Consider the following 54,291-nt stretch of genomic DNA (forward strand, 5'->3'; position numbering starts at 1 on the left):
AACAAGGTGGAAACAAGGGGTGCCCCAGGTATTTCTGAAGGCTACAGAGTAGTTGGTAATTTGCAATATCAAGGTATGCAGCAGCCCTTTCCAAAATGTTTGGATTTTGGGGCAATTTCAGAAGATGTGTGTACCTCTATCTTTTTGGCATTTCCAACAAGTCAGAGGTGCCTGTGGGCTAGCTTTGTGTAGAAGTTTGGTTGTGCTGTACCAGTGAGAAATGATTTTGTAGCTTGTTTCTTGAGTGTGGGCACTGTAGGAGCATTTGTACGTTATGACCCCTATAACAAACACTTAGTGTAGTACTTAAAAAAAGAATAAAGAATAACAATTAGATTCAAATCACCACAGATGAAAATATATTGTTGAAAATAACATAATAAATATAACAAAGTCTCTTCAAATCCAGTGATAGTGGTGCTGAATGAAACCAGAACCAGAAAGAGAGAATCCTTCACCCTTCACCAAATCATTTGGCCTCTTACCGGAAAGTTTGACCACCCGAAGGACTGGTCAAACAAGCCCAACAGATGAGTCCAGCACTCCCAGAAGGATCTCCCCAGATACCAAAATGAGTTAGAAGCTTCTTACTAAACACTGCGGTCTAAGATGGCAAATATCTCTCCGCATAGTTAACACCACATAGGGAAAGAAATATATCTGCCCATAGTGTAGTATTTATATAAAATATACCATTTATTCAAATATTGTACTTACAACAAGCAGAGTAAAAATCAGCAGATATGAGTATTGTTTCTAACCAACAAGATGGCAGCGGTCCATAGAGATGTGGGATGATGTCACATGTTGATCCCCTATTCCCCAGGGGCTCCATGAGTTGTCAGTCCGCCCCTGCTTCTAACTCATTCTAGTATCTGGGGAGAGCCTTCTGGGAGTCCTGGACTCGTCTGTTGGGCTTGATATCTGCTCAAACTTTCTTGTAAGAGGCCGAATGATTGGGTGAAGGATTCTCTCTTTCCGGTTCTGGTTTCATATGGCACCCCTATCACAGGATTTTGAAGAGTTTTTGCAGAGACTTTGTTATATTTATTATGTTACTTTCACCAATATCTTTTCATCTGTGGTGATTTGAACTTCATTGTTATTCTTTATTCGTTTTTTTACACTAAGTGTTTGTTATTTGTGTATTTTTGCCTATATTCTATTAGCTGCTAATTCTATTTGCATATTCTCAAGCGCATTTAAAACATTTTTAAATTATATTTTACCATCTTATATTATTTATTCATTTATAGTATTTTTACATTTTTTTAGTGGCCCTCTTGGGGGGGGGGGGGGTTTGGTAAGATGTCAGGGGTCTAAATAGACCCCTGACATCTCTCTTTTGAGACAAAGAAGGTAGATTGAGGACACAGCCCTCAGTCTTCATCTCTGTAGCCTCAGCAGCACAGAATGAATGGATAGGATTAGCTCTGTACAGAGCTTCCCGTTCATTCATAAACTGAAGTATAGCAAGCACAGTTTACTAAGCCTCAGATATGAATGGACAAAGTCAGTGATCAGTACTGATCACTGACTGTCCATTCAGACAAGTTTCCAGTAAATGAAATATTTACCTGTCCCTTCCCCGCTCTCCATCCTGACAGATCCCTGGCAGCAGATGGCGGGAGAGAGGAGGGGGGAACCTAGCAGCACAGTGGGGGAGAGGAGAAGGGCTGGGAGAGAGCACACAGGGGCCCTGAGAGAGTTCATGGGGTCCAGGAGAGAGGACAGGGGCCTGGGGACAGCAGAAAGAAAATGGATAGGAGGGGCAGCGGGGAAGCATATAAAGGAACCAATCCTGCATGAGGGAGAGAAGAAGTGTGCATTCAGCAATAGCAGGCGGGAAATGGATGGATTGATTCCTCTATATGCTGCCCAGCCTCCCCTCCTATCCAGGCTTGCCTGGCCCACTAGGCAAATGCCCTGTGTAACCTACGGCCAGTTTCGGGCTGAATCCAAGGATTCCAGACCCGATCAAATGTTCTTATTTTGTCATTGAGAATTGTATTAAAAAATAAACCAACTATCTCTGGCAGTATAGTATGGAAAACCTGGAAATTTCTGAGACTATACAAGACACCAGCTGAATACCCCATAAGGAAGCAGTAACTTCAGGCTGGGGTCTACTGGATATTTATTCTGATTTCTTTTAGTTCGCAGTTATAGATTGTACCATGCTGTTGCAATAGTCACTGCATGCAATATATTGCCACTATAAGCCCAGAAATATGTCTGCTTTCCATGGGGATTGGTTGGTCCTTCCCCTAAGCCCTTGTTCGGGTCATGAAATGATGTCAACATTTGCCATCTACCTGTACTGACCTGATGAAGTGGATAGTCCAAGGTTGTCTATCGAATACCATTTAAAAGAACTGGATAATTATTACTGTATGTCTGGCTATGCCTCTGGTTAAACTAATTTAGGTTATCTTAAAGGGCAATAAAGCAACAACTAGGCACATTTTTTCTTCTATATTGAAACAACAACATTATTATTTCATTTTGGAATCTTCAAAGATATCAGTTGGGGAAACCTCAAGCAGTAACTGTAGATAGCAAGTAATTTTATCAATGTATGGGATTTTCAGTTTGAAATGGACAAAGGGAATATAGACAATGATGCTGCTGAACATAAACAGCAAAACATAAAAATACTGCACTTTTGGATTCTGTACGATGGGAGCCAGGACCAGAAAAGCCGACACTCCAACAACAATAAAGGCAAGAGGAAGAAAGACCTGGAAACAACACAAAAATATTGATTATTATATAAATATATCCTCTATTTGGAGTCATCAAAGTCTTTATATAATAAAAGTCACATCATAAACAGCTCCTGTAACCATTTCTGCTCCACTTTTTTTTTTGTATCTGTTATTTTATGTAGCTGTTTGTTCCTGTACTTACTAGACTATTTGTAAGTGTCTGGTCCTTGTTGCCAATCACCGCTTAGCATATCCAATGTTGTGGACAGCTTTAAGCACAGAAAGAAACAAAATAAAAATTTGACCCTATTTTCTAAAACCACCTTCTTCTTCATACTTTCCAAATTCACTTAAACCTGAACTCTGGGCCCAAAAACGTTTATTCAATTATATTCCTTAATGGCTATAAAGGATATAAATACACTTTGTGTGCAGGAAATGCCTTTGCAAACCCATGTATTACCTGGTAAAAGTAGCAGTGACATCATAGCAGTGGGAGGGGCTTGGCAGGTGGAAAAAGCAGATACAAGACCAGCCACCCTGCTCTAGGAGAGGGAGCAGGACTAAGCGCTCTTTATTACAGGAAGCTTGTGCACAGAGGCAAAGTCTCACACTGGATTACTGCAAAGATGTGGAACAAAAAACACACAACACAGCAAGATTCAAGTAAGAATACACATGACTCTTGTATTTGGACTATATTTGCTTATCCTGGAGTTCAGCTTTAAGGATCCTGATCATCTGCTTAACTAGCTGCCGACCGCAGATAGCCGAATGACGGCTGCACTACGGCCGGCCAGTTCTGAGTGGACGTCATATGACGTCCTCCCAGAACGCGCTCCCAGGGGGCGCGCACCCGGCGATCTCCGTGATCGCTGTGTCCTACGGACACAGCTGATCACGTGATGTGGTAAAAAGCCAATCACAGCGGCCTTTTACCACGTGATCAGCGGTGTCCAATGACACGCTGATCAGAGGGAAATGCAAGTGCCGGTTCTCGGCTGCACTTTCCTCACGCTGTCAGATCGTGAGGAAAGTACTGCCGAGAACCGGCAGTTGTCAGAGCGGGGATCGGCACCGATCATCAGTGCCCTGATGATCGGTGCCCAGCAGTGCCACCCGCAAGTTCCGCCCACCTGTGCTCAGCAGTGCGCCCACTAGCTCTGCCCACCTGTGCCCAGCAGATCACCCACCTGTGCCCAGCAGTGCACCCACCTGTGCCACTCTGCAGTGTCACACACCTGTGCCCAGAAGTGCCACCTACCTGTGCCCAGCAGTGCCACCCACCTGTGCCCACCAGTGCCACCCACCTGTGCCCACCCACCAGTGCTGCCCACCAGTGCCAACCACCAGTGCAGCCCAGCAGTGCTGCCAGTCAGTGCAACCAGTCAGTGCCCAGGGGTTGTGCCAGTTAGTGCCGCCAGTCAGTGCCCAGCAGTGATGCCAGTCAATGTCGTCTATCAGTACCCATCATCAGTGTCACCTATCAGTGCCGCCTATCAGTGCTGCATATTAGTGCCACCTATCCGTGACACCTCATTAGTGCTGTCTATCAGTGCCGCCTATCCGTGCCACCTCATTAGTACTGCCTATCAGTGCCCTTTAGTGCTGCCTATCAGTGCCCATCAGTGCCGCCTATCAGTGCCCATCAGTGCTGCCTCATCAACGCACATCAGTGAAGGAGAAAAATTACCTGTTTGAAAAATTTTATAATAGAAACAAAGAAACTTTTTTTTTTTTTTCAAATTTTTTGCACTTTTTTATTTATAGCGCAAAAAGTAAAGCGACCCAGTGGCGATTAAATACAACCAAAAGAAAGCTCTATTTGTGAGAAAAAAATGATCAAAATTTCATATGGGTACAATGTTGCATGACCGCGCAATTGTCAATCAAAGTGCGGCAGCGCTGAAAGCTGAAAATTGGCCTGGTAAATAAGAGGGTATAAGTGCCTGGTAGGCAAGTGGTTAATCAGTGTGCCTTCTTGTAGGTGGTATGTCTGTATTTAGGTGTTTGGTTGAGAACTGATACTTGAGAGACAGTTTGGAACTAAATATAATATTCTTTACTGTTCATGATAATGTCCACGTACAATATCTGACAGTATAAGGTGAAGAGCTGGCAGCTCGTTTTAATAAACGTACTTCATGGATAAAGGGTACAGTGTTCAGGTTACAGCATCTTATGCATTTCCGTAAACAACATTATTCATAGCCAAGGATTTTTTTACTGAAACGCGTAAGAAGCTGTAACTTGCACACTCTACCCTTTATTAGTAAAGTACTTTCACCGGAAGAATGAGCTGTCAGGTCTTCACCTTATACTCTCATGCTATTTAAAGTGCCAGGAAGACACTATGAGCTTTGGAGCACCATTGGTCTACCTCCAGGGGGAATCAACCTAGGCATACACTTTCATTCAAGTACAAAATTTGACCTACTATTAGCCTCTTGCAGTCCCTGTATTATTATTATTATTATGATACAGGATTTATATAGCGCCAAAAGGTTTGCTAAGCACTGTACATTATAGTGGGGGACAGTACATGAGACAATACAGTAACCAAACAATACACAAGGGGTTTGAGGGCCCTGCTCTTTCGAGCTTACAATCTAGGAGGGAGGGGATAGTGGTACAGGAGGAAGTGGCTGTGGGGGATGGAGTGGTAGGAAGAGTGGAGGAAATCGGCTGTTAGGTGAGGGTGGGGTAGGCTTCCCTGAAGAAATGGGTTTTCAGGGTGTGCCTAAAGGTGAGGAGGGTAGGTGACAGTCTGATGGATTGGGGTAGCGAGTTCCAGAGGATGGGGGAAGTCCTGGAGAAGTCCTGCAGTAGGGCGTGGGAGGAGGAGACCAGGGAGCTAGAAAGTAGGAGGTCTTCTGAGGAGCAAAGAGTATGGCTTGGGTAGTATTTGGGTATCAGGTCTGTGAGGTAGTTTGGGGCAGCGTTATGAATGGCTTTGTATGTTAAAGCCTGTACAGCAGAACCCAGAGATGGGGAGGGAGAAGATGCAAAAAGAACCAATTAGGTGCGCTGCAGTGCAAGGAGCAACCTAATAGGAACAGAGAGATGATCTCATTAGTCTTCTGTTTCTCTTTTCACAGACAGTCATAGGGTGGTGATGAGGGGGACCTCTAATTACAAGTGGAATTGTAGCAGAAAAACATTCTCCCCCTTCCTTGCCAGACAGGGCTGTGCTTTGTGACAGAGTTGTGCAAATTTAACTACCATCTGACATACATAGCCAGCCTTACTGAATGAATGTTAGATTTGGGGCAGATCATGTTCGAAGGTTGGGGTATTTTGTTCAGACTTCTGTTTGTTCTGGATTGTGTGTTCCTTTCACAGTCTGCTGGTTAGAAGTGCGTAATTTACAAGACAGTAAACAAAGCACAACAAAAAAATTACCCCCTCCCAGTATTTATTACAGGTACTGATATGCTTAGCGCCGGCAATTTACACAGTGCTTTACATACAGTTGCAAGAAAAAGTATGTGAACCCTTTGGGATTACATGGAGTTTTGCATGAATTGGGCATAAAATGTGCTCTGAACGTCATCTAAGTCACAATAGAAGAACACAGTCTGCTGAACATAATACTACACAAACATTAGATGTTGCCATGGTTTAATTGCACATAACATGTAAACATTCACAGTGCAGGGAGGAAAAAGTATGTGAGGCCCTAGCTTAATGACTTCTCCCAGAGCTAATTGGAGCCAGGAGTGAGCCAACCTTGACTCCAATCAGTGTGATGATATTGGATGTGTTGCTGACAGCTGTCCTGCCCTTAAAAAACACACACCTGTTTTGAGTTTACTGGTTTCAAGAAGCACTGTCTGATGTGAAAAGAGCTCTCAGAAGACCTACGATCAAGAATTGTTGACTTGCATGAAGCTGGAAAGGGTTACAAAAGTATCTCCAAAAGCCTTGATGTTCATGTGTCCACGGTAAGACAGACTGTCTACAAATGGAGAAAGTTTAGCACTGTTGCTACTCTCCCTAGGCGTGGTCGTCCTGTAAAAATGACTGCAAGAGCACAGCGCAGAATACTGCATGAGGTAAAGAAGAATCCCAGAGTGTCAGCTAAAGACCTACAGAAATCTCTGGCACATGCTAACATTTTTGTTGACACATCTACAATAAGGAAGACATTAAACAAGAATGGAGTACATGGGAGGACACCACGGAGGAAGCCATTGCTGTCCAAAAAAAATATTGCAGCACGTTTTAAGTTTGCAAAAGAGCACCTGGATGTTCCACAGCACTACTGGCAAAATATACTGTGGACAGATGAAACCAAGATTGAGTTGTTTGGGAAGAACACACAACACTATGTGTGGAGAAAAAAAGGCACAGCACACCAACATCAAAACCTCATCCCCACTGTAAAACATGGCGGAGGGAGCTTCATGGTTTGGGGCTGCTTTGCTGCCTCAGGGCCTGGACGGATTGTTATCATTGATGGGTAAATGAATTCCAGAGTTTATCAAGACATTTTGCAGGAAAATGTACGACCATCTGTCCGCCAACTGAAGCTCCGCAGAGGATGGGTGATGCAACAGGACAATGACCCAAAGCATACAAGTAATTCAACAAAACAATGGCTGCAATAGCACAGAATACGCCTTCTGGAGTGGCCCAGTCAGAGTCCTGACCTCAACCCGATTGAAATGCTGTGGCATTCACAGCGATTCACACCAGACATCCCAAGAATATTGCTACACTGAAACAGTTTTGTGAAGAGGAGTGGTCCAAAATTACTCCAGATCGTTGCAGGTCTGATCTGCAACTACAGGAAACGTTTGGTTGAGGTTATTGCTGCCAAAGGAGGGTCAACCAGTTATTAAGTCCAAAGTTTCACATATTTTTCCTCCCTGCACTGTGAATGTTTACATGTTATGTGCAATTAAACCATGGCAACATCTAATGTTTGTGTAGTATTATGTTCAGCAGATTGTGTTCTTCTATTGTTGTGACTTAGATGACGTTCAGAGCACATTTTATGCCCAATTCATGCAAAACTCCACATAATCCCAAGAAGTTCACATACTTTTTCTTGCAACTGTATATATTGTACATTCACATCAGTCCTTAATCCTCAAGGGGCGTACAATCTAAGGTCCCTAATTCACATTCATACATACACATACTAGGGCCAATTTAGACAGGATCCAATTAAATGCTTCCCAACTGCCCTATACTGCTACAGGACGGCACGGGTGTGCAAAATCATGTATATATACGTGATTTTGCATCTCCGGGTAGATGGTGCGCAACGCCATTCACCGCCGTGGCTGTCAATTAACGGGTCCCGGCCGCTGAATACTCGGTGATTGCTGAGAATCTCTGACGGGGAGGAGAACTGTTTGTAAACAAAACAGTTCTCCTCCCTGTCAGCTCATGCACACTGCTTTGCATGGCTGTGTACAACACAGCCATGCAAAGCAGTGTTCTTACAGTGAAGCACACGGACACAGCCCAATGCAAAACAGCACACTGTTAACCCTTTGATGCCCCTCATGTTAACCCCTTCCTGCCCAATGCCATTAGTACAGTGTCAGTGCTTTTTTTTTTAGCACTGATCATTGTATTGGTGTCACTGGGGATGTCAGTGACATCAAATTAGTTCCCCCCAGTGTCAGAATGCCTACCGATGTCCCACTATAAGTCACTGATTGACGCCATTACTAGTAAAAATAAAAAAAAAATTAATAATTCCAGTATCTATACCACCATTTGTAAACGCTATAAATTTCACGGAAACCAATTAATTTACACATATTGGGATATTTTTTAGCAAAGACATATAGCAGAATACATTTTGGCATAAATTTATGACAGAATTAGATTTTTTACATTTTTTTACTGGACATGTTTAATAGCAAAAAATCCAAAATATTGTTTTTTTTCTCAAAATTGTCGGTCTTTTTTTTTCATAGCGCAAAAAATAAAAAACGCACAGGCGATCAAATACCACTCAAAGAAAGCTCAATTTGTGGGAAAAAAGGCCGTAAATTTCATTTGGGTGCAGTGTTGCATGACCGCTCAATTGGCAGTTAAAGTAACACAAAAAATGGCCTGGTCAGGAAAGGGGGGAGGGGGGTAAACCCTCAGGAGGGCAAGTGATTAACCTACCAGCATGTCTTTTGGAGTGTGAGCAGAAACCGGAGTAGCCAGATGCAGAGGGAGATGCAGAGGGAGAACATGTGAACTCCAGGCAGGTGGTGTCCTGGTTGGGATTCAAACCAACAACCCTAGTTGTGCCAGGTGGAAATGCTAACCATTTAGCCACTGTGTAGTACTGATCCCCCCCCCCCTTCATCATACAGATCTCTCCCCTCTCTATGAAATCCACTCACCAGACCAGGCATTTCAGAGTGATGGGGAGTCCTCTCTTGGCTGTGTCACGTGACTGGAGCCAAGCAGGAAAAAAAGACAGTCACCCTTACTCAGAACTGCCACTGCTTCAGTGCTTTGGGTACACAGCAATAATCAGACCTACTTAATGCGCCACTGACTCTGGGGGAATTTGAACCCCCCTGTCTCCCAATTATCTTTACCCCTTTTTATTACTACAGCAATCACTCCTTTCTCGCTCACTTCCCCCATTTCTCTAGCTCCTTGGTGTGGTTAAAAAAAACTGTCCTTATTGTACCTAAAGCAACCTCTGCACGGGGATTGCTACATTTAACCCTTAGACACTGGACTGAGTTCATTAATCTGATTCAGCTACATACACAATAAAACATTTAGATAGTAAAGCAAATTATGAACATTTCCAAGTTATCACTTTAAAAGCAAAATCCTTTGATAACTTGTTTCTTCCTGGCAAATACTTAAAAAGATAAAAGAAACTGAACACTAAATGTAAGTGAAAATGTAAAAAAATACATGTCCGAGAGTTTGGGAAAACAAAAAATATAGATGTGATATCATTTCAAAAGTATAGTTGTGTTTTCTCATTATTTATTTTTTTATTGTGTGTATCCTGGCTTGCAAAATATAGGTGTTTAATTTGAATAATTAGTTTTACACCATTTAAAGAATTATATAAGTACTGCGCACCGTACTGATGTATGAGCATTGGACATTTCTGTCAGAAAAAAGGATGGGCTGTATATTAATATGCATTTGAGAGTATGCACACACACATAAGCAAGAAGCATGGCATTTGTGTGTATTTGCACGTATTTGTGAGTATACCCACAAAAAAATAAATTAACTGCAAAGCAGATTATTTATTTATTTATTTTTTAACTTATCAATATGCAAAGCTTATTTATGCACCTGTGTGTGCATGCACATTTTAAACAATGGGTCGCATTTTAGATCAGTAAATAAAATGCTGTGCTGAGCGTTTTCAAGCTGCAGTGTTGAAGAGGCCTAAGTATTTAGATATGCGTCACTGAACTTAAAGTGATTGTATATTGTTATTATGTGTAGATGTTTGTAATTCTGCAATTTGTGCTCCTTCCTCCCTTATAGGGAGGTGGTAGTGACTGAATTTCTGGTGGACTCCTGCCATGCAGCCAGAACAATCAGTTGGCAAGGACATGTATGGATGGGATATGACCTTGTGGCACTAGTTCATAGAGTGTTCTAGTTGGGAGCACATGTTGTTCATAATGCTATTGCCAGGGGCTGGGCTGTGGGAAAATCCAGAATTGGCATTATGCATTGGCATGTGCCTGCCAACTTGGAATTTATGTTGTATTTGGCGGGATGCTGCCTGGTCTGAGAAGTCATGTCATTCCAGGAGTAGGCAGGGACTGAGGAGGGGAAGTGTCTGACCAAGTATGTGTATTGTTAATATAGCAGGGCCATTGCTGTTTCCCTTTTAAAGAAGTTTCCCTTTTAAGACTGCATGTTATCAGAAAGGGTTTGATTGGCTCAGCTTTTAGAAGTACTGGAGTGTTTGTGGGAATTGCAGTTTCATCACAGAGGCAGAAAATGTAACCTTATGCTGCACAGGACTACAGGGACCAGGATGCTTTGCAAGGAGGAGGGTTGGTGAGCCATGTGTGCCTTTGCAGAGGACATGTGGGGGCGAGTCTGCAGCCCCTACTGTTGAAGTACACTGACTCTGTTTTCCAGATCAGCAGCAACTGTGATCATTGGTACCAGTCACCAACTACGGCAGTTACCAACAGCAACGACATCTCCCACCGCAGAGAGAGAGGTCAGAGTGTTGGAAATCGCAGAGGAGGTGTGTGACCATTCCAAGTGAGGCACCTCAGAGATTGTGAAACACAGGAAAACACTAGCCAGAGAGCCAGAGCCCCATTTATCATCCCTTCAAGGAGTTAACCCTTGGAGACTCTTCTTCTTGGATGTGGTGAGCAACTTCTAACAAGTGACATGTCAGTCCTTAAGAGTGTGCCACCGATTCACTAACACAGGCCTGTGCAACACATAGACTCACACAGTGTTACAACCCTACAGTATACAAGTGAATTTGGGACTGAGCCTAAAGAGATGTCAGATTAGCTGGGGACATATTGCTGCTGTAGTTGCAGGGGATTAATACTGATCTATAGCTATACCGGTATATACAGGTGAAACTCGAAAAAATTAGAATATCATGCAAAAGTTCACTTATTTCAGTAATGCAACTTAAAAGGTGAAACTAATATATGAGATAGACTCATTACATGCAAAGCAAGATAGTTCAAGCTGTGATTTGTCATAACTGTGTTGATTATGGCTTACAGCTCATGAAAACCCCAAATCCACAATCTCAGAAAATTAGAATATTGTGAAAAGGTGCAATATTCTAGGCTCAAAGTGTCCCACTCTAATCAGCTAATTAAGCCATAACACCTGCAAAGGGTTCCTGAGCCTTTAAATGGTCTCTCAGTCTGGTTCAGTAGGAATCACAATCATGGGAAAGACTGCTGACCTGACAGTTGTGCAGAAAACCATCATTAACACCCTCCATAAGGAGGGAAAAAAGGTAATTGCAAAAGTTGGATGTTCCCAAAGCGCTGTATCAAAGCACATTAATAGAAATCAAGTGCCAAAAATTACTTGTGAGCTAATATGGTGAAATTCAAAAGTGTTATACACAACCAAAAAATAAAACTAATTTTTATATATATGTACAAATAGGTTCGCTAGCACCCTACACCAACTCATAAATGGTGTTAATAACTCTATATATTCAAACAATAGTGCAGTGCTCCCTTGCTAATTAATTAGTGTACTAAAAAATATATTTATATTAATTAGTGTACCAAAAAATGTTTTATTATCTTAAATTAATAAATCCTAAACTTGTGATTATAAATCCAAAAAAATAATCTATATAATTAACCTAAATATATGCAAGTATATTAATGACCAAAACAATATAATTATCCAATCCAATAAAACGAAAACAATATAACCCATCAACAAGTGTCCAAAAAGATATTTAAATGAATAGTTCTCCAATATTAATATATGGATTTGTTCCAACACATTGGACGGCTTCAGGATAATTGTTCCTCTATTATGCGCTTACCTCCTTATATGCCTACTTAATATAGGCTGAAATAGCTGTTTGTCCTACGGGGACAGATGCAAATACTGCTGCTCCTGAACTCCTTCCTAGATGGTTCCACACTGCAATTTACTAATTATCCACCTGATGTCTCTCCAGTGTCTAGTTTCTTATGGTGGTATAAGGATGGATGGATTTCCCCTTCTCACCTCCAGGGGTCTATTCCTCCTTGTATCCCCTCCAGGTCTCCACATACATGATACCAAAAGAAAAGCAAAAAATAGTGCCTTATCCTTTAAAAACCTTTATTTATATAGCCAGTAATCCCACTCACATATTTAACAAATGAAATGCGCCTTATCAAACTTTGTGTGTGCTCAGCACAAATCTCGTACTCGCCGTGACAAGCCGACTTAGCGTGATGATGTCAGAGCCCCTCCCCTATGCGTTACGCCACCGGTCACGTGGCTTCATCAGGGAAATTGATTCGCAAGGTAGCGCTGCACTATTGTTTTAATACATTAATAGAAAGTTTTGTGGAAGGGAAAAGTGTGGAAGAAAAAGGTGCACAAGCAGCAGGGATTACCGCAGCCTGGAGAGGATTGTCAGGAAAAGGCCATTCAAAAGTGTTGGGGACTTTCACAAGGAGTGGACTGTGGCTGGAGTCAGTGCATCAAGAGCCACCACACACAGACGGATCCTGGACATGGGCTTCAAATGTCGTATTCCTCTTGTCAAGCCGCTCCTGAACAACAAACAATGTCAGAAGCGTCTTACCTGGGCTAAAGAAAAGCAGACCTGGTCTGTTGCTCAGTGGTCCAAAGTCCTCTTTTCTGATGAGAGCAACTTTTGCATCTCATTTGGAAATCAAGGACCCAGAGTATGGAGGAAGAATGGAGAGGAGGCACACACTGCAAGATGCTTAAAGTCCAGTGTGAAGTTTCCACAGTCTGTGTTGATTTGGGGAGCCATGTCATCTGCTGGTGTTGGTCCACTGTGCTTCATTAAGTTCAGGGTCAACGCAGTCGTCTACCTGGAGATTTTGGAGCACTTCATGCTTCCTTCCGCAGATGAGCTTTATGGGGATGCTGACTTCATTTTCCAGCAGGACTTGGCACTTACCCACACTGCCAAAATCACCAAAACCTGGTTCAATGACCATGGGATTACTGTGCTTGAATAGCCAGCAAACTCGCCTGACCTGAACCCCACAGAGAATCTATGGGGCATTGCCAAGAGAAAGATGAGAGACATGAGACCGAACAATGCAGAAGAGCTGAAGGCCGCTATTGAAGCATCCTGGTCTTCCATAACACCTCAGCAGTGCCACGGGCTGATAACTTCCATGCCACGCTGCAAAAGGGGCCCAATTTTGCAATTGCTGCAAAAGGGGCCCAAACCAAGTACTGAGTATATATGCATGCTTATACTTTTCAGAGGTCCGATATTGTTCTATGTACAATCCTTGTTTTACTGATTGCATGTAATATTCTAATTTTCTGAGATTGTGGATTTGGGGTTTTCATGAGCTGCAAGCCATAATCATCACAATTATGACAAATCACAGCTTGTGTTTATTGATGTTATTGTGCAAATTCTAGATGGTTTGTGTATTCAGTGCATTTAACTGCTATTCTTCAAGTTAATTTGCAGTCTATTTGCAGAGTTTTACCCGTCTTATTGAAACTGTTATAAAACTTCTCACAAGGTGTACTGGTGTGCTGTGGATCTAATATATATATGGTTCATCACTGAAGTAACGACAGAAGTGCCCGTTAATTCCAGTGGCTCCTGCGGGGGTGAGTGCTACATTAAGATCTTTATGAGATTGTGCAGGGTGGTTATGAGATCGTATATATTTGATTTTATGGTATTAAGGGTATAATACATAGGTTTTTAATATTTTCATGTGGGATTGATGCTTTTGTAAATTCAAATATTATATTTTTGTAATTAATTCATTAGTTTACATATATGTTTTATCTCATTTCTTGCATATGTTTCTTCTATGTGTATATATATATATGAAGAATGGGTAAGACTATACCTAGCAAGCAGCTAAATACTGTACGTGGTTAAAAACAGATATGTAAACTGTTACACTTGCCAAAAGATATGTACAGTAATTATGTCTAGCCTGTCTTGTGTTTCAGGAGTCTTTATATTACTTTGACAGGCCAGTGGCCATCTGTGGATCTCCTTTCATTTTTATGATGGTTGGAGGTTCCTGGATGGGATGCAGGATGACAACACAAAATTACTTTAACGTACGGTAAATGCATTAAATGCACTTTTATGTAACTGGGTCCCATTTTCAAGCTGGTGATTTCACTATTCTCTACTGTAGTTAAGCAATGCAGGTAAGTCACTACAATGACAGATCATCAACATGTTAATGTAATCATCAGTCTGCTTGCTGCTCCTACTAGCTGTTGGTTATGTGTTAGAGAAGACACTGGTAGTGATGAGGCAGAACTCTGTTTTACTTGTGTGGCTTAAGTTGCAAACATACAGAACACATTTCAGCAAACTGACAGCAGACATCTTGGTTTGAGATGAGAGAGAAGAAGAGAGAACCAACAAGTTTTACACATATGCACAACTAATAACCTTAGTGTACAGTGCCATCTACTGGTCAAGTGATATTAACATACAATACTATATATAGTACATTATAATACATGCTGTTGCATTCCCAACACTAGCAAGCTCCCAGTGTTAATTTGGCAGCACTGTGCAACAGGGAAACAGGGAAGAACTAGGTTGTGGGAGATTTTTTACTTCCAGACCAGAGCTAATAAGATGTGCTGGGCTGGTGACCCTGAGTGGAGATATTTCACTAGTCAGACTTCGTTTGGAGTGGGACCCATAGTCAATGGCACTTGTTAGGCATTGTACTGAATATTCTATAGGTATTATAAATGTTATAATATAGTATATATTTACATACTACCTGTTAAGACCTGCAAACACAGCCTTTGGCATAGAGTAAGTATTTCAGCACCAACTTCCTTTACAGTTCTCTGATGTCATGTGACCAAATGCCAAACACTGTCTACAGCACTGGGCTTTTGGTCACATGACATCTCAGAGCTTCTGCTGATGCTTTAAGATGCAAAAAAGTGTGAACAATCAAACCATGCCCTTTAGGAACACCCCACCAGTTAATGAGACACCATAGCACTCTTTGCACAGATATCTGTCAAATTAAATGGGCTAGTTTGTTGTGCTTGTCCCCTAGGTCAAAGGTTCCCAGTCCTCCCATGCTGTGCAATGTTGTGAAGCCTGAACTGCCCCCACTGCACAGGGGACTGCAGAAAGCTAATATAAATACAGGTTCAGGTACTTATGCTAGCTGTGTAAAATACATTTAGAAGGATTCTGTCATTAAAAAAGAAAAAACACAGCATGCCAATCCTGACCTCTTCTTCTAAACATGCCATTCTGCCTGGCTGTCATGTTAATGCTATGAATTTACAGTGAGATAATACATTTCCGGTATGCTAGCTGCGCATTTCAATAATTAATAATAAAATATTTTTTATGAGTATGAAGGACTAAATGATAGTTTTATGATTTATGCAAATATGTGCCTCTGTGCTGAGTGATTGGGTTAGAACACCTGCAATATTGCTAATATCAGATATTGCAATTATAATTGACTCCTCTGTCATGAGTAAGCTCTAAACTACTGCAAAATGCTCTCTGATGTCTCTCTCTCTGTATTCTTTAATGCATCTCTCCCTGATGTGCCTCTCTCTATGATTGCTCTCTCTTATTTTTCTCTCTCTCTCTCTCTCTCTGATGTATCATTCTCTCTCTGATGTGTGTCTCTCTCTCTTTCTGTCTCTCTCTCTCACTCTGATGTCTCTCTCTCTCTGATCTTTCTTCCTCTCTGATGGCTCTCTCTGTATTCTCCCTCTCTCTGATCTCTCTCTCTCTTTCTGATGTCTCTCTCTGTATTCTCTGATGTCTCTCTCTCTCTCTGATGTCTCTCTGTATCTTTCTGTCTCTGAGGTCTCACTTTCTCTCTCTCTCTCTCTCTCTGATGTCTCTCTCTGATGTTTCTCTCTGTATTTTCTCTCTGATCTCTCTCGCTCTCTGATGTCTCTATCTGTATTCTCTCTCTCTGATCTCTCTCTCTAAAGTATCTCTCCGTATTCTCTCTCTCTGATCTCTCTCTGATGTCTCTCTCTGTATTCTCTCTCTATCTCTGATGTCTCTCTCTCTCTCTCTCTGATATCTATTTCTGTATCTCTGATGTCTCTCTCTCTGTCTCTCTCTGATGTCTCTCTCTGTATTCTCTCTCTCTGATGACTTTCTCTTTCTGTCTCACTCTCTGTCTCTCTCTGATCTCTCTGTATTCTCTCTCTGATGTCTGTCTTTCTGTATGCTCTGCTGACTCAGAGAACATTGTACCTTTTTCTCTGGAGGAGAGGAGAGAAAAGTGAAAGAAAACTCGGCTCTGATCCCAGTCACAGCTCACAGTGCGGTACAGAGCAGCACCAGACATGCCCCCTTCATAAAGACTCAGACATGTTTCTCATTACACAGGCTGTCAATCAAAGGGCATGGCATCATCATTTTCTTTCTATGGTGTCAGTTTTTTAACAGGCTGTTCTTCTACCTGCCATACTATGCACAAATGATGTGTGCCCTTGTTCTTTATTAGATTTAATGTTTTGTTTATATTTGACTTTCCAGGTTTACAACCACTTTAAGACCCAATTAAAGGGCCGCCAATCTGGGATTGAAAAGGGGTAAGAATTAAAGAGAAATCTACTTTATATTATCAGAATTGCCACTATTTATATTTAGGTTTTTGTCTCACCTTGTATGGGCGCTCCAGGTTGGGCTCCTTGAAGCGAAGAACAATCAGGCTAGTACAAGTTAGTCCAATCAGGAGCCTCGAGCAAAAGCTGAAGTAATTGGTTAATGAGAGGAGGTCGGAAGGTATGACAAATATGCATCCTATCAGTGTGGAGATAATCATCGCTGGAGCTGGAGTCAAGTAACGGACATGGAGCATGGAGACGAGTGACGGCAAATGTCCTTCTTTGCTGCCGGCATAATTTAACCTCCCGAGCATAAACATGCAACCATTGAGAGAACCGAATATGGAGAAGGCCACTGAGACAGGCATAATCCAGGACCATGATGGGATCATTCTATCAGCCCAGGTAATTGAGACAGCAGCTGCAATGACAGAATGGTTCAATAACATTAGTTTCTTTTGTATATTTCAATGGGTAGACCATCCAGACCTGAGGCTTTATTATTGGTTGAGTCTGCAGTGGCCTCAACAATCTCTTCTAACGTAAGTGGGGTGTCTAATGTTGTGTGTATCAGGTTAACTTGGTTTACTTTTCTTGTGGTCTAGGTTAACTGCCATATCATAGCCCTGTATTTCCGTCAGTTATTTTAATGAAATTTAATGGATTCTTTCATTAATGCTGGTGTATTGCCATTTACTTTGCCTTTTTGACAATATACTTACTTTATTTACAATCTACTAGCCTGGAGTTATTTCCTATATAATAGTCTAGAAATGTTTTTGGTAAGAATACCTTGCAAGAACTCTTTCAGGGTGTCCCAGGCCAATGGCCGGGGAGCGTAATGATACACAAAAAGTCAGTAAGATCCAGCATAACTTTATCCTGGTCCATAATTAAGTTCAGCCAGAATGGCTTGATGTTCCAAGGCATAAGCCCCGGTTCCCTCAATGCCACCAATGTTAGTATCAATGGAAAATGGTCCAACAAGCTACAGGGTCCACAAGTGAAGATGCAACCCAAGGGAGTACACTAGCCATGCATAGGACCAAGTCTATATGAGAAAGAGACTGGTATATACTAGAGCAGCATGAGTAGGCACCTTTTTTGGGTGTTGTTCATGGCAAACCTCATACAATCCTAATGCCCACACTTCATAAATCAGGTCTTAGCTACCATGCACCCTACTGCCTCCTGTTTCAGTTAGACTATCTATAGACCAGTTCAATACACTGTTAAAGTCCCCAACTGCAACCACCGGGACGGTGAGATATTGAGCCATTACCCAGGACAATTTCAAAAGAACCTTGTTTCAAAAAAGATGGGGGTACATAGATATTTGCCAGCCGGTATTTCCTGTCCTCTAAAGTGCAAAATAGAAAGATGTAACTGCCAATGATCATCCGCCTCGACTCATGTGCAGCAGTAGGAGGCCAAAGAATTATTGAGGCTGCTCCCCGCATAGGTAGAATAGGCTGAGTGATACCAAAATTTAAATATAGATTTGTTAAATAAAGTAGTGGCTTCTCGGTTCATATGATTCTCCTGCAAGCAAATCATGGTCGGACCATAAAGCAATAGTGCATTCAGCACAGCTCGCTTTTTCCAGGCATCTTCCAACCCTCTCACATTCCAGGAGATTAAAACTTGCTTAGGAGACATAATAGAAGACAGCACAAGTAAAGAAGTGTGCTTTGGACCCTGTGAAGAGTTGAGAGTGTGACGGAACGTGGCGCCCGACCCCTGCCCTTCTCACGAACTCGTAACCGAAGGACCAGCAAAATCTCGCAGGAAGCAGAGTTCCAGCTTCTTCCATGGCTGCTTACCTCTGAATTCCCTATCCACATCTCCCTTTCACCCCTCTTCAGCTCTGACCTCTGCTCCTTAAATGCTCCACCACCTTCCACGTCTTACCTTTGTTGCTGTATTAAGCTGATGCACCCAGCTGGCTCTAGTTCCTCAAAAAAGGGGGGATGTGAAAAGATAAAAATAAAACAAACAGAAAACTGGTCATTATAAATACATGTATCCAAACATGTTCATTTATAATGACCAGTTTTCTGTTTGTTTTATTTCTTAGTTCTTTTCCCTATTAGGCAGTTACTAGCCTAATGTAAATCGAGCATGTGAGGTAGGCATGTCATTGGTCCTGATGAAGCTGAGTAAGATACGCCCATAGGTGAAACACGTTGACATCACACGTCAGTTACGTCACTTTTGGTCAGACGCATTGGCGCCATACACGTAGTCCTGCAGGGGATGTGGTAATACACACCGGCATTGGGCGTTCATTTGGCTGCACGAGTACCAGGATGGAAGCGGAGCCCACCTGCCTCTAGTCCCGATGGTGGCGGCTGCCTCCGGGACCACGGGCGGTTATCCTTGTGAGAGAGACTTTGTAAGGTTATCACTTTTGGCACGGGTGGTGAGTGTTATATAGCATACATTCAGAAGGATAAATGGCACATTGCCGCCATTGCCTTGCTACTAAAAGTGACAATACATTGACTTTCCTTATGTCACTTATTCATTACAGGATGGGGACATCATGTTACATGTTTTGAATGGTGCACAGCACCCTACTTTTACTACCAGGCATGGATGCTCCTATACTCTGCATCATAGTACTACCATAAGGGAGGTACATAGCCCGCATGGTGGCGGCAAAGAACCCCTTTATATATTGGCAGGGCCCTGCCACTTCTACTACACATGGCGGAAGCTATATGGAGATATTACCACGGTCATTAAGTTCATTTAATTTCATCATTATGGACATGATTGTCGCTGCTTGAGATCTTATCACCAATTTTGCCTCACAATACCTACTCTTATTACTACTTTACTATGTGTATTACACAGTAGAATTGTAGGAAGATTGCAATTATCTCTCTCTGGTATTTTCCTCAACTGTTGTTTAGGTTATACATTGGGTTACCGAATCCATCGTTTACTGGTACCTATATTATTGAATTTGGTACTGCATCTAATGTATATGCTTAGCCATATGGCACAATTTTTTTAAACACCCCCTACATGGTGGTGTAACCTATGTGTCAGTGTTGCATATGTGCTAGACCATGTGTCATTATATTTACAGCACCTTTTCTACACATGACCGGTCATGATGTCTATTTTTAATAATTGGTTTTTGGTCATACTTTGTTGTATTGTCTCATCTTGTAGTGATGGCTAACTGAGGTATTTACCTGATATGTCTATAAATGCAATTTTGTAATAAAGCATAATTGTTTGAGTAATTTTGAGTATCGCTTTCTGTTCATAATGTATCCACTTTTTTGTGAATCTCTTTTTACATCCCCCTTTTTTGATGTTTGGTTTTTGGTTACTGGGCAGATAATGTATGTTCAGCGATATGTTCAATCTATGAGCCTCTTGCCCCCTTTTTTTTACTAGTGGCTCTAGTTCCTCTCCACACGCTGTAGGTGGTTCTGTCTCTTGCACTTGCAGGGAGGTCATCCAGTGGAGATGCCAGCATCAGCACTGTATCCTGGGCACCTGCATCTCCCTTGTCTCCATCCTACATTCAGTGGAAGATGCTCAGGAGATCAAATCAGTGGGAGCCATTTGAGACAAACTGTCACTTGTAAACACAGAAGCGGGACTCCTGTGTTTACAAGCGATAGTGGTAAACAGGGAGCAGAGTGCCTGAGACAGAGGTGGTGGAACTGAGTTCCACCAAATTCTAGCAAAAAAAAAGCCCTGGAAATGACCTTTTAGCAACAAGGTCTTGCAGACATATCTCTTTTGGAACCAGAATAAAGAATATCACTCCTCCAGTGGTGGTTAAAATGTTGAAGCTTTCAGTATAAAACCACTTAGGCAAACTCAAGGAAACACAAAAGGAATAAACAGTGCTCGCCATGTAATTGGTAGTTATTTAACAGAGTAAAATGTACTCATGTAAAAAAAGGAAATGTAACTTAAAAAGTCTCACAATGAGATTTAACACCCAGGAAGCTGCACATCAAGCGAGCTGTGATTCTGTCAGCCCTACATGGGCTTTAGAGCCAGTTTACTCTCTCCCAAGGCAGTTCCTTCTCTGTCCCTTCTCACTTTGGAGCAAGAAAGAACTGCTCTGGGAGAGAGTAAAACAGCTTTGATTTCTTTGTAGTGTTGACAGACACACAGTCCACACATTTTTGCTCATTGGGGGTGACTTTCTCGACATGGGCATTCACAGAACACCTTACATTTTTCTCAATGAATGCAAAGCATTCTCTTGTAGGGAGGTGTAGTCTGGCTTTCCTGCATAGGTGGCACTCTTTGGTGGCCGTGCAAGGAAAGTGGATGACAAGGGGAACCCATGTTCCTCTGTGGCCTTTGTAGGTTTCATCAGGAGAGCAGCTGTTGGACTTGATTCTGCTACCCTCTCTGACCTCCGCAGCCATCGTTGGATAAATAGCACTGTCCCCCTTTAGCTGGTGTGCATTTGCAAGAGGTCAGGACAGGGACAGTGACCCCGCTGATTAGGGACAGATTGTCTAGTGTAAGGAGAGGTTCCAGTGTAGGAGGGACAGAGTAGGGACTGTTGCTTGTGTCTCAGGCAGTAGCCCTTCCTCATTCAAGTACCTTGTTGCCGCTCTGCCTTCCAGCCATCACCTCTTTCAGATGCTGTCGGGATCAACAGTGTGCACGAATATCCTCTCTAAAATTCCCTGTAAGTAATGTTGGGCTGGTGTGGCCATGTATGCAGATTCTGTACCTCTTTCTCAGTATCCTCACATTAATATACTTTTCTGTGTCAGCTGGCCTCTGTGTGAGTTCTCCCCTCTTCGTGTATTGAGCGCTGCACTCCGCTTAAACTCTGACTTGATGAGGTGGAGTTTATGACATCACCACCCTGCTTTTCCACCTCGTCCACAATCAGAGAACTCCTTGCATCCATTGAGAAAAATGCAAAACATTCTGATAGCGTTGCCCATCTCGAGTGAGCGACTCCCTCTCCTTACTATGCAGCAGGGTAACCACTTAGCACAGGACTCAGAAGACAATGGTGATCACTGTAGTAGCAGCGACTGTGATAATGATTCTCTGCTTCCACAGAGGTCCTATGCCACAGGCATGGAATGTGCATACTTACATTGTTGTATCAATGTAACTATGCAATAAAATCCATACCTGTCGTTTAGCTTTAAACTATATGTTTTAGAAAGAGTTTGACATTAAATATACATTAACATCAAAGAAGCATAAGACTCTAAAACAAAAATCACTCCTGAAAAAGTGATTAACTCTCTAACAGTATTTTTTCTTTATTATTAAATAGAAATTGATGTACCTGAGGATATAAGCTCATTAGGTGTCAGGACAGTGAGGTATGAAATGTTCACCAGTAAGTAAAAGGCAATCACGGCACATACGGCTGCTACTACACTGCGAGGAATATTCTTGCTTGGGTCTTTTATTTCCTCTAGAAAACAGAAACAAAACATAATCAATAAAACATAGTGCAACTCTTGTCATAGCAAAATGCTGGAAAAATGATCAGTGGTAAAGAAGCAAGAAACCATTTCAGCATTCAGGCTTTATTATTTGCCCTTGTTGCTGTGGCTGAAAATCTTCAAAAAAAATATTGGATATCACCACAGCTTTTGAAAGTTTAAAGGTTTAGTTCACCTTTAAACAACTTCCTATGTTCCTGTAAAGGAGACCCATATTAATAAAAAGCTCTGTGCAGAATAACAAAAAAAAAAATCAGTTCCTTTCACTATTTTTAGTCCCTTCAAAGCCATTACTTCCGATTTCAAGTATTTCAAATGCCGCACTTACATTACCCTTATCCGTACCTCTGTCACTCAATACTGATAAGATTCTTCTCTCTGTGGCTTCCTGGTTCCAATGATTCATTGCACCACTACTCTCCCACTCCCTGCACACGGTCTGCAGTAGAGCTGCAGGAGCGGCTGTGTATGCCTGTGCCCAATATCCCTTCTCCATTCCGTCTCTGTGCTACAGAGTGGTTGTGTGTACTTTCCCTGGCCGATCCCCCCTGTTGAGGGTTGTCTGCAGCGGTACGACCTGTGAGGGTTAGGATGCTGGATGAGACAGCAGCGCAGGAGACCATAGGCTGTATAGACCTGGAAGAACGCTGCACAAGGCAGGTGAATGTGGCTGCAAACTTCAATACCCACAAATCCCTGCACAGGAGAGAAGATTATTTCCTGGGCTTTTTGGGAGATGTACATTGTCTTGCAGTGCGTGAAGCCATAGAGTACAGACACACTGCTGTTCGTGCCTACACCAAGAAAGAGTAACTGTGAAAGTCACTGAGGATGAAAGGGCTAGAGATAGGCCTGTGAGGAGCAGATTGGCTAGAGGACCTTCTCAGCTTGCTATTTTACTGGCATTTTATAGATATCATGTTTATTTGGAAGGGTAGTGACAATTCACTGTTGGAATTCTTACACAATCTTAATGATAATGACAAAAATATTGTATTAAAATATAATTATGAGCCTACAAATGCTACCTTCTTGGACCTCAATTTGCAAGCAAGTGGGGATACCATCTACACTAAAACACACTTTAAAGAGACTGATAGAAAAGGGTATATTTCGCTAACTAGTTGCCATCACCCCTCTTGCTTACTCAACTCCCCTAGGGGTCAGTTCATTCGAATGAGGAAAGGGAGGAAGATTTCTGTTTCAGTCACAATTATTGAAACAGAGATTTTTTTAAAAGGTTTATAAGGAGGACTTTTTGCAATGTGAGATTGACACTGCAAAAACGAAAAACAGAGAAGAGATTTTACAGACCAAAACAAGTGACACTAAATTTGATGGTGATTTTGCTAGATTCTAACATTCAGAGGAAACAGATATTGTGTAGGCAGGTGTGGTCTGTTTCATCAACTGTAGGTTGAGCTCGACCCTAGTGGTACCACTGCCTAGAGAAGAGATCAGGGGAAACCTGGTTTCTCTTTGGCATCCGGGTCCTTGACGGCAGCGTTGCGGCTGGCTATGCCGTATCCAGGTGACCCGTAGTGGCCATCTTGTGTCAGCAAAATCTCTGTCCGCAGATTCTAGTGTGCATTTGTGAAGTGGCAAGAGTAGAGAAAAAGCAGCCATTTGTCAGGGAAAGTGATAGCGGCAGGGAAAGGTTCCAGACAAGTAGGGACAGACCAGGGACTCACAACACTTCATGGAGACCTCCCTTTTGGGACGGGACTGGCCAGGCATCATTCCGCCCTCTGAAGACAGATGCTGTTGATACATCCTTACCCGTTGTATCTCTGCATTGAACTGAACTGTGAGTATTACCCTAAGTGGTGCTCTCACACCGGGGTTGTTTGTAGTTAGCATTCTTTGTAATACAAGTTCTCAGTTTACCTGCAACCGGGCTCTGTGACTGCCACCACACAACACGGCACTGGGCCATATTAAAGCAGGATCAGCATTTGCAGTCAATAATACTGTACATGCCACCCTTTATATACCAAAAAAACCAGAAGTGTAATAGACCCTCCAATAAATAGCAATAAGGCTGTGACATTTTTTGCTGTGATAGGTTTTTATGGTGCAGCAAATGTCAGGCATACATTACAACTACAAAACAACATACGAAGGAAAAAAGATTTTGTAGTGCATACCACTAAGAAAAAATATCAGATTAGAAATTTGATTTGATTACTTGTAAAACTGAAGGAATAGTATTTACTGCAATGTCCTTTTGGTCTTCAGTATATTGGCAGCACTTCTCACCCATTGGGCATATGCATTAGAGAATATTTATGCAATATACAAAATGGTATAAAGGCCCTTCAGTTTGCAAACATTTTGCTAATTCTAAAATTCCCTCCTTAGTACAATTTTGGAAAAATAAGAAAGCATTGGAGGGGTGGTAATTGGAAGAGACAGTGAAAAAGAAATGTGGTGGATTTATGAAGCTGGCACTTTAATGCCTCAGTGGTTTAAACATTGATGTCAATATTAATTGTTTTATTAGTGATTTATAAAATAACTATTGTAAGGGGTTTCTCAACATTTTTATTTTATTTTATTTGAGGTGATTGTAGCCGTATTAGTGCATTTGCGACAGAAACAATTGAGTACTGTCCGTGATACTTTTTTTATTTGCACTAACATACAATTTTGAGGACAAGCTTTCGGGGTATGTCCTCTTCTTCAAGGTCTAAGCAGTACTATTAAAAATCACAAAGTTTAAGCAGAATGTTAGAATGGATTGAGAGAGAAAAAAAAAAAGAAAAAAAAAAAAAAAGGGCTACAGATAAGATACATCAAAAGTGAGGGGGGGAGGGGGGATACAACACTCACACAGAGGGGGTCAAGTTTTAGCTAATAGATAGTCATAAAGCTGTCGGATAGTGGTTGAGGAATCCCATGTCCAAATTAAGACCGTTATCTTTAGTGTCAAATAGAATTATCATTCTTAGTTCAAATGTTTTTCTTTCCTGGATGGATTTAAATTTTCCTTTCAGAACTAAAATATTGAGGTCTTCTATATTGTGGCCTGGTTGTGAGAAATGGTGTCCTACAGGTGTGCAGAGGTCATCTTCTTTATGTTCCTTGATGGTATGTCTGTGCAAATTCATCCGTGTTTGCAACCTCTGTCCTGTTTCACCAACATAAGATCCTTTGCTGCATTTTCTGCACTGGATAAGGTACACAACATTACTGGAGGTGCAGCTGTATGATCCGGAGATATTGAAGATCCCTTTTGAGTGTCTGACACTTTTTGATGGATTGATTTGGTTGCACAGCTTGCAGCGTTTCTTATTGCAGGGTTCGCTTCCATTATTTGTGGCATCATAATCAGAAGGAAGTTTCCTACTGATTAGTTCATTTCTGAGGTTGGGGGGTTGTCTGAAAGCCAGTATTGGGGGTTGCTGGAATATTTCTTTCAGAGTTCCATCCTCTGTTATGATGGGTTGTAAATCTTTGATTATTTTTCTTATCCCTTCTAGTGCCGGGTTGTATGTAGTTACTAGAGGTACACGGTTGTTTGTTTTTTTCTCTTTGTACTGAAGCAGATTTTCCCTTCGGGTTCTCAAGGCTGTGTTTATGCTGGTGTTGATAGTTTTGTCCTTGTAACCTTTCTTATGGAAGGTGTCTGCTAGTGTCCCAAGATGTTTATCTCTGTCTCTTGGGTCAGAACATACTCGGTGGTATCTGATGGCCTGACTGTGTATGATGGCACGTTTCGTGTGTTGGGGGTGGAAGCTAGAACTGTGATATTTTCATCATATGGACGGAAGGTGAAGAAAATCTAAAACAATTTTACTCATTGATGAACACTTTTCATCCATCAATCAAACTAAAAATGGAATACTCAAACACACAGGTCAACTTCCTAGACACCACAGTATACATCAGGGATGATACGCTTCACACCTCAATATACAGGAAACCCACTGACAGATGCAACTACCTCCACAGTTCTAGCTTCCACCCCCAACACACGAAACGTGCCATCATACACAGTCAGGCCATCAGATACCACCGAGTATGTTCTGACCCAAGAGACAGAGATAAACATCTTGGGACACTAGCAGACACCTTCCATAAGAAAGGTTACAAGGACAAAACTATCAACACCAGCATAAACACAGCCTTGAGAACCCGAAGGGAAAATCTGCTTCAGTACAAAGAGAAAAAAACAAACAACCGTGTACCTCTAGTAACTACATACAACCCGGCACTAGAAGGGATAAGAAAAATAATCAAAGATTTACAACCCATCATAACAGAGGATGGAACTCTGAAAGAAATATTCCAGCAACCCCCAATACTGGCTTTCAGACAACCCCCCAACCTCAGAAATAAACTAATCAGTAGGAAACTTCCTTCTGATTATGATGCCACAAATAATGGAAGCGAACCCTGCAATAAGAAACGCTGCAAGCTGTGCAACCAAATCAATCCATCAAAAAGTGTCAGACACTCAAAAGGGATCTTCAATATCTCCGGATCATACAGCTGCACCTCCAGTAATGTTGTATACATTATCCAGTGCAGAAAATGCAGCAAAGGATCTTATGTTGGTGAAACAGGACAGAGGTTGCAAACACGGATGAATTTGCACAGACATACCATCAAGGAACATAAAGAAGATGACCTCTGCACACCTGTAGGACACCATTTCTCACAACCAGGCCACAATATGGAAGACCTCAATATTTTAGTTCTGAAAGGAAAATTTAAATCCATCCAGGAAAGAAAAACATTTGAACTAAGAATGATAATTCTTTCCAAAATAGATAGTGCCGCGCTCCCATGTACCAATATGTATATCTTATACTTTCAAAGTGCTAATGAATAGCTTTCAAGATACTGCATGTATCAAACAATTATTACTAGTGACTCAAAACATCATTGTGAATATTAATCTTCATGCAAGTGACATTAATAACTGATAATCCTAAGGTGATAGTGCCTATTAAAGTACAGTGATATACAAATCAGAAATACTCCTTTATTCTACTGTGATCCTTATATTTATATTGTGCAAACACATATATATTATGTGCACGTGCTTATGATATATTCAATAAAAAAAAAAAAAAAAAAAAAAAAAAAAAAAGTCTTTCAAAATAAATGTGCAGGTGGATTCTTGGTTCCCTCTCGCCGAGTGCTTAATGGTCTCCCTATGTGCTCACCTCTATATTTTTTTTTTTTTTTTTTTTATTGAATATATCATAAGCACGTGCACATAATATATATGTGTTTGCACAATATAAATATAAGGATCACAGTAGAATAAAGGAGTATTTCTGATTTGTATATCACTGTACTTTAATAGGCACTATCACCTTAGGATTATCAGTTATTAATGTCACTTGCATGAAGATTAATATTCACAATGATGTTTTGAGTCACTAGTAATAATTGTTTGATACATGCAGTATCTTGAAAGCTATTCATTAGCACTTTGAAAGTATAAGATATACATATTGGTACATGGGAGCGCGGCACTATCTATTTTGAAAATATTATATATACACTAGCATATGAGTCAGTGCAAGTGCCAGCGAACCTCACGTGAGAAATAAGGACATCTAAAGTCACATATTGAACACCTCATTTCATAATAGCTCACAAGCATTCACCATTTATAAGAATGATAATTCTATTTGACACTAAAGATAACGGTCTTAATTTGGACATGGGATTCCTCAACCACTATCCGACAGCTTTATGACTATCTATTAGCTAAAACTTGACCCCCTCTGTGTGAGTTTTGTATCCCCCCTCCCCCCCTCACTTTTGATGTATCTTATCTGTAGCCCTTTTTTTTTTTTTTTTCTCTCAATCCATTCTAACATTCTGCTTAAACTTTGTGATTTTTAATAGTACTGCTTAGACCTTGAAGAAGGGGACATACCCCGAAAGCTTGTCCTCAAAATTGTATGTTAGTGCAAATAAAAAAAGTATCACGGACAGTACTCAATTATTTTATTTTATAAATGCATTATTCTTATAAATGCAGTAAAGTATTTTTATATTCATTTTTTAGTGGTGTGTACGTTAATATTTGTTATACTTCTACAACATGTGTTGATTTCATTTATTGTATATTTGTGATGAATTCTCAGCTTAACAAAAATTATTTATCATTAATTAATTATTTACTTTATATGATTTTCTTCATTCTATTGTTAGTGAAAAGTAGTAGATTCAATTGAAGTTTACAATATTGTTGTAAATCATTTAATAGTTAATATCATGATGCCAGTGCGAGATTTATCAGGGTCAAAAGAAATAATTGCCCTGAGCCCCCCCCTGCAGAGGGGACCCCAAACTTCCTTCATAAAAAAATGAAACATATTTTTTCCTAGAAACTTCAGTAGTGTGTTTGTTGAGGAAAATGTCCAGTTTGTAGGCCCTGTTTATGTCTCACTCCATCGCAACAGGCAGTTTGATGAGTTAGGCAGCCCATAGATTATGTGATTTTCTTCCTTCCATCATGGGTGGAAGGAAAGAAAATGACTTGATCCCCCCATTAACACAGTCAGTGTTAATGGGGGAATGCCTCTTGCAGCGATATTGTGTTCTGCCGGCAGAGGGAGGGGTTTAGGGAGCTGGCAGATCACAGTGATTACTGATAGCAGCTATAGCCATTGGCAGTAATCGCATGTAAACAATCCAACAGGCTGGTTGCACCCAATTTGATCAATGGATTGACTTGAGTACAACCAGCCTGTCCATAAATGGATCGAATATTGGCCGGTCCCTACTGGACTTGCTGAGATTCAGTCCATCTATGGCAGGCTTAAGTTAAAGATTTTGCAGACGCTAAGTGCAAGAAGAAAGACTTTTTGCAATTATTGTAGTGTTATGCATAACTGTGATGTATTATTATTATTATTTATTATTATACAGTATTTATAAAGCGCCAATAGTTCGCTCAGCGCTGTACATTACAAAGGGGGACAGAACATGTGACAGAACAATACCAATACAATGCAAAACATGAGGGGATCGAGGGCCCTGCTCTTTCAAGCTTACAATCTAGGAGGGAGGGGATGGTGGCACAGGAGGAGATAGCTGTGGGGGATGGAGTGGTAGGAAGAGTGGAGGAGGTCGGCAAGTTAGCAGGGGGCGGGGTAGGCTTCCCTGAAGAGATGGGTTTTCAGGGTGCGCCTAAAGGAGAGGAGAGTAGGTGATAATCTGATGGGTTGGGGCAGGGAGTTCCAGAGGATGGGTGACACCCTGGAGAAGTCCTGGAGGCGGGCATGGGAGGAGGAGACCAGGGAACTAGAGAGAAGGAGGTCTTGTGAGGAGCGGAGTGTGCGTGCTGGGCGGTACTTGGATATTAGGTCAGTGATGTAGTTCGGGGCAGTATGGTGGACAGCTTTGTACGTCAGCGTTAGGATTTTGAATTTGATCCGTTGCGCAATCGGAAGCCAGTGGAGGGATTGGCAGAGGGGGGTGGCGGAAACGGAGCGGTTGGAAAGGTGAATGAGTCTGGCAGCCGTATTCAGGATGGACTGAAGCGGGGATAGCCAGCGGCGAGGCAGGCCAGTGAGGAGGGAGTTGCAGTAGTCGAGTCGCGATATGATGAGGGAGTGGATGAGCTGTTTAGTGGTTTCTGGAGTTAGGAACCTGCGGATTTTGGCGATGTTGCGGAGGTGGAGTCTGCACGAGTTTGTTAAAGAGTGGACTTGGGGCTGGAAGGATAGGTTGGAGTCCAAAATGACACCAAGTACTCTGGCCTGCGGGGCGGGTTTGATGGTGGCGTTGTTGGACATGATGGAGAAGTCAATGGGGGGTGGTGTCCGGGCTGGAGGGAAGACAATAAACTCGGTTTTGGAGAGGTTCAGTTTAAGGAAGTGGAGCGACATCCAGTCTGATATGTCGCTCAACAGGTGTGTGATTCGGGCGGAGACCGAGGGGGTGAGGTGGGGGGTTGAGAGATAGATTTGTGTGTCGTCGGCATAGAGGTGGTAGTTGAAGCCGTGAGAGTGTATGAGTTGGCCAAGGGAGGAGGTGTAGATGGAGAAGAGAAGGGGCCCGAGGACAGAGCCTTGAGGGACCCCAACAGAGAGGGGGAGTGAGAGGGAGGTGGTGGCATTATAGGTAACGCTGAAAGAGCGTTGTGACAGGTAGGATGAGAGCCAGGAGAGAGCAGAATCTCTGAGGCCGAGGGAGTGTAGTTTTTTGAGGAGGAGGGGGTGGTCGACTGTGTCAAAGGCCGCAGAGAGGTCAAGGAGTAGGAGCACTGAATAGTGGCCATTAGCTTTGGCGGTTAGCAGGTCGTTGGAGAGTTTGAGTAAGGCAGTTTCGGTGGAGTGTAGGGGACGGAAGCCGGACTGTAGGGGATCAAGGAGGTTGTTGTCGTTGAGGTGAGAGCATAGGCGGGCGTAGACTAGGCGCTCGAGGAGTTTAGATGTAAATGGGAGCAGGGAGATGGGTCTGAGGTTGTTCGGGTCATTGGGGTCCAGGGAGGGCTTTTTAAGTATGGGGGTGATGTGTGCATGTTTCAGAGGGGAAGGGAAAGTGCCGGAGGAGAGGGAGAGATTGAAGATGTGGGTGAGGGAGCGTAGGATGGAGGGGGAGGGAGGTTGTAGGAGTTGTGTGGGGATAGGGTCAAGGGGGCAGGTGGTGAGGCGGGCATCAGAGAGGATCTTGGAGACTTCTTCGATGGTAGTAAGGTCAAAGGTGCGGAGTGTTGGGGGAGCTTCAGTATGAGGAATGTAGGGTGGGGTGGGAGAGGAGGTCAGAGCAGTGGTGGGGCCGTGGGAGAGGGGTGTAGAGGGGGTAGCTGAGTGAGGGGGAAGGGGGTTGGAGGGAGTTTGAGCAGCGACGAAGTCCCTGTGGGTTATGTCGAGGGGGAGGGGGGATGAGGGGGTAGCTGTGTGAGAGGGGACGGGTTGAGAAGGCGTGTGAGTTGCGGCAATGTCCTTGCGAATTGTGTCAATCTTGTTTTTGAAGTGATTGGCAATCTCAAGGGCAGTGAGTGAGGTGCTGGGTGGAGGTGGGGGTGGCGAGAGTAGAGAGTTGAAGGTGGAGAAGAGTCGGCGAGGATTGGAGGAGAGGGCCTTGATGAGGGTCAGGAAGTAGGCTTGTTTGGCAGTATGGAGGGAGGAGGTGTAGGTGTGGAAGGCAGATTTGTATCGGGTGAAGGCTTGTTGGGATTTGGTTTTGCGCCATAGTCGCTCCAGGGCACGACTGTGTCGTTTGAGGGTTTTGGTGTGATCAGTCTGCCAGGGCTGGAGCGGTCGGGGTCTGATGTTGCGTGTGGTTAAAGGCGCTAGTGAGTCCAGGGCTGTTGACAGCGCATTGTTGTAGGCGGTCATAGCCAAGTCGGGGCAGAACAGGGGGAGGATGCGGTCATGGAGTTGATCAACTGCGGAGTGGAGGGAGGCAGGGTTAAGGTTGCGGAGGTTACGGCTGGTAGTAGTGTGACATTTGGAAGGGTAGGCATTGGAGGATGAGGAGATAGAGAAAGTAATCAGGTTGTGGTCAGAGAGAGGGAAGGGGGTGTTAGTGAGGTTGTGGGGAGCGCAGCGGTTGGAGAAGACAAGATCAAGGATATTACCGTCGGAGTGGGTGGTGGATTGTATGCACTGTGCAAGTGCAAAGGAGGAGGTTAAGTGGAGGAGACGGGCTGTGTCCGGGTTGTCGAGGTTGACAGGGATGTTGAAATCCCCAAGGATGATAGTGGGTAGCTCAGAGGAGAGGAAGAAGGGTAGCCAGGAGGAGAAGTCTTCCAGGAAGCGGGGTATGGATCCAGGAGGCCGGTATATCACAGCAATCTTCAGGGGGGTTGGGGAGAATAGTCGGACGCAGTGGGCCTCGAAGGAGGAGAAGGATAGGGAGGGGGGGTTTGGGAGGACTCGGAAGGTGCTCAGCGGTGACAGGAGCAGGCCAACCCCACCACCTTTACGACCGTTGGGCCTGGGTGAGTGGGTCCAGGTGAGACCGCCGTAGGAGAGTGCAGCAGGGGAGGTAAAGTCAGTGGGCTGGATCCAGGTTTCTGTAATCGCCAGGAGGTTGAGGGAGCGGGAAACAAAGAGGTCGTGGATGGCGGTAAGCTTGTTGCACACCGATCGGGCGTTCAGGAGTGCACATGAAAACGGGGGGGAGATTTTAGGGAGCAGGGGGACAGATACTAAGTTGCGGGGGTTGCGGCAGGACGTGGAGGCGGGAGGGTTTTGTGCGGGTGAGGGAGGTGGTGGAGGGCCAGGATTCGGGGAGATGTCACCCGCGGTTATGAGGAGGAGAAGGGTGAGAAAGGTGGCATGGGAGCGAGATGTGCAGGAGCGTGAGAAACTACTAGTGGAGGTGTTGGGGTCAGTGGGAGAGTGGAGTAATAGGAGGAGGTGGTGGGTGCCATAGAGGGGTGAGGGAAGCAGTGAGGGCACAATATACAAATGTTTGGGAGGAGCAGAGGGATATAGTGAATGGATTTTGGGAACAGAGGAGAGGAAAATGAGAAGGAGGAGTGGAAGAGGCATTTTGGGGAGGTGATGAAAGCAATAGTAGGGAGATGATAGCAATGAGGGGGAGATGTACAAGTTTTGGGGTGGAGCAGAGGGGTAATGAAATGAGATTTGTGAACAGAGGATAGTAATATGAAGAGCAGAAGAGGGGTGTATTATATATAAAGGTACACAGAGTGGGACTCAGGCATGTAAGAGATGTTTCCCAGGGTGTTTGCTTGCAGTCTGTCCAGCATGCAGTAGAGTTTCTTGCTGTTGTTGTGTCTTTCTCCTGCTTTAGTTCAACTGCTGTGTTTAACTGCTCTACACTCATTCAAAGCCGCACTCCATCATAAGCAGCACCCCCATCAGAGACTGTGCCCCCCATCAGAGATCTCCCCCATGAGCTGAACTAAATTTATAGGGAGATGCTCAAATGAGCATTCAACTCCGCCCCAATTAGAAGCTGATAAGGCTCACATGAATAGGGGGGATGATTCTTAGGAACCAGGCCACAGTCATAAACCTGAGTGCGCCTAGAGGTGAGGACAAGTCAACAGATACACAGTTATAATTACAACATTTGGTGAGAATTTAACAGGAGTCAATGCGTTTGTCTGGTTAAGAGTGGAGGTAGCAGATAAATGCAGTTACCCAGAGAAGAACAGCAGAGAGTATGACTTGCCAGTTCCAAAAACCTGTGTAATGTGTATTCTTACAGTCAATAAAACTGAGAAAAAAAATCACAGGTGTCTTCCTCGGAACCTAACTTAAATTTTTCTAGAACAAATGCATATATTTTTTATATCAGTTTACTTTTTTATTTGTCATATAATTTAATTTTTATGTTGAGCAGCCCCCAAAACTTGAAATGCCCTGGGCCCCCTAAGGTCTAAATCAGGCACTACATGATGGCCAGAAATAGATCAGTAAGGGTTAATGTGAGAATCCATGTAAGGAAAAACCGTTTGCAACTCTGTTATAAATTTTACAATTCGTTTTGATGCAGAATAGTTAATTCTATAGAGCCCAGTTGGGTACGGATTATTGGGAGAATTCATGTAATGAGCATTATTACAAGGTGTGTTTGTCATTGTTCTGCAGTCAGAGTGCAGTAATAGTATTCCATCATGCCCTGTGTTTAGAGTAAGTTTATTCATGTGTAGTCTAGGCAATGGCAGCTTCATTCTGACAGCTGGTTTCTGGGGGCTGGCTGCGGCAAGTTTATTTAAGCTTTGATGTACTAAGGCTCTGGTCCCCTTTGATGAAGCCAGCCCTCTGACATAATGCATTGGACTAAGCCTTCTTGTGTGTGACTTGAGGGAAGGTTTCCCTCATTAATGGCAGCCGCAGGCTGATTCATCAGATTCCAGTTCTGTCAGCCGGAGATTCTTATTCAACACTGAGCCACGGGTATACCCTGCTCTGATCATTTATTAATGCACACTTTTATACTCTTAAATTGTTTTAATTTCTAATAAAATTACCTTAAAGCTTTAAATGGAGATCACTACTGGGTCCCATTTTGTATTTTTCAGCTGCATGGATGATGCATTCAACCAGGAGAAGGGTGAGAGATCCACATGGAGTGATTGCTGCTGAAGCTGATCCGGCTTGTTAAAGGGGAGCACGTGATTTGTGACCTTTAATATCAGAGGTCCATGTTTTAAGGTGAGAAGTCTATGTGGTGGTGGTTCTTTGTCTCCATGGTTTGGAGGTATCTGTCCACACTAAAGGATTTTGAAGCATATTTTTTACAAATTAATTTCACAAGCATTTTGTTTTTTTGATATTTATTTTTTATATATTTTTTTCTTCACTACTCATAATTTTATGCATGGCACAAGGGGTAATTCTGTGGGTTGAGAACTGTCTCCTAACTGAACTCCTGCGTTGTCACCTTGTCACATGAAAGCTCCCATTGAGACTACAAGCAACAATGCTGATACACATTACACAGACATGATCTACTGTTGGTACAGAGCAATCATGTGGAACAAGACAGTGCATGGAGACAGAAAATGGCTTCAAAAGTGTTTCACCAAATGCAAATAAAGGCATAAAAAGGTGAAAAAAGTGTTTTATTTTTTATTATTATATTTTTAAGTATTTAAAAAAAATACTGCTGTTTAATTGTTTTGTTGAGGTATAGTGCTTTAGCAAACTAGACATAGTCCAGTTAGGGTTTAGAGCTACTTTAAGAAGCACACCACCTTGGATAGGTAATACACAGCTGGTCCAGAGAAAACATGTTCCTACATTAACAAACATAACAGCTTAAAGGCATTACAAAAATTTTGTTATGCATCCTTTCTTTTAGATTAAGTTTGCTGATGATCAGCTAGTATACGGGAAGAATAGAACTTGAATGTCAATTAGATGAGTTAGAAATATCAGTTAAATAGAGACTGTATCTAATCTGTATAATTGTGGAGTTTGTTACAAGTGATGAATAAGAGTTGGCATAGATGATTTTGGCACAAAGATTCCAGCACTGGGGTGTAAAGAACAATTCCATACTCTGAAGTCACACTAAAATTAAACCCTTGCAAAAATCCAACCCTTTACCCTAACACTAAATCAATCTTAAAATTACCTTTCTCCTAACTCCTAGCTGTGTACGTTCATATCCTGTTCTGGGCAGAGAGAGCAATAGGATCCTAGAGAAACTTTCCTAGTAGAACTGAAAAAAAAAAAACTAAAGTAATTTCTAATGTTCCAACGATCCCAAACAATTGTTGGATCCAGCTGGTCCCAACTCATCTCTACAGTACCATTCTTAAAAAATAATTACTTAGAAATATTCATAAAAGAAATTATAGATACACTACATACCTGCCACGTAGTTTAAGTAGTTCCATCCCCCATAAGCAAACATGCCTTGAAAAAAGGCCTCTGCTGTTTGTGCCGCATTTGGAACTTCTCCCTTAAAAGCATCTTGAAAGGGCTTTGAAGCTTCTGGATTAGTTGCAAACTCGATGAAGCCATAGACAGCAATAAGTGCCAAGGCCATCATTTTGAGGATTGTAAATATATTTTGAACCCATGTGGCCAACTTGATACTCTTAGAATTTATGACTCCTAAAGCCAGAAGAATTCCAATAGCTAAAGATTTCTTGAGAAAATCAGGTGGCGGACATCCTCCAAAAAATGGACGACTGACATACTCGGCAAAGGTCAGGGCTCTGGCAGCATTGGATGATGGCCTTATAAACAATATTAATGTCCAGATGGTTACAAAAGCTGGTATAGGTCCCAGTCCTCGCTTGACATGATAATATTCTCCACCAGAGAATGGCAAAGATGAACCCAGCTCTGCATAACAGAGAGCACAAAACATAGAGTACACACCACAAGCTGCCCATATGCATAGTGCCACACCAATGTTGAGCTGTGAATATTCTAGAACACCTTTAGGAGAGACGAATATTCCAGCACCTATAATGCTGCCCACTAGAAAGCTCACACTATCAAAGAAACCCAAACGTCTTTTGAAGCAAACTTTTCCATTTGTTTCATTGGTATCTGGATCTTGTGATAGTGTCTCTGGCTTCAGCATCTTGCTATTATTCTTGCTATTAATGACAGAGGTGTCAGATCAGTGATTGTTTAAATGAGAAAGTCTGCTTGTTCATTAAACAGACTTCTCAAAATGTATAACTCATTAAGTGGTTGTAAAGCTAGAAGGTTTTTTTTTTTAACTTTTAATGTAAACAAACCTTCTGTGTTCTGCTCTCCCTCAGCCCCCCTCATACTTACCTGAGTCCGATCTCGATCCAGCGGTATGCATGAGAGCAGCCTTTCTCTTGGCTTTCTTTCCTCACTGGAGATTTAGGCAGCAGCAGGAATGATTGGCTTCTGCTGCTGTTAGTCACAGACAGTGAGGAGAGAACGAGTGTGTGTGTGTGTGTGGGGGGGGGGGGATTGAATGGCTGTTTATGCCAAAACAATAAGATAAATTGTTGTACATCTCAATAGCAATTTGAATAATAAAAGCAATTACCTACAGTTTTACATATGACTTACTGGGGGTCAACTCCAGCATGAATTCTTGCATTAGAATAATTCATAAGGTATTTATCCCAGAAGCAGAGGGAAGTTAAAAATTTAGCAGTGATATTCCTAGCACTGCTAAATGTGACATTTCCATCTCAAGGATGCTGCTTATTAGGGAGCTGGCATGAGTTGGTGTTCTAACAACCAGTGACTCATCCTTGTCCTGCTCATTTAGCTGTCAGCCAAATTACCACATGCGTTAATTTTTTTTATTTTATTTAACGCTTTTTTACACCTTATTTTACCACAGACAAGCGTGACATCATTGATTTGATTTAGCGTGATGGAAGCAACATGATGTGACATGTCTCTCAGCAGGCATGGTTTATTTTTTTCTTTCGAACACTTCAACAGCAGTCATTCATTAGGATTGGTGGGGACCTGCATCGCTGGATGACATGATTGATGATGGATGTACATCATAGGACTTTTTTTAAAACAAAAAAGGACTTTTCAAACGTTTGGGTGTTTTTTTTTTGTGAACGAGTATGCGTATTGCTTATTCATATGAGGGGGGCTGTTATTTTGGGGCCCCCTTATTAAAAGGGGGTCCCAGATTCCAAAAAGCCCCCTGCCAGCAGACACCCACAACTGCCTGGCCAGGGTTGCAGGGAAGAGGCCCTTGTCCTCTCCTCATCAACTTGGGTACCCCCCTCCCCTCATGTTGAGGGCATGTGGCCTGGTATGCCTCCCTTTCCTGGCATGCATGCTCAGATAAGTGTCTAGTATGGACTTTGAGGGGAAATCTCACTCCAGGGCCTGGTATAGATTGTGGGGACACCCCCAAATACTTTTTTAACACTGTCCCTGCTCCTTTGTCTACATTCACCTGAATCCCAGGCTGACAGCTGAAAGAGCCGGGCAGAGATTAACTGTCACTGGTTGTTAGGTCATCAGCACATGCCAGCTCCCTGAAAGCCAGAATCTTACAGCTGGAACTGTCACATTTGGAAAGTGGCACTGATACTGCTGCTAGATTTTTCTACTCTTAGGTAAGAGGCTAGACCACAAGATAATTAACAAAATAAATGACTTTAATGGAATATCACATATTTTGTGATATTTACCACAAGTAATTACCATAATTGGTGTATTTACTGCAAAAGCAGTACTAACCAGATCTCTGTGGTGATGTCGTAGAGGGTACCTGTCAAAACCAGGTACCTGGTCCACCCTCTCCCCAAAAAGTGCCAAATGTGGCAGTGGAGGGGGGAGGATGCAAACAAATGGGACTTCCCCTTTTGGGTGAAGTTCCCCTTTAGGCTTCCTTGGTCTTGTTCACTGTTAACATGTTGCAAATTTGAACTTGGCAATATAGAAGTTATACAAAGTTGGACACTGTACCTCACAATAGACTATGATCAGTTCCTCTACCAGCCCAATTCTGACATTTCTCTCCTACATGTAAAAATCAGTATATTTTTGCTAGAAAATTACTTAGAACCCCAGATATTATATATTTTTAGCATAGGCCCTAGGGGAAAAATACACTTAAATTAATTTTATTTCACACAAACACTATATAATAGCTAATTGTTTGTTAAAATATAAAAGATAATGTTAGGCTTAGTAAATAGATATCTAACATGTCACGCTTTAAAATAGTGTATGCCTGCTGGAGCAGCACTAAACAATGCTTTAAAAGTCTTTACAGGTTACCAGTTTAGAGTTACACAGGAGGTCTGGAGCTAAAATGATTGCTCTCGCTGTGATGTTCGCGATACCTCACAATTGTGGTGTGATCACCATTTACATATGTGTGCGGGACTTACATATGCATTTGTGTTTGCCTGTAAGCATGGGGGGAGGGGTGCTTTAAATGTTTTTTTTTAAATTGTATTATTTAGTTTATTTGAAACTTTGTTTTTTAAATTGTCTCTTGATTGATTGATTTTTTTAATCAACTTTATTGCTTTCACAAGGGATGAACAACTTCCCTTGTGAAAGCATGGGCAGTGACAGGTCTTTATGGAGAGATTTAAGGTCTCTTAGACCCTTAAGTTTTCATCTGGTCTCCAATGCAGCCAATCAGACACATATTGGTCTGATCAGCTGCTTACCTGGCCACAAATAGCCAGGTAAACAAAGAGTTGAAACTGAAAGTGACAAAATCCTTGCTGCTTCCAGTTTCCAGGGTCACAGAGAGGGAGGAACAATGTCAGTTCCTCTCTCTCTGTCTAGTGTCGCTATTGCCACTGGTCACAGCAGTCCTGGACTCTTTGATTGGACAGGAGAGCTCGGGAAAAGTAGTGGCTGCAGGGGGGGCAACATTTCACCGCCCGCAGAAGTAATCAAGTAGCTGTTTAACCACTCAAATCACTTCTGCTAAAAATAAATCGGCAGCAGAAAATTTTGATACTGGTGCAGGTGCAGGCATCACCCTGGTATAACCACTTCAACCTGAGAACATCATAAGACACTTTATGGGTGGGAAATGGTTAAATGAACACTATAACTTCTCTTTGGGAATATGAAACTTAAAAAAGTTTCTTTATTATTGTTGGGGTACTTCTTTAAGAAGCCACTATCACCTTTTCAATATAACTGATCAGGAAATACTAATTGCTATAGCATCACAATTTCCTTTTGAGGAGATTTTTCACTCAAGCTAATTAGTTGTGTTCTGAGAAACCGGTGTGCTCAATACATTCTTGCTATGCAACGTGCACCTGTGTCAACCTACTGAAAGCTGAAGATTTGGCTACCAGAGAGGATGCCACCTGGACTTGAGCAAGAGTCTTCTACAGGCAGAAATGAAGTAAGATTATTAAAAAACAATGGAGGGATACACTGGAGTGGGAGTGGGGGGAGGGGGCTCTTTATAAAAAATTTGCATACATTTTGCTCTAAATGTGTTGGTTTAAACTTTGGTCACTTAAAAGAACAACCAGTAATAGAAAGCTATCTGCAGTTGATAAAATACATTTCTGGGTCCACTGAAGTATGTGCCTAATAAGTGACACATTTATATAGAATAATATATAAACAATTTAATGGCTAAACATGGTTACACATTTATATGTGATAGCAGAGATTTCTGTTACTCAACAGCTCCAGTCAAGCATCTTGTGTTGACTACACCCAAACATTTTGCTCCTGATAAAGATTTTATTTAATCCAACCTGAACTACACTATTACTGCTCCATTATCTGACATTGGTATGAACAATATAAAATGCTGAAATCAAAGTTGTTTTCCAAACAGAGGAAAATGCTTATTTCAGTTTGCATTTTATTTTGGGCAGTGTTATGGGCATTTTTGCCCAACAGTGGTCTAGTATTAGGCATTTGGTAAGCTTGTTTAATGATGGGTACAATGTAGGGGATGTTTTATTGATAGCTAGAATTAGCTGTACAATTCTCATCACCATCTGGATGGTAATGTTGCTCAAAGGGTCAGTATTTAAAAATGCAAGAGGCTGAACCCTAACTCTTCCCAGGTATATCTGTCACCATCTTTATACCAGCCTGGACCCATTTGCCTTGTGTTACCACTCGATATTACTGCCTTTGATGCCAGAGCAAGAAGGGGAGTGACAGTTTACAGGCAACACAAAGGCATTCACAGCCACATGTGCCTGGTATTAGAGAGCAGGTTGCTGTGAACAGAAAGGATGTGTCAGCTGGTAAACAGATTACTAACACACCATGCTGTAACCATCCCAAAATGTACTAATAAACAATACCAAACCCCAAAATTCAATTAGTGTTGCCAGCTGCCAATACAATTACACTTCACTGTGCTCTCAGATGTCATAAACCAGCATTAGCGCTAGCTACTTTTGATATTCACATAAGTGAACACAGTTTGAGAACCAAGTACAAAAAATTTTAAATTAAAATAAAAAGTCAATGATGTGATCAGTAAAATTGAAAAGCTCAAAATCCCAAATTCTTGCACCACCGTGCTCAAAATTTGGAGGCTCACCGATTTAAATTGACCCCTTAATTGCAAGTAAGTCAAGACACACTTGTTCCCAAAGGATGGGTATACCAGATGTCATGTCCTCCTTCTTTCACTGAGATGGATCCTGTGTAGAATTCTCACTCCACTTTCTACTTTGTATGTTGGTTTGACTCAGAGGCATTAACAAGACTTTTCTAACTGGTGAACCTGTTAATGACTGTTTAGAGAATTTTGAAAGCAATTTATTTTGATGAAAAGTGAGTGTAATACCAATTTAGTTTGAGGACTAAGTTTGTAAGAGATAATACACTATGGAGCTATTCTTTTCTTTTTACCATGTACTTGGAGCCATATAAGTAAGGAAGAGAGAAAGTGGAGTGAGAATTCTACACAATGTGCCTGAGAGACTTTCGTTGTGTCAAAGTGATTACAGCATATTTTGTGGGTACAAAGATCCCTAGAGTCCCAATACCTTGTTGTTATATTAAAATGGGATACAAGGGACATAATAGGGCTTATATATTAAAACTGAAAGGTGCAAAATCTGGTGCAGTTCTGCGTAGAAACCAATCAACTTATGGTTTTATTGTCAAAGCTTAAAGTAGCTATATCCATGGCATTCATCCATGAGAATGAATTCTGGGTAAAGTAAGGAGGAATCATTAGCAAAGGCTTGAGAGTTACAAGCTGGTCACAAATTGCCCTTATCTATCCATCCGTCCATCCATGAGTGAGAGCTTGGAGGAAGTTAAGGATGGATCAACATCTGTGATTTGGGAGGCAAATGTTTCCATGAAAATTGATGTTTAACCACCTTATGTGAGTGTAAGGAAGTTTTTTTCTTGGCACTTTATATATATATATATATATATATATATATATATGTATATATACAGTTGTGACCAAAATTATTCAACCCCCAATGCTGTAAAGGGGTTTAGGGACTATAGTGTACATTTGGAATTGTATTCAGAATCAAATCCTACAAGGACGTTGTAACTACCCAAATGCAACTAAAATGACATCAATTGTTTATGTAATACAGTAGTAAATGGTTCTTATGTGGTTTCTTCATTGCCACAATTATTCAACCCCTTAAAGACTACCACTCTGAAGAACAGAGGTTCATACAGGTGCTTTCCATCAGGTATTGAAAACACCTGTGGATGTCACCGAGCAGCAATCAAGCATAATAAGCACCAATTAGGCAGCTTTAAAATGACTGTGATACTCAGCTCCTTCTAGACATTTACTGGTGTGGTTACAAACATGGTGAAGGCAAGAGAATGGTCCAGGAAGACAAGAGAAGAGGTGATTTCTCTTCACAGGAAGGGCAATGGCTATAAGAAGATTGCAAAGATGTTAAACATACCAAGAGACACCTTAGGAAGCATCATTCGCAAATTCAAGGCAAAGGGCACTGTTGAAACGCTACCTGGTCGTGGCAGAAAGAAGATGCTGACTTCGACTGCTGTGCGCTACCTGAAGCGTAGAGTGGAGAGAAGTCCCCGTGTGACTGCTGAGGAACTGAGAAAAGATTTGTCAGATGTGGGTACAGAAGTTTCAGCCCAGACAATAAGACGCACACTGCGTAATGAAGGCCTCCGTGCCAGAACTCCCAGGCGTACCCCCTTGCTGTCTCCAAAGAATAAGAAGAGTCGACTGCAGTATGCCAAAAGCCATGTGGACAAACCACAAAAGTTGTGGGATAGTGTTCTGTGGACTGATGAAACAAAATTAGAACTGTTTGGGCCCATGGATCAACGCTATGTTTGGAGGAGAAAGAACAAGGCCTATGATGAAAAGAACACCTTGCCTACTGTGAAGCATGGTGGAGGGTCAATCATGCTTTGGGGCTGTTTTGCTTCTGCAGGTACAGGGAAGCTTCAGCGTGTGCAAGGTACCATGAATTCTCTTCAGTACCAGGAGATATTGGATGGAAACGTGATGCAGTCCGTCACACACCTGAGGCTTGGGAGACGTTGGACCTTTCAACAGGACAATGATCCCAAGCATACCTCCAAGTCCACTAGAGCATGGTTGCAGAGGAAAGGCTGGAACATTTTGGAGTGGCCATCGCAGTCACCAGACTTAAATCCGATTGAGAACCTCTGGTGGGACTTAAAGAAAGCAGTTGCAGTGCGCAAGCCTAAGAATGTGACTGAACTGGAGGCCTTTGCCCATGAAGAATGGGCGAAGATACCCGTAGATCGCTGCAAGACACTTGTGTCAAGCTATGCTTCACGTTTAAAAGCTGTTATAACTGTAAAAGGATGCTGTACTAAGTACTAAGATTGAATGTCACTTGGGGGTTGAATAAAACTGATAATGCTGTGAGCACAGAAAAGACATTTGTGGTTATTTCATTATAACTGTTATGTTATATTTGTCTGACCTACAAGTGCCTCTTTAATGTAAATGTAAGCAAGATGACTGAATGATCAAAAGCAATGTCAAACTGGCCAAAACACTCAATTTCAGTGGGGGTTGAATAATTTTGGTCACAACTGTATATATGTTTTATCTGTATACAGTAATATACCGTTGGCATCTTTTCTTTTTATGTTTTATATCGCTATATGTGGAAATATCTGGGATGGAGAGTCAGGGAGAAATCGCTTAAGAGTATTACAACTTCTGAGGATACCACACCCCACCTGCAGGCTTGTCTTTTTGTCTCTTAAAGCTATATTAGCTCGAGAATTCACAGTATTTGGTGAGTGTAGATCAAATTTTTTTTTCACTGAAGATGTGAGCATGCTGGAAAATTTATGAAGTTTGAGTTACAGTTCTATTTAACTTTTTTCACAAATTTTTGGGACATTGGACTTTAATTTGGGACTTTTGTTGGACTTTTATTTTTTCACATTTTTTATTATTTGTATTATTTGCACGGTATCACTTTATGACTATATTTTGATGTTTAGTCAGTTTCTGAACAGAAGCATTTAATTTATTGTCTATTCCTTTGGCGCAAGTTTTTTATATATTTTGTAAAGTGGCATTAAACCCACATCATAAAAACTATCAATAAATTCTGTATTACATGCTGTTCATACTCACTCAGTCACTATGGGATTCTTTTTCTGTATTCTGGAAAAACCTGGTTGATCCAGCTGTCTATCTCCCTCTTTTCACCATGTCCCCAATGCAGATGGGGATTTCGCAGAGCAGTGTTGGCATCTACTGTACATGCTCAGTTTTCAGTGAGTTTCTATGCTAAGCTTTTTCTTTCTAACACATCTGAGCAGCCTATGTAACTATAGAATCACACGTGGGTGTATACACACTGGTAAATGACAGCCCACTCCAGGGCCACTACCTAGCTAAACACAATGGGTGAGGGGGTGGGATATTACATCCTGATTGATGGAGACTTCACCTCCTTGTTATTCTAAGACAAAGACTGGAGGGATGTGAAACAGCCTGTGACTGACAGAAATCCGCCCACATCATGGTATTGCCAAAAATAACAAAGATTTTATTTCATAGATATATATGTTTATGACAATTTAAAAAAAGTTTATTGATAGTAATACAGGTGAAACTTAAAAAATGTCTGTATGTGGAAAATAGTACTTTAATTATTTTAATGGAAAAATTTTGAAATACTTTTTTCCTAATCAATATACAGTTGTCACATGACCCAGCTCTTAGCCTGTTTGCAGGGAAATAGTGGCAGGAGCAGCTTCTAGTCCTCTGCTGCTGGGCACGTTAAAAAAGAAAAAACCTTTGGGATACAGAGTATAAATAAAGTACAGGTGAAACTCGAGAAATTTGAATATCGTGTAAAAGTTCATTTATTTCAGTAATGCAACTTAAAAGGTGAAACTAATATATGAGATAGACTCATTACATGCAAAGCAAGATAGTTCAAGCCATGATTTGTCATAATTGTGATGATTATGGCTTACAGCTCATGAAAATCCCAAATCCACAATCTCAGAAAATTAGAATATTGTGAAAAGGTGCAATATTCTAGGCTCAAAGTGTCCCACTCTAATCAGCTAATTAAGCCATAACACCTGCAAAGGGTTTCTGAGCCTTCAAATGGTCCCTCAGTCTGGTTCAGCGGGAATCACAATCATGGGAAAGACTGCTGATCTGACAGTTGTGTAGAAAACCATCATTGACACCCTCCATAAGGAGGGAAAGCCTCAAAAGGTAATTGCAAAACAAGTTGGATGTTCCCAAAGTGCTGTATCAAAGCGCATTAATAGAAAGTTATGTGGAAGGGAAAAGTGTGGAAGAAAAAGGTGCACAAGCAGCAGGGATGACCGCAGCCTGGAGAGGATTGTCAGGAAAAGGCCATTCAAAAGTGTTGGGAACTTTCACAAGGAGTGGACTGAGGCTGGAGTCAGTGCATCAAGAGCCACCACACACAGACGGATCCTGGACATGGGCTTCAAATGTTGTATTCTTCTTGTCAAGCCGCTCCTGAACAACAAACAATGTCAGAAGCGTCTTATCTGGGCTAAAGAAAAGCAGACCTGGTATGTTGCTCAGTGGTCCAAAGTCCTCTTTTCTGATGAGAGCAACTTTTGCATCTCATTTGGAAACCAAGGACCCAGAGTATGGAGGAAGAATGGAGAGGCACACACTGCAAGATGCTTAAAGTCCAGTGTGAAGTTTCCACAGTCTGTGTTGATTTGGGGAGCCATGCCATCTGCTGGTGTTGGTCCACTGTGATTCATTAAGTCCAGGGTCAACGCAGCCGTCTACCAGGAGATTTTGGAGAACTTCATGCTTTCTTCTGTAGACGAGCTTTATGGGGATGCTGACTTCATTTTCCAGCAGGACTTGGCACCTGCCCACACTGCCACAAGCACCAAAACCTGGTTCAATGACTGTGGGATTACTGTGCTTGATTGGGCAGCAAACTCGCCTGACCTGAACCCCACAGAGAACCTATGGGGCATTGCCAAGAGAAAGATGAGAGACACGAGACCGAACAATGCAGAAGAGCTGAAGGCCGCTATTGAAGCATCCTGGTCTTCCATAACACCTCATCAGTGCCACAGGTTGATAGCTTCCATGTCACGCCGCATTGAGGCAGTAATTGCTGCAAAAGGGGCCCAAACCAAGTACTGAGTACATATGCATGCTTATACTTTTCAGAATTCCAATATTGTTCTATGTACAATTCTTGTTTTATTGATTGCATGTAATATTCTAATTTTCTGAGATTGTGGATTTGGGGTTTTCATGAGCTGTAAGCCATAATCATCACAATTATGACACTATCTTGCTTTGCTTGTAATGAGTCTATCTCATATATTAGTTTCGCCTTTTAAGTTGCATTACTTAAATAAATGAACTTTTACACGATATTCAAATTTTTCGAGTTTCACCTGTACTTTATTTATACTCTGTATCCCAAAGGTTTTTTCTTTTTTAACGTGCCCAGCAGCAGAGGACTAGAAGCTGCTCCTGCCACTATTTCCCTGCAAACAGGCTGAGAAAGAGCTGGGTCATGTGACAACTGTATATTGATTAGGAAAAAAGTATTTCAAAATTTTTCCATTAAAATAATTATAGTACTGTATTACATGTACAGTGCGAATTGAAGCTCCATTTTTACAGCTACTGTAATTGACAAAGTAGTTGTTCAGTGATTCAGGTCAGGTTTAGATCAGGATCGGGTCAGGTTTACATCAGGATCAGGAGAGAAAATCGGCCTGAAATCATGACATGAGCAATTCAGAAGCGGTTCCCATAAAAGTCGGTGAGCCTGTAATCTGCATCTGAACTTGATTACATTGCTCACAAATCAGACAGGACTCTTTTTTTTTAATTTGCACTGAATCTGCACTGCCAGTGCATCGGATGTATGTGAACAGGCACCATAGGAAGCAATGTTACATCACATGTCATGCAGATTGGTTGAGGTTCAAATCGTATCCAATCCGCATATATGTTAACTAGCTCTTCAGGTATTATAACTATATTTATATTGCATTTTAGAAGCATTATATTGTACTGGGGCGGCACAGTGGCTTAGTGGTTAGCATGTCTGTCTTGCAGTAAATGGGTCATGGGTTCAACTCCTGACCATGGCACCTCCTGCATGGAGTTTGCATGTTCTCCCTGTGCTTGTGTTGGTTTCCTCCCACACTCCATAGACATGCTGGTAGGTTAATTGAATTCTGTCTAAATTGGCCCTAATATGTGTATGTATGAATGTAAGTTAGGGACCTTAGATTGTACGCCCCTTGAGGATTAGGGACTGATGTGAATGTTCAATATATATATATATGTGTAAATCGCTGCATAAATTGACAGCACTATATAAGTACCTGAAATAAATAAATAATACTATTTGTACTATGATATTCTAAGTTGTAGTAGATACTGTGAGCAGCCTCTGGAAGGAGGGCTTGACCAAATGAATCGCACATGTCTAATTAAACTTGCAAAGTCTTTTTTTTTAATACATACATGTTTAGTTGTGTAAGCACTTTGTTGTATTTTTTGTCATATTTTGTTACTACATTATATCTATGACATTTGTGTTGTCTTTATTTGAATGATACACATATACGCTTGGATATGTCAGCACTTTGATTATCATATTGTTTGCCAAAATCCATCATTTGTTTTCTTAATATATGGGTTTTAAAGTATTAATATTATACAAGATTTATATAGCCCCAACAATTCGCATTTTACAAAATAGAAGGGATAGCACAGTTACAATACAAGTCAACACAAGAGGGCTTTGTAGGAGCCATGATGTTGATCCTTACATACCATATGTTGTTAAAATGTGTAAGTCTATTCTGCTTTGTGTGTAATACTTCTGCCCTTTCATAGATATAGTTTACTTAAAGCAATATTAAAGTGTTATGTAGGTTGGCCATACATTATACAATTTTCTTGAGATTTTTGGTTTAGATTAAGTAGATGTTAACGACACTTAACAACACTTTTAGTTGTATACAATTAGGCAGGCCCTTGCACTACATAGTTGAAGGTAAATCTAAAGGAAATTGGGCAGAAATTGGACAGAAAATTGTATAGTGTATGGCCAACCTAAACCCTGGACCCTTCATTTGTTCTAATTAGTTCTAATGGCACACCTCCCGCAGTGAAAATCGCAACCATACTGGAAATCGAGGCTCCTGTGGGGGCTGTGGTTTCCAACGAAGTGCAGTGACTTCTTCCTTGCGTGTCATGGGGCACGGGAGTCCATTCACTCCCTTTCTTTTTTAATTTATTTCCTTAATGATAGTACTCCTTGAGTGTTTTTGTTATTGGCAAAGGGCACTGAACTGTTTTTTAGTGGCTGAAATGTGGGTTCTAGGCTGTCTGGTCCTTATGACCCTCGCTGGGAGTTCACTACTTTTGTTTGAAATTTCACAGTATAATCCTTTTCTGAAAGCAAAATAGATGCAGATCTTCTTGGAAATTATTTTCAGTAGTTCTTTTCTAGTGCTAGTTAGCTACAGGTTCCATTCACACTAGCATTTTTTTAAGCTCTAAAACCGCTGGAAAAACTGCTGGATAAAAGTATGAATTAGTAGCGTTTTAGTAGAGTTTAGGAGCGTTTAAGAGCGTTAGCTTTTTTATAGTACATGCAGAATAAAGCTGTTAGGAACATTTTAGTAGCTTTTAGAATTGTTTCTGCTGGAAAAATGCTCCAAAAAGCTCTCCAAAAACATTTTTGCTCAAAAAATGTTAATAGCCTAAAGTGGTTTTCATGGACACATAGCATAACACTATTTAGCTTCTAGGAGCAGAAACAAAGCTAATAACAGCTTCTAGGAGCTTAAAAAAATCAATGGTGTCCATGGAGCCTTAAATGTAGATTATGCAAGACTTTGATTGTGGGATCTTTCACAGACCACACAAACACTGCTCTCACTAGTAGACTACAGACTAGCTAAACCAGGCGATATCACTTAGGCTCCATGCACACTGGGTGTTTTGGGTGTTTTGATAACGCTGGTATCGTTAGCTGTGTAAGGTTAGTTAAAGCATTTTTGCATTAGTGCTTAGCGGCGGTTTCCCATGCTTCTTTAGTGTGGGCTCTTTTTTTAACCAGAAAAAAAAATTATTGGGTCAAAAAAAGTCCAAAAACATTGGATTGCGGTGTTTTACTGTGGTTTACCGTGTTTTACCACGTTTTACCATGTTTTTCTGTGTTTTTCAGCGTTAGAGCGTTTTTACAGCTAAAAAACTCTAGTCCTGGGTTTATTTTACAGCCAAAACACATCCCTGACAAAAAACGTTGATTACAATCTATGAGTGCATGGACACATAGGATAACATACTGGGGGGGTTTACTAGCTGTAGAAAAAAATGTCAAAAGCCAAAAACAGCAGCTGTAAAAACATCCAGTGTGCATGAGGACTTACTCTAAGTTCACATCTCTGCGGGTCGTGCTGCTGCGGATTCGCACAAAAATCTGTGCAGCCCCACCACCCGCACAGAGATATGCAAACCCGCGGATGGATGCCATTAGTTCTAATGGCACGCTGCCCGCACTGGAAAACGCAACCGTACTGGGAACCAAGGTTCCTGTGCAGGCTGCATTTTCCAAAGTAGTGCAGGGACATCCGTCCCTGTGTGTCACGGCACAGGAGTCCATTCAAATGAATGGCTCTCGTGCCTGAGCAAAATGCGGCCCGCATGGCCGCATAGGTGTGAACCTAGGGTTATAGTGCAGATATCCACTCACAAGGGTTTATTTACTAAAGCCGGTTCACTCTGAATCTAGTGCACTTCCACATGGAAACCAATCAGCTTACAGGTTTTCTTGCTAAAGCTTAATTGAACAAGCTGAGGTTAGAAACTAATTGGCTACCATGCACAGGTGGACACTATTCTGAGTGAACCAGCTTTAGTAAGTCTTCCCTACAGTCTTCAATTTTGAGCCTCTTCCCACCTGTGTGTGATTCCTCACTCCCTGCCCTCTCTATTCATTCTCTGGATATGCAATGGATGAAAAAGTTTAAAGTTTTTTTCCATCAGGCCCTATGGAATAAATAAGACAGATGGGCATAGAAAATGTATCTCTAGGGTTCTGCTTGTGGTAGATGTCCCAAATTGCTGTTTCTCTGTTGGGGTTATATTCCTTCGGACCTGCATTAAACAGTATAGAACATGTTTATACGTCCACTGAATACTGACTTGACATGATGACCCAGTCTTCTAGAACTCTAGGAATCTAAAAAGTCTTTATTCATTCACAGCAGTTCACAACAGACTAGGGTTGCCACCTCATCCGATTAAAACCGTACACATATTTCCGTATTTTTCGCTCCATAAGATGCACTTTTTTCCCCCCAAAAACGGGGGAAAATATCAGTGCGTCTTATGGAGCGAATACGGAGTGGCCGGTCCGGTATTTCCACGGCCGCCGTGTCAGAATACCGGGCCGGCTGCTCAGCTCTGCAGCAGGACCTTACCTGTTCCTCAGTCCATCGCTGCGCAGTCTTCCCGCGCCGGCTTCTTTAGTGTGGGCTCTCTGCTTGACATCCGGGTGCCCAGTGCGCATGCGCGAGTAGCGCTGCACTTTGTAAATGGTACGGCGTCTTCTGGGACACATGACAGGTCCCAGAAGATGGTGGACCAATCACAAAGCGCAGTGCTTCTCGTGCATGCGCACTGGGCACCCGGCTGTCAGCCTGGTGCCCACACTAAAGGGAAATTCAGGTACCCGATCCCCCTCCCTCCCCAAAGGTCTGCAGTCATCTCCTGTACTGTCCGCAGTCTCTGGTCATCTCCTGTACTGTCCGCAGTCTCTGGTCACCCCCTGCACTGTCCGCAGTCTCTGGTCATCTCCTGCACTGTCTGCAATCTCTGATCATCTCCTGTACTATGTCCGCAGTCTCTGGTCATCTCCTGTAGTATGTCCGCAGTCTCTGGTCATCCCCTGTACTGTCTAGGAATTATATAGAGAAAATAAAAAACCCCAAGGGGGAAATGGTTTACTCTACTAAAGAGATCATCGAGGTGTTTAAAGAATATTACAATAAGCTATATAATATCACCTCCCAAGACCCAGTAAACATAAACGGAAATGAGAGAAGAGAGAAAAGAAGGGAATATCTAAAAAATGCAGGACTACCGAAGTTAAGTTATGATCAACTGAACTCCCTTGATTTGGAAATTACACAGGAAGAAATAATAAGAGCATTAAAGAGTACTACGACGGGGAAAAGCCCGGGCCCAGATGGCTATACAGTGAGATACTATAAAAAATACAGTGACCTGTTAATACCCAAATTGAAGAAATATATGAATGCCCTGGGAGGAGAGATGGAGGTGAGACGGGAATCTTTACAGGCCCATGTGGTGCTGATACAAAAGGAAGAGAAGGATGCCTCTCAGTGCTTTAGCTATAGACCAATATCACTCTTGAACATAGACACCAAGCTATATGCAAAGGTCCTAGCAAATAGACTAAAAGATCTTATGCCAGAATGGATCCAGGGGGACCAGGTAGGTTTTGTCCCAGGGAGGGAGGGCAGAGATAATGACCTGAGAACTCTGTTGCTTATCCAAAAAGCTAGGAAGGGGAAAACCCCGGTAATAATACTTTCGATCGATGCTGAAAAGGCATTTGATAGAGTAGATTGGAGCTTTATGATGGATACCCTGGAAACTCTAGGAATAGGAGTAAGAATGAGAGAGTGGATAGGAAAGCTGTATAGAGTGCCCTCAGCGATAGTCATGGTTAATGGTGAGAGGTCGGAACCTATTAGAATGTCAAATGGAACTAGACAGGGATGTCCATTATCCCCATTGTTGTATATATTGGCATTGGAACCTTTATTGGCAACTATTAGGAAGAATATAGATATAAAAGGAGTGCAGATTGGGGAAGTCGAACATAAAGTAGCTGCCTATGCGGATGACCTATTGTTTTATGTGGGAAATCCTAGGATAACACTCCCAAATTTAATGAAGAGCTTAAAGGACTATGGGGAGCTATCAAACTTGAAAATCAACCCAACCAAAACTGAGATCTTAAATGTAAACCTTTCAAATAGTGAAAAAGAAAAAATACAAAAATAATTCCCCTTTATATGGAAAAATAGAGAGATAAAGTATTTGGGGGTGAAACTTTCTGCTTCATGTACAAACCTGTATAAATTAAACTATATCCCACTCTTAAATGAGATTAAGGAGGAACTAAGGAGATTCGGAGGAGGTAACCCATCCTGGATAGGCCGTATAAACCTGATAAAAATGATAATTGTACCAAAAATCCTCTATAAATTTCAGATGATTCCAATCAAAATTCCGGAGGTCTTTTTTAAAGTAATAAAAAAAGATGTTAACAAAATATATATGGAAAAATAAAAAACCTAGAATATCATATGACTTGTTAAATAGGAAAAAAGAGAAGGGAGGTTTGGGAGTGCCAGATATTAAGAGGTACTATAAAGCAGTAGTCTTAGCGAGAATTTATGATTGGACACATAATTTAGAGGGGAAAAGGTGGGTTCAGATTGAGAATGAACTAAGTGGAGTTACCTTGAGTAGAATTATATGGGCACCAGCACAATATAGAGGGCTAAAAGATACCACGAGTGTTTTTACATTAAATGTTTTTAAAGTTTGGGATAAATTGCATAAATTTATGAAATGGGATTTTAATTCACAATTAATATCACTGAGGAATACGGATTATTTTCCTCCAGGTAAGGAGGAAAGTACAGGGAAATGGATTAAAAAAGAAGATATCCAATTGAGAGATATAATGGAAGGACAGGAATTGAGAAAGGATTTATAAAAAGATAAAAGGGAACTTTTCATTAAAATAGATGAATGGAAATATCACCAATTAAAACACTTTGTCACAAAACCTTCCAAAACCGTTGAGATCGAGTTGCAACACACCTTCCTCCTCTCCTTATTTATTGGCTCATCCCACTAGCCAATCAGGTCTGATGAAAAGGCAGGTTGCCTAGAAACGCGTCACCGCCCCCTTGGAGGATTCCCAGCAACGTCCTGATGTCATTTCCTGCCCGGCGGCCATCTTGGATGTGCCTCAAGCTGGCTACTGTACCCACGCTGATGTGAGAGATCAGCAGTGCCTGCCCTGGATCACGGTTCTTATCTGCGCCGCGACTCCCGGTTACTGCGCCTGCCATCCTCGCCTCCTCCTGTGGGACCCGCCTACAGCGCCAGCCGTGCAACACCTTGGCATTGCAGCCATCCATTTGTGAGGTGCAGCACAGATGACATCCTCCTCCTTATATATTGATGCCTGATATCTACCCACGTCTTGTGAGTTTTTATAACCGTGTGTGCAATAAACTTTTATATTCATACTGCACTTAGTCTGGCGCACTTCTCTTTCTTCTACTGCAAAAATTTATAAGACCCTCACTGAGTTAGACACTTACACAAAGCCAATGTATATAGTTAAATGGGAAAGAGATTTGGGAATAGAGATAGATGAGGATAAACAAAGGAAAATATATAGATTAATACACGAGAATATAAGTATGAGAGAGGTGGAGGTAAACTATAAGTGTTTAACGAGATGGCACATTACACTGAACGTTGAGTATAAGATATGTGGGGAAAATTCACTAGGGTGCTGGAGGGGATGTGGAAAAATAGGCACATTATATCATATATGGTGGGAGTGCCCAAAGATCCAAGGTTTCTGGGAGATAATTGTCCAACTAATTGAGAATATCTCCAGGATAAAGATAGGACTGGACCCAGCAGTATGTCTACTACATAGTACAGAGTTATTAGTAAATAAATACAAGGATTCGGGTATATGGTGCTACCTAAATGCGGCGAAGGGGTTGATACCTAAGTTTTGGCATAGACCAGAGGTGCCGAAGATAGAGGACTGGGTGGAAAGAATTAATCAAATTTGTAAGATGGAGAGACTGTGTTATATGCAGGAAGACAGGATGGGGTTGTTCTCTAAGAGGTGGAGAAAATGGGAAGAATTTATGGTGAAATATATGAAGTAATTATGTGAGAAAGATGGAAGGATTTACATACCCTATATTCTCGTATGGAAGAGAGGTAATAGAACCAGAGTGGGTGGGTTTACATGGGGGGAGGGAGGTTTTTTTAATTAGGGCAGGGGGAAATTAGATAGAGGGGGGGTGGTAAATGGGAATAAAGATAGTTAGAAATGTTATTAAAGATATGCAAATTTGTATGAGAATAATGATGAAATATGTATTATATATGAAAAATAAATAAAAATTTAAATTAAAAAAAAAAAAAATCTCCTGTACTGTGTCCACAGTCTCTTGGTCATCCCCTGTACTGTCCGCAGTCTCTGGTCATCCCCTGTACTGTCTGCAGTCTCTTGGTCATCCCCTATACTGTCCGCAGTCTCTTGGTCATCCCCTGTACTGTCCGCAGTCTCTGGTCATCTCCTGTACTGTCCGCAGTCTCTTGGTCATCCCCTGCACTGTCCACAGTCTCTGGTCATCCCCTGTACTGTCCACAGTCTCTGGTCATCCCCTGTACTGTCCGCA

At 41.8% G+C, this 54,291-nt stretch overlaps 1 protein-coding gene across 1 annotated transcript; it reads right to left on the reverse strand.

Moving 5' to 3' along the window:
- Positions 1–1,569: 1,569 nt before the first annotated feature.
- Positions 1,570–36,439, reverse strand: LOC149460453 (solute carrier family 7 member 13-like). The gene is made up of 4 exons (XM_089679723.1): positions 35,698–36,439; positions 22,261–22,392; positions 17,018–17,382; positions 1,570–2,741 (listed from the first exon to the last, which is right to left on the reverse strand). The coding sequence occupies exons 1-4, from the start codon at positions 36,419–36,421 to the stop codon at positions 2,496–2,498; spliced, it is 1,467 nt and encodes a 488-aa protein (XP_089535849.1). The 5' UTR covers positions 36,422–36,439; the 3' UTR covers positions 1,570–2,495.
- Between the last annotated feature and the right edge of the window lie 17,852 nt (positions 36,440–54,291).

The sequence above is a fragment of the Staurois parvus genome, unplaced genomic scaffold, assembly GCF_062004578.1.
Source record: "Staurois parvus isolate SC_StPar_1 unplaced genomic scaffold, SC_StPar_1.0 ptg000230l, whole genome shotgun sequence".
Lineage (NCBI taxonomy): Eukaryota > Metazoa > Chordata > Amphibia > Anura > Ranidae > Staurois > Staurois parvus.

Excerpts from the sequence above, each read along its gene's own strand:
- LOC149460453 (XM_089679723.1), bottom strand. The coding sequence starts at position 36,421 with ATGCTGAAGCCAGAGACACTATCACAAGATCCAGATACCAATGAAACA. Across the intron at positions 22,393-35,697 it reads CTACTTAAACTACGTGGCAG|AGGAAATAAAAGACCCAAGC; the intron begins GTATGTAGTGTA and ends TCTGTTTTCTAG. Across the intron at positions 2,742-17,017 it reads ACCTGGAGCGCCCATACAAG|GTCTTTCTTCCTCTTGCCTT; the intron begins GTGAGACAAAAA and ends TGTTGTTTCCAG.